The 64,575-nt window shown below is 37.9% G+C and overlaps 6 protein-coding genes across 7 annotated transcripts in view; 2 read left to right on the forward strand and 4 right to left on the reverse strand.

Annotated features, from left to right (window-relative positions):
* The window catches only part of RB195_008194 (uncharacterized protein), a gene marked incomplete at both ends in the record, with an annotated part of 10,656 nt that extends 10,253 nt beyond the window's left edge, over positions 1–403 (reverse strand). The window contains one exon of the mRNA XM_064194588.1: positions 347–403. Coding sequence (XP_064045733.1) covers positions 347–403 — 57 coding nt within the window. The remainder of the gene's footprint in view (positions 1–346) is intronic.
* Positions 404–2,338: 1,935 nt separating this feature from the next.
* On the forward strand, positions 2,339–6,585 carry RB195_008195 (uncharacterized protein; the record flags this gene model as incomplete). The annotated part of the gene is made up of 9 exons (XM_013438023.2): positions 2,339–2,368; positions 2,522–2,583; positions 2,749–2,898; positions 3,062–3,125; positions 3,461–3,611; positions 3,667–3,805; positions 3,911–3,998; positions 4,095–4,223; positions 6,448–6,585. 9 exons carry the CDS (start codon positions 2,339–2,341, stop codon positions 6,583–6,585), a joined length of 951 nt encoding a protein of 316 aa, XP_013293477.1.
* Positions 6,586–6,961: 376 nt separating this feature from the next.
* Positions 6,962–34,944, reverse strand: RB195_008196 (uncharacterized protein; the record flags this gene model as incomplete). 2 transcript variants are annotated; one of them, XM_064194589.1, is made up of 34 exons in its annotated part: positions 6,962–7,072; positions 7,518–7,584; positions 8,072–8,193; positions 8,320–8,442; positions 8,515–8,606; positions 9,076–9,172; positions 9,237–9,317; positions 11,388–11,465; positions 11,739–11,836; positions 14,569–14,619; positions 14,757–14,852; positions 15,710–15,800; positions 16,024–16,086; positions 16,176–16,280; positions 21,617–21,737; positions 21,807–21,912; positions 21,976–22,073; positions 22,176–22,264; positions 22,567–22,656; positions 22,737–22,806; positions 22,963–23,095; positions 23,293–23,413; positions 23,529–23,608; positions 24,621–24,714; positions 24,769–24,873; positions 24,935–25,006; positions 27,060–27,189; positions 27,319–27,364; positions 27,726–27,846; positions 27,907–27,992; positions 30,195–30,259; positions 30,472–30,556; positions 30,622–30,728; positions 34,877–34,944. In XM_064194589.1, the coding sequence occupies 34 exons, from the start codon at positions 34,942–34,944 to the stop codon at positions 6,962–6,964; spliced, it is 3,162 nt and encodes a 1,053-aa protein (XP_064045734.1). The 2 variants fall into 2 exon arrangements, with proteins under 2 accessions (XP_064045734.1, XP_064045735.1); XM_064194590.1 differs by lacking the exons at positions 21,617–21,737; positions 21,807–21,912; positions 21,976–22,073; ... (15 more) ...; positions 30,622–30,728; positions 34,877–34,944 and adding an exon at positions 19,549–19,593.
* A 3,106-nt stretch (positions 34,945–38,050) lies between these two features.
* Positions 38,051–40,460, forward strand: RB195_008197 (uncharacterized protein; the record flags this gene model as incomplete). The annotated part of the gene is made up of 3 exons (XM_064194591.1): positions 38,051–38,155; positions 39,991–40,155; positions 40,326–40,460. The coding sequence occupies 3 exons, from the start codon at positions 38,051–38,053 to the stop codon at positions 40,458–40,460; spliced, it is 405 nt and encodes a 134-aa protein (XP_064045736.1).
* An 18,503-nt stretch (positions 40,461–58,963) lies between these two features.
* RB195_008198 (uncharacterized protein) lies at positions 58,964–59,397 on the reverse strand (the record flags this gene model as incomplete). The annotated part of the gene is made up of 2 exons (XM_064194592.1): positions 58,964–59,341; positions 59,386–59,397. 2 exons carry the CDS (start codon positions 59,395–59,397, stop codon positions 58,964–58,966), a joined length of 390 nt encoding a protein of 129 aa, XP_064045737.1.
* On the reverse strand, positions 59,052–59,285 carry RB195_008199 (uncharacterized protein; the record flags this gene model as incomplete). The annotated part of the gene is made up of 1 exon (XM_064194593.1): positions 59,052–59,285. The coding sequence occupies one exon, from the start codon at positions 59,283–59,285 to the stop codon at positions 59,052–59,054; it is 234 nt and encodes a 77-aa protein (XP_064045738.1).
* Positions 59,398–64,575: the final 5,178 nt, after the last annotated feature.

Genomic DNA, 64,575 nt, shown 5'->3' on the forward strand with positions numbered 1-64,575 from the left:
ATAAACAAGTAAAATAGAGCTCAAAGAAGAGCATCTGATCACGGATTCTATTCTGTTGTGGTTAGGGCGTGGATGCTTTGTCGTTACACGAATGTAAAGAATGTTCTTTTTCCCGTCCCAGACCGCAGCTATTTGTGGATGGCAAAGAAAAGAGAAATGAAGGAAAAAGGCGAAAGCAACGATGGGGCTCAACTATACTCCAAAGCTTGCATTGAATAAACTGACACATGGAGTATTCAGAACAATGATTTTATTTGATCGTTTCATAAACTACAGTTAAAAATGTATGTCAGCATTCGAACAAGTATCCAGAAAATTCTTCACTCAAATTTTGGAGAAATTTCACCGATCCAGACTCGAGCATTTGACTGATGGCGGCCTTAGAGTATGCTAAGACTGACATGGTGAAATGCTCATGCATTTGCGAAGGACTGTCGTAAATCCTAGACAAGGAGAGTCTCTTATCTCTTTTCTGAGCAAATGAGTCAACAAGGTAAAAAAAAAAGATCAGAAGCGAACAGCAAGCAGTTTACGAAGATATTCGAGTTAAAATTGCTTAAAATTTACAATATTTCCTATAGAATAGATCTGGACTTTTGTTCGTGAAATCGCTAGCGTCTGAGTGCGGCTTTCAACAAATTGAAGATGAGATGTTCAATTCAGTGGAACAATTAATTTCCACTTAATTTTCCTTATTTCTTTCATTTTTCCACTTCTGCCCACATTCCAGGATAAGCGAAAATGTTTTTTTTTCTGGAAAACTAGCAAATAGTTGGCCCCGTCATAGATTCTCGTGGTGGTGGCTCTCGAGAATAATGCGTTCATGTACAAGCAGAAGCGATTTGTGCTGCTAGTCCTAAGCAGGACCGTTGTGGGTCCTGGACAGCACGAGTTTCTTTCCCGTTCCCCGAGCAAATGAGTCAATAAGATAAAATATAAGATAAAAAAGTGAGTCACAAGCAAACAGCAAACATGTGGGTAAGCAAATAAACGAAGAGTCATTTGTTATGCACGTAAATGTGATGTTTGAAATGTTTTTTTTTGTCTCAAATTTTCATACAATGAGGTGACTGCGCTGAGTTTCTGTCGTGTGCTTATTCTCAGCAGATTGTATTGATCGATTGGTATGAAACAAATCGCGGGACAATAAATCTGTAATGAACTATGTCTGTATAACATTGGCAATAGATAAGCGAGAATATTAGAAGCAGAAAGAGGCTATTTAGAAGCTACAAAGATGAGATATAATCTTAAGTCAACATGCACGTGAGGTAGACATTCATCCGTAAAGATTTGCTGGGTAAAGATCTTTTCTCTCTTTCTTCTTTTTTGTAGTAAATAACGTAACGGAAACACGATAGAACGAGGAAGCGCTCTTTGATTTATGGATTACAGCAGCACAGATGTGCCGTAGCGCCGTCAATGATTTGTTTATTCAGTCATGTGATGTTTTATTGCACTATAGTGTCTGTGAAATAATAACGGACAATGCTGAGAAACTTCTCGGCATCATGGAATGAGAAAAAAATGACCAATCATCGGAAAGATAACGTTAACTTTGGATTTTCTAACAAATAAGTACTCAATGATGCAAAGAATACGTTCAAATTTACAAAAATAAAAAATCATAGATGAGATCAAAGACAGGATGTGAAAGTGAAAATCAGAGAATGTAGAAATGTTCGGGATATCTTCCAGAAGCATAAAAATCCGACCGTTCTTGAATCTTGGCATAGTGACTGCAACTTGTAGGCCATAAATGTTAAGAAAGAGTCAAGTTTTCTCTTGATATCATTCTCAAACATAAGAGAGTTCAAGAAGGTCGTGTTCGGGCATTTAAGGTCTGACCAACGGAGTCGTCTTTGTTGTCGAAGAGCACACACACATCCAGTTAGGAACTTAACAAAAATAGATTTTTGTTTGCGTTAAGCAAAACGCATGAAATGGGGACGTAACAAACAGTTTCAAATCAGAAAATCCCACGACTCTTTTCCTTGCCAATCCATGGATCTGGAAAGTCCCTGAACTAGATCACAGCGCAAACCAGGAGCGAACCATACACTTTATCCAGCCCTCTGGACATCCTAAACTGGTCAGGAAACACGCTGAAGAGGATGTCAGTTAAAAATTAGAACAATCTCGTGAAGAGTATGAACACTTATTTCGTGTTGTCTAATGTGTGGTCTGTACCGCTCACGATTGCAATTGACTTAACGCTTGTTTCCAGATACTGGCTGGGTTTTCGTCTGAGCGTTTCTTTTTTTTGTGGCTCCAAGGAGTTGTGGGAAGTTTACTCTTATTCTTCTAGGTTGGTATATCTGTGTAGTAGTTCTTCAAGATGACCGGGACAGAGCGCAAAGTTTTTCAGGTGAGCTTTTGTTCGTCTTTATTTTCCTTTCTTTCATTCGATTATTCTAACAATTTCTGCTCCGCTTCGTACTTAGTTTGTTCCTTTTTTCAGTTTTTTTTTTCGTACGGTTTTATTTTTTAGAAGTGCTTTTCTTTACTCTTTCTTGTTCAGAAATACTACCCTCCCGACTATGATCCTACTAAACTACCGAGAGCTAAAGGGACGAGAGCACGGTATGTTCTTATTTATGATCATTTTTAGGAGGACGTTTTTATTGTTTTGTTTTTGTTTGTTTTGTACATTTGCTTTTTTTCCCGCAGATTTACTTCCTTCTTTACAAAAAAGCAACTAATGCTTGACGCTGTCTTTTTTTTGTGAGATGCTAAAAAGATTTTCAGGCAGTTTGTCCAACGAGTTATGACCCCTTTCAACATGCAGTGTAACACTTGCCATGAGTACATTTATAAAGGGAAAAAATTCAATATGAAAAGAGAAACGGTAGAAGGAGAGGACTACCTGGGACTGAGATTGTTTAGATTCTATTTCAAGTAAGTTCTTTACACGCGAATTCTATGGGTTTGTATTCATTGTGTGGCACTCCAACTTCTGTTTTTGATTATGATTACTTTTTACTATTGCGCATATATCCCTCATAGACTCCTTAGGATTTAAACATTTCATTTCTTCCTAGGTTTTGCTTTGATATTCCAGATGTCCGAACTGCTTGGCAGAAATTACTTTCAAAACCGATCTGGAGAACTGTGATTATCAGAATGTAAGTATTTCAAAAACCAAGTTGTGTGTTTGGCTACGAGAATTACGTTTGCCCTAAGTTCTATCTTTTCGTACCCTTTATTTTTGCGGTTTTTTTGTTCTTCGTTCTTTCCTACTTTTTCTTCGTTTTTACCAGTCTTGGAAGCTATAGTATGATGATGAATCTGACCTGGCACTAAGGTTTTGAATGTGAAATTAACTTTAGTCAAGAAAATAATTTGTGTTTGTTATTGAAATGCCAACACATCTCTATTCTTATTTAATTATCCTTTACCTTTAAACTACAACCTGCTACTGCACTAAATTGTTTCGTGCTTACAAAATTTTTGGATTTAGGAGCACGGGGCCACTCGATTATTCGAAGCTATCAAAATGTACCAAGACGCTGAAAAAGCTAAGGAAGCCCAAGAAGAAGAAGACAAAAAAGATCCGATGAAAATGCTCGAAAAAAGAACGATGATGAGTCGCGCTGAGATGGAGGCTATGGGTTCGTAGCTAGGAAAAAGACTGTCTCTGCTACGGAATCTATAGTTTCTTTTTAGGAAACCTCGAGGATCTGCAAGAGATTAGTAGACACAAGGAATCTGTAGATGTTGATGACTTCTTGGAGGCTACCAAACCTGAGTTAACAATTGCTGAACAGATAAAATTGCAGGAGGAGGAGGATGAGGCATTAATCAGGTCCGTTATGTTACAAAGCCTGTATACATAATTTCAATAATATTTTGGTATATATTTTGGTGTATTTCGGTATATGTTGTTTGGGATCTCAGCAGAATTATCCAGGAACATCTATGGAAGGACGAGCGATGGGAAGATAATGAAACGGTTAGACGAAGAAGAGGAAGAGGAGAAGCCTGGAACAAGCGGATTGGTGGGTGTCCCGAAGTGTGTTCAGAAATACTCAAATCATTTGATGTTTCTTTCCACGTAAAGAAGAAGGATTCCGTACTGACATTCTTCTTTTCAGCTGACAACGAAAGAACCTCCTGACATCAAGCCGGTTGACATAAAGCCAACGTTTAGTAAGGATATTCCCAAACGAGCCAATGATCAAAAGGCGCTGTTGTCGAAGTTGGTAACTGTCAAAAAGAAAAAGGTACGTCTTCATTAATTGTTCTCAAATCTGCGCTAGCTCTCCTTTGAAATAAAAATCGACAACATCTTAAGACGTTTTCGAACATTCATTCTTGTCATTATTCGATGCTTTTGATCTGGTCATTATTTACGAGCCTCCCGGGAATTGTAATGCTGATGCGAGTTAAAGTTACAGAAAGTCCTAAAAATGTTCGAGAAGGTTTCAGTTTATAGGGATTGCTGCTAAGCATTTGTGAAATTCTAGAGCGAGTGTGATTTTGACTTTTGCAAATCTATTTATTGCGTGTCAAGTTCTACACACATAGGACCGCATTGAATTTGATATGGGAAAGCTCGGATGATCTGATATGCACCCATCCCATTCCAGAATCGCTCAAAACTGCTGTTGTCATTACACTTCTTCACAAACGAGTGTAGTAAAAGTGTTGCGTCCATCCAGAATGCCCTTAGTAGTAACTGTGGCCATTCTCAGGCAGGCACACCTAGGTCTTAGGCTTCTTCGCAAAAACTTGTAGAGTCTCCCAATGAATTAGAGTTATTGAGGTTAGGTAACGTGCACTATGCCACCACAAATGCGCCAAAACGTCTGGATTAGTAGTGAGTTGTTCGAGCGCAACTGTTTCACGAAAGAAATCTTTTTTTAGCATATTTATTGCTGCGCCAAATTGTCACAAGAGAGATTTTGTCCTTATTGAATGAGGTGGGAAAAAAAATGCAGGTTGGGGAGCATATTCAAACATTCTGCTGATTGTGCTGGCCTTAAATTCTTGAACTGAAAATACACCTGTTCTCCGAAATAGCCATTAAAATAATTAATTTAATGCATCCTTATTAAAGGTACTTACTAGACCAGACTTCCAAACACTTTTTATTTTAAAAAAAGAGACAAACTTCCCCTACTGTAGCTCACTTGTGGATATGAACTTTTCTCTGTCTCTGTTTCACTTTTTCCTTCCTGAAAAGAAATTGGTTTTCTCAGTCCCTATTCAAATATGTCCCACGAGAAATGTCACTTGCCCAGTTATGTTACACAGCTCACTTTTCTTTATATTCTTTATTCCTGGTGCTATTCGTTTTGAGGGATCACCAAGAATCTTTTTGTTAACAGAAATGTATTTCTCATTTTTCTGGATGTTGAACTTTGAGATGAGTAGGCGATCGCTTGAAACGCAGACTTTGAACTCTTGGGTTGAAAAAAATTGACCGAGTATTGGAGGAGCAAAACAGTTTATTTGTTTCCTTTTTTTGAGTGATTGTTTCACGATAGTTCGGAAACCTGTGGGAAAATATAAAGTAAAGGGTGTCATTATGAATGTAAGCGTTGCCCCATTCAATTTCTCCCGATGCTGAAAAAGCGTGTGGGAACGGCGTTTGTTCCTACGAGCTAAACTAACACGCCAGCCCTGTCCAAGCATCGAGTGATCGAGAGTCAATAAGGTCTTCTAGGCAGGTTTCATGTTCAAGTGAAACCAATCATCAGGCTGCTGAGGGAACCAGAGTGTGCACAAGGGTGGCACGTTCTAATGCACCTCGCAGGAATTAAAGCGATTTCCGCTCCGTTTGTTTTAGGACGATTAAGGAAGTTGAGCGGGACCACGCTCATATTCGCAGCTTACAGCCGAACTTTATTTTTTTTTTCGTACGGGTTTCTCAACTACGTCAGTTTTATGATACGCTGCCTTTAAAAGAATTTTCTTTGAACCTTGAACTTAACTAATGAGTTAGTGTTTCATGGCGTTAGGTGTGTGACTGTGTTTTTGAAATGATTCCATATATTTTTTCCTTTTTCGATGGAAGGAGGGTATACAAGTTTTAATCGTATTCTATTAGCCATTGCGACTGATAATTTGCTCTCAATTTGCCTGCTCCTGAGTCTAGTAAGCCTTAGAACAAATACTATTTGTGAATGATCATTGACCACAGACACCTTTCAAATAGTTTTCTTAAAGTCCAGCCTCCCATGAAATGAATGTCCCACGTCGAAAACTCGCTACTGACAAGGGTAATCCGTCTCAGCACATTAAATTTTTTTAAATCCTTCTTTTTATGTCCTTGAATCTCCTGCTTTTGCGCTTTTTGAAGGCTTTTTGTAAAGAAAAAGAGGTTCGGTATGTCAAGCGTTTTTTTTCCCAACCCATTGCAGGATGTCTTCAATAATTTATGACTCCTAAAGGATTTTCTCTGTAGCCTGCTTTTCGGAACCGCTTGAGTATTCATATATTCAGGTTGAAGTGAAGGAAGAACCTGTCGATGATCTTCCTATACCTCCGCCTTCCACATCCACTCGGTCAGAAATGAAGCCATCAAGTGGCCTGCTAGGGCTCTGTGGCTACGGAAGTGGAAGCGGAACTGACTCGGATTGACTTCTTATAAGTAACCTCTGTATATATTGTCATTGACTTGGAATTATTAAAATAAAATGTTTATTCAGTAGTCACACGAATAGGCATTTACGAAAACAAATAGCATATCTGGAACAGAATGAATTTTCCTAGAGCTCTAGAAAAAAAAGAGTGAATAAGTGAACACTTTGGTTTTACGCCGCTTAGCGATTACAGTGGAGGTTATTAGTCGCATGCATTTGTAGCTGGTCTTTACGAAATAATGACTAGAGTTTTCCGAATATTTGTATTGACCCAGTGTTAGTTTGAGAAGATATACATGCATAAATGTCCGAAATTTAGAGATCGTTGTTACGGTACCTAGGATGGAGGTGATGATGACAATGTTGGATATTGCTTAGAGGGAGGAATCTTTGAGGGGGTCATGAATTACTCGAGAGAATCGACGTCCACTGCGCTGAGTGAGCTTTGGTGAAAGAATTCCGAGCACGCCACCCACGTCGAAAACCTGAAATAATTGAGGATAACATCAATAGTCACGGACTATAGATGCCTAATATTCGTTTGTGGCTGCAGCTCTTGTACAAATAATAATAATAATAATAATAGTAAGAGCACCCCAACAATTTACGACAAGTATTAAACTAAGTCTCTGTGTCTGTTTCCCATTGTAACAAGCACAGTGTTTTTTATAATTGCGATTATTCTTGTTGTCATCACTTCATGGTGCTAAAAAATTTCGCTACTAAACTCATATCTTGTTAATAAACGCCGTGAAGAGCATAGTTGCTCAAGATTGAGGTGGAACAGTCAGAGAGCAGAAATAATCATTACCGCAAAAATCCTCTTGAACTACTTCCGCATCCATTTTTGTATATTTATTGTACATGTGCTTATAGGTCTGCATTGATTTCTTTCATTTTCTCGAGGTCTGTGATTGAATTAACACTGACCTGCGTAATTATATCCTGAGCCTCGTCCTGACTTTTCGCGACCAGACCGAGCTGAGCTTTGAGTAGTCTATAATATGTTGATTTCTATTATGAGTCAGTGTGAAATTAGACTCCTACGTTTGTTACTGAGTAGTTATCCAGAGATCAAGGTGGAGCTTCCGCGAACTTTGGAAAAAAGAAAAAAGCAGCCTGATTTCAACAACTATAGGTTCGAGATTAGTAGTGAAGACTAGATAGTGAGAGGAATTGCTTGGCTGCTAAAATAACAAGCAATTAAAACAAAAATGGAAGATGAGCGGGGGTGAAAATCCACAACTCTGTAGATATCAGCATTACCATTTGATCATATTTCGGTTCACTTTTTAGTTATAAAGAAAATTTTGCGAAGTTTCTTCTTTGGTTTGCTTATACCTAGGTGACCTTTTCTTCCATTTTATGTTTATTTAGGAATCGCTTGGTAATTTTAAAAGACTTTATCAAATAATTAGTAATTAGTAATTAATAATTAGTAATAATTAGTAAATAATTAGTAGTTATAGTTAAATCGCACTCACCTCAAATTCCAAGTGAAATTCTCTGCAGCTCTCGTAGCTTTCTGACCTTTTAGGCCACTTTCCAAGCAAAGATGCGCCAATTCATCATGACTTTCCGAAATGTGTTTGATGGATTCTTCAATCTGCAAAAAAAAATCCATCCCCTTCGATACTCTTCTACGTACCTCGCTTCCTCTTTCTGTTTCACCTCACTATACCACTTTATTGTGAATCTGTTTGCTTATGTAGTTGATGATTTGATGCAGTACCTTAGTTAGGAGGTTATCAGCATGTCCCAATGTAGCGACGCAATGAGAAATCAGTGTCTTGAGTTTCTGGAACGTTCTCTGGAGTTGATCCGGAATCTGACCTGTTACGATAATCACAGGGAACTGAAAAAAAATGGTGCCGATTATCATTATGTAGGGCGACGAATAAATGAGTGAATGAAAGTTTTCTCCTACATTTTTCTCATCGCTTTCTATCACAAATGAGGGCACGACCTCTTGACTGCGACTAGTTTCCGATCCGGCCGAAGGAGATGATGGTGGGGTTGCTGAAGAAAGCGAGTACATTGAAATTTAAAATTCCTGATTTTCCGTTATTTCCTTCAAGGGGACGGAAGATATAGGACTATATGAGCTTTGAAAATCTGTCATTTTTCATTTCTTCTGCCATAGATCCTCATGTTTTTTTCAATCCTTGTAATGTCTCATTTCGCTTTCTTTCGTGCGCAGAACTATCCCTTCCTTTTTTTTCCTTTTTGAGAGCTTTTCATCTCCAAACTCTCTCGTGTTTGTTTGAGCATAGTAGAAAAACAAGGCTTTTTTTCTGACCACAGCACTCTTTCGAATGTTTCTGCTTGCTGCTTTTACTTCCCCTTTCCAGTTTCTGGATTATAATGGGTCTACCTATGCTTTCAGAATCTTGATAGAGGGAGTGTAGGAACTCAATTTTTTTAATCTGTCCTCTTGTTTGGATCACATTTACTAGTATTTATACAACAAATGATTACGGTCACTTACAATTTACGGCCAATGTCATCATCCTGGAATGTATCAGGCGAATTCCTTGACGAATTGTACCAGCTGGCCCCAGACCACATTCTTCTTGCCAGTCCACCTAAATTTCCATAAAAAGATTTTTTTTTTGCTTCATTTCTCTCATAAGGTATAAAGTAATTTACCAGTGCGGCTTCGAGTTTATTTCGCATCGCAATCGACTCGCACAGTGGCGCGACCGCCGTTTTGAACTGATCATCAACTGTCTGGAATCGGAGAATCCCATTCTAGGGTGATTTTTACAAATTAAAAACATTTTGACACGCTGTAAACTCCCCTTCTCCCTCCTATGAGGTAATTTTATGTGCGATTTTGCTTGGTCTGGGACTACTTACGTTTTTTATGTCTAGAGATTTGGAGGAAGCAAGTTCGGCAATTTGACGGCAAAAAATGTGAGGTTGAATGGAGTGAAAGATTTGAAAGTATTTGTTGGAAAGCGAGTCGTACTATTGCAAAAAAAAATAGGACAAAAGCGAAGAAAAAAAAGCTGATTTTATAGAAAAGTTACTATTCTTGAAGGCGAGCAAGCACAAAAAACAGGTGCGCATGTATTATTAAAAGCATTAATTTCATTGCTTATTAAAGGCATCACCCCACGAATCTGAGGTGGTGCAGATTTCAGGTGGAGTATTCGTATACGGGATGGGAGACTACGGAGAGGGAGGTGATTCCGTCCATTTCTTGCTAATTGCCGTAAAAAACGGCCCGGAAGATACGGCTTCATTCGTTTTGGCGCACCATTTTGTACAAGAGGTTCGATTGGAGCGCGCCAGTCTTGTGCCGCGCCGCATCTTCCGGGCCGTTTTTTACGGCAATTAGCAAGAAATGGACGGAATCACCTCCCTCTCCGTAGTCTCCCATCCCGTATACGAATACTCCACCTGAAATCTGCACCACCTCAGATTCGTGGGGTGATGCCTTTAAATGTAAGGTAGAATACTTGAAACAGAAATTTGTGCAGAAAAACAATTATCAATAAACTTCAAGAAATTCCTTAGGAGAAGTACCACACAAGGAACCATGACTGGACTAAGAACCTCAAATCAAATTCCAGAAACCGAGCGTTTTTGAGGAAATGATAGTGTAAAAAAATTTGTAGAAAAAAATATAATTCAGTTGATTTACCGTTTTCCGCAACTGAAAACCGAGAGTAAACTGGGATTAATTTGGGTTAAATTGGGATTCCGCAAACACGAAAACTTCTACTTACTAGATTTTACACGAATCCTAACGCTAACTCTCAGATGTATAAATATGAAGAAAATCTGTAAACTTTTGTGGACGAGTTTGCTAACTTACTGATCATTATTTCTCTACTTACATTACTATAGATACACGTGTGAAGTGACAGTTGACCAGTTTGTAGTGATGTAAACTCGTCCACAGCTGGCGTAAAATGATTTAACCTTAGGAAATTTTAACAAATAAAAGGAGTTTTGCACTGGAGCAACTTATATCCACATGAGGTTGTCCAAATCTCCGTATTACGATTCTTAAAAATGGTTTTATTTTGGATGATGAATTTAAAAGGAAGAGGGTGAATTAACAAAAGAGATATGTACGTAAATAGCACACAAATATTTTGTTTTTTTTTATTCTCGGATTTTAATATGCGCATCCTAGGTATGTTGTAATAATATTCGAACATTCAGAAGATGAGCAGTAGCGCATTCCAGTAGATGGGTGAATAGTTGTTGTCTGGAATGCGCAATTGCTGAGAACTTCCAGATTTTTTTCCAAATGCAAATTGAACGTGAGAAACAACTGTACTATCAAGCATAAGGACATATTTGTTAGTTAGTTCATTCTTGCCTCATAACTGTAGACCTTAATGATGTTCCAAAGTTTTACAGCGGATTAACGGAAGGAGTGAGACGGAATGGTAGCCGAATTTATAGAGGCAAGAGAGTTAGAGCAAAAAAACTTGTGGATAAGAAGCTAAGAATAAAATGGTCCTGGATAAGAAAAACTTGGGTATTGATTTAACTTGGGATAAAAATCCTGGTTAGAAAAAGTTCTCTGCCAGTTTTGCGTGAAGGGAGGGAAAACTTCATTAAGGTGATTGGGAGGAATCGCTCTTATGAGACTTTTTCAGTCTTTTCCTATACCAGTTCACATCTCGGCTATTTGCAAAACCTCTTTATAGGTTCGACTATGCCATAATGTCAAGAAGTTTTCCTGAAATGCATCCTACGATCAGTGATCAACTAGCCTTATTTCTATTTGTGTCAACTGTGAGCCGTAGCCTAACACCAAACTTCGCCAAGCACACTCACCTTAATCCCGACGAGCTTCATGCCGGTATTGACACGACTGGATTTCCGTTTCACCGACATGCCTCTTTTCTTGGCCTTCTGGAAAGAAAAAATCGGATCTAATCGAATCAGTCACGCCCCGCCATCGTCACGCCCATCGGCTGCGCTTGGACAACTAGGGAGCGCTATTGTCGCGCTGCTAGCTGGAGAAAATATTGTTAAGGATAAGTCTTGAGCTAGTTCTGTTTACGAGTTGCAGTGGTCGTCTTTTGGAATTTGTTTAGGCCAAGAGCGATAGCGCGTACGAAGAAATGTCACTACTTGATGCTCAGTTACTCGCCAAATATTCGAATATTCGCATGGAGTGCTCACCCCTCCGCCGCGTTTGTTGGTAATAGCGATGTGAACGAAAAGTGTCGCATTCGGAAGCACATCGCCTTCGCTGCTCAATAGAGGAACGTGTCTAAATCCTGAAAAAAGGAAAACAGTTCATAGAAAGAATGGAACTCCATATATAACAAATATTTAATGATGTTATTATATTATTATGCTTTGACCAGACAATATTTGCTAATCCTCCCAAACAGTTTTCCTGTGCAGTAAATCAAAACTGCACCGAAGGTTGAGTGAGGTGTTAGAGAATTAAGGGAAACAGATGACCGATGACTAAAGCTTAGCTGGAATCTCATGATAAAAATATTTAGGTCTGCAACTACACAATCAACCAAAAAAGGACTTGCACAGAATTGGACATGACAGCGCGGTTAAATTTTGCTTTGAAAAAATCCTAAAATTTATCTCTAAACAGGGATACACACCTCTGTTGGAGTATGGACAGGATCAAGTTACATTCTGAGTATTTTCCATGTTCGATTGTCCTTGAATCTTGGCATGTTGAATTCGTTTTATATTGATTTGCTTGAGCCGCAGGCAAGATTGGTATTTTTTTTCGAAATAGAAGTAGAAGTTACGACAACACCCTTCCAGTCCGAGATCACACCGCTGAGAACACTAGAGGATTACCGACAAAATTCCAAAAATGAACAGAACGGAGGAGTGAATTGCGATCACAAACGGACTAGCCCCATATGAATCTCTGCGCGAGTTCTGATCAACGGCGCGAGATGTCAGGACCCTATAAAAAAACCTTTGTGGTTCATACTTGTGGTACGTGGTGGTCTCTTACGTTACCGAAATTAAGCAATTGTGGTAAGCGCTAGCTGATGTGTTGACCTTTGAGTCTGCTTATCGCTTTGATGCTTTCTGTAGAGTGATGAGGGACCTTGAAGGATAAATTACCGAAGACTTTGATTTTTTCAGGCTCTGACGAAGGCGTTTACGCCGAAACGTCGGCTTTCAATAAAGATCAATACCAATCTTGGCTACAGCTGAGGCAAATCAATGTAAAAGCTACGAGATCAAGTTTTTTCGAGATTTTTTTTTGGTAACGAATCTTCTTGAGTTCTCAGTGCATCCTCTATTTCTGGAATAACAACCGAGTAATTGTTAAGGGTTGTACTTTCATGACATTTTATGGGAGAGCTACTGAAGCTGTCTTAGACCCCATTGTACCCTCAAAATGCCGTACTTTTGCATGAAAACAAATCGGGCTTTTTGAAGCTTTTTTTTCAACTACGTCTCCTTTTTCTCTTGAACCGTTTTTATTGCAGTGTACTTTTGAAAATAGCCACATATTTCTTGAGCAGTTGTCTGCCCATCGGGATAAATAGTGCAATGGATGGGGGTGGTAGTGTGGAAGTAAAAAATAGCGCTCAAGTAAGCCGTCCAGATAAAAACAACCGAACAACTAAGCTGTCTTGAAGAATGACAGGATTTGAACATCTAAATAAATCAAAGTAGCCGAAGCTGTTTTGCACTTGCCATAGCTGAGTTGTTGTTATATAAGTGTCAGACGCAAAATTGCACAAAAAAGCATTCCCTCGGGTTCACGAAAGCGAGTGGAGTTGCAGATTCGAACAAGGGTAAACATATCTTCTACTTTATCAACTCGATGATTCTCGATCACCTATTCTCTATTTTCTAGACATTTGTTGGGTGAGACTCGCAAAACTTTCCTCAAGGCGGACGAGCGGTCGGAAATCATTTGAGTACCTCTGCAGCCTATACGTAAATGAAATAAATAATAATAAATAAATAAATAGCAAATAACTAAATATAACCGTCACGCTAATCGTAGGCATACGCTTTTGTGAATAAAACATTTGTACATTTTTCAATGTTTGTTTTAGAGGAAGCAGAAGTTTTATTCCAAATTATCATTGTGACTACATCCATCGATAACCTAAGTAAACTCCATGAAAGTTTTGACTACAGTGTGAAAAAGTAACCAACTTCTCGGAAATTTAATCTGATATCTGTGGTCGTAGTTGGAATATATGGGTAGAGTTCTGCGTTGTAGTGCACTGTTTTGGGAGAATAACATAATAGTAGCGATAGAATCTCCACGGAATGATCTTGCCACTAATTTCTTCTTTTCAAGTTTTTCAATTTTCAACTCTGCAGATTTCTGCATACTGTGATTTTCTCGGCTAGACAAGTCTCAATATAAAAAAGGATAAAGTCACTGGCGTATCAATCCACTTGGGATGCGCCAACGCGTTTTGCTGGAATTCGTAATCGTTGAGGTTTTGGAACGCGTGTTGGCCTATACAATGACTTGCGGGGACCAGCCGATGATCAGGTCAGTGTTTTTATCCTCCCAGATAAGTCTGGAACCAATTTATCGACCTCGGAGGGATGAAAGGCTTGGTGAGCAATAGGGCGGATTCGAACCGTCGACCGTGTAGCTACAACGAACCTCTAATCGACTGCGCCACACCCGCCCCGTCTCAATATAAACAACACAGATAGATTTACGGGTCTTAATCCCGTTCCATGAGAAACTATGGTGTGCCGATTTTTCTTGTATGCAAAAAGTATGCTATCCTTTAATTATAAGAAAGATATAAGAGAATGTGAGGAGAACAAAAGCCCTTCTCTAATCTTTTCAACGTCCCAATATTAGTGTTCCTTCGAGGAGATTAAAATCACAATGTAAAAATTTTTATAGAAATTTGGAATGAAAAGTCCGCAAAGAATTTTTTCTTTTGAGCGAATTCCTTTTTAATATTCAATTATTGCTATGAAAATAATGAAAAAATCAACAGCGAATAAATATGTCCTGAAAACCGTAGATTCTCACCGGGCTGCAGGCAATCCAATGGAATTGTGTACTGCCCAATGAAATCATCACCTGAACATCTAAATCTTTTTTAATTTCAAAGGAAAATGGAGAATGGAAAATGGAGGAATTTAGAAGGAAAATTTGAAAAAGGATCGTTAGCCACAAAAAAGTGTAGCGTCTAAGGCGAAAAAAAAAACAGCTCAAACCTATGAAATCGTCATCAAGCACAAGAAATCGGACCAAAGCCAATTCCGGAACCGACACTTGAAATTGGAACGACTCATCAAACGATGGGTTGTGGCCTGAAAAGCAGAAGAAGAAATTGCTGCAAATCCCTTATTTGTTATCTCTATGTGTCAGTAAGGCTTCTTCGCAATAATTTCATCAAATAATAATTTTTTCAAAGCTCGTTAGCGGGTCTTTTCCGCGACAGCTCACGAAAATTGGACTTTTTATTGTGTTGGGCCTAAATTTCGCGCTTCAGTTTCCTTTCGTTTTAGGCGCAGGATTGATGGAAAGAAAAGAAAAGGTCTTCAACAAATCTCACAGCTTTGAAATTGCAAGAAAAAAAAACAGGGAAGTCACTTGACACCGACTAATTAGTAGAAGTAGGTTGGTGGAATACAGTATGACATCCTACATATTGGATTAGCACCAAGGGAATGTGTAGATCCCTCATCTGTAGCAAAACACTCCACGTGTAGGTATGATTTCCTCGCAGGTACGGGCTGCACAACTGGATAATTATACAAGTGGATCTTCTCTCCCCTCTTTTTTAAAGACTTCTACGAAAAGCTTCAAAAATTTGCTGATAATGACACAGTACATTTTCTAGCAGAAGCTTACTTGTTCCTAAACTATGTATACTCCAGAATTTTTAGGAAAAATCTTCCAGAAATTAAAAATCAAAATTTTCAATGTATGCAGAATGTTCGTAGGATATTCCATTAGAAAGATCATGTATTTTGAGTAATAATCAGCTAATTACTGAAAAGTCGCAAATTCGCTGATAAATGCCTCAATTATTCAAAAATATTTCACGTTAACACCGGCGACAGTCGCAATTGGATCGCTAGAGGAAAAATTCTGCAGAGGGATAAATCCAATTACCGGAGATTTCCGTGCACAAAGTACACACACAGTGAATTTTTGAGCTCACCATCGTTCCTGACTGTTTTCGTCCGCTCTTCAGCACAATCTCCAGGAAGACCGAATATTTCAATCACAACGAATGGGTCCGATGAGTCTCCCTAAATATTTATGCATAGGAACTTTCTAGAATATACATTTAAGTATACTATATACTTGTGACTCAGTTGTGATCTTACGTACCTACTGCCTTTTCTTTAATCTTGAGCTCGTAAAAAATGCAAAAGTGGAAATTATAATGCCGCATAGTTGAAAGTAAAAGTAAAAGAGTCGAAAATGAGATCAACGTTCTAAATTTAGGCATCTGATATCCATGTCACGCACTTTTGCATTGGATCCCCTTGGTCGTGGCAGCTGTTGGCCAGAAAGAATTCGTAAATGGAGAATCTGCAATTTGTTTTTTTTCAATTAAAATGCGAAGTATTATAAGAAGGTTAGGCGAAGGACGAAAAAAATGGAAAGATTATGATACTCACTTGGGGAGTGTTCGGCAGTTTCTCTCCGACCACAAACAGCTCCTCATTCATTACGGTTGGTTTCAATACGTAGCCACAACCACCGTTCTCGGAGAATCGGCCTTCCTAAATTTGATCGGCACGTATTTAAGCACCAGTCTGAATGTCCGGCTAAAGCCGAACTTCAGACTTTCGGTGATTTTGCTTTGCTTCCCTGGACTGATCAATGAAAGTTAATAGTAGTGGTGTTTTCTGTAAAATAAGATTTGTGTTTCTTAACAACGCTTTCCTTCTCTACTTTATATTATAAATTAAGGCGGAAGATTACGGAGTTTTCCTTCTAGACGCGTCAATTCTACATTTGGAGAATATTCGACCATCAGCTACAAACACTCCTTCGATGCCAGAGTAATATAGATACAATTCGAAAGCATTACTCGAAGTATTGGTATTCCTCCTGATTTCCCCCAATAGTTATCACAGAATGATGTTTTAACATAAAATGACGTGAAAGACACCATCCTACTGATAGAGATAACGTTCTACGTCAGATCACATAAACATCCTGCTACTATTTAAGCAGCCGTTTTCATGCGCGTTTCCACTTTCTGAGAACGGCACGCTACCAACTTGAGGCGAACGAACAAAGAAATAGATACACGGAGGAGTCATGAAGGTGAAAAGCAACGCGCCCAGTGGCCACGGCTGTGAAACGGCTTTAACCATTTATCTTTTGCGACATGCACGCGAAGTTATTGCGCACCATTTCGATGCCGCGGGACCCGTCTCCACGTTATAGCTATCTGGCGCCAGCGCGCCAACCCGACGCCGGTGAATCCGTCGCACCCCATATTATAGTTGTAAAGTGCCAGCGCGCCAATTCGACGCCGGTGGACCCATCTCACTCCACTCTATACCTATCTGGCGCCGGCGCACCAATCCGATGCCGGTGGACCCCTCGCACCCACTTCTATAGGTATCTGGCGCCGGTGGACCCGTCACACCCCTTTTTTATAGCCTTCTAGCGTCGAGGCAATAACTCGACGCCGGTGGACCCGTCGCATCCCCCTTTTTGAATTTCGTGACTCACACACACACACACGCGCGCACTCACACACACACACACGTGACAGAATAAGCCCGTTATTATATACCAGTCTGAATGTCCGGCTAAAGCCGGACTTCAGACTTTCAGTGGTGTTTGCTTCGTCGCCTTCGCTGATCAACGAAAATTAATATTAGTGCCGTTTTCTATGAAATTGGACTTGTTTATTTTCAACAAACTTTCTTCCTTTTTTATATTATAACTAAAAGCGAAAGATTTCATAGTCTACTTTCTAAACGCGTCAGTTCTACATTTGGAGAGCATTCGAAATTCAGCTTCAAACACTCCTTACCAATATATTAGGAACAAAATTTAAATAAACACTCGAAATATGGATTTTCCTCCTGTTTTCTAAACAATTATTAAAGAGTGATGTTCTGGCATAAAATGACGTGAAAAACATCATCCTAGTGATAAAGATAACGTTCCACGTCAGATCACATAAACATCCTGCTACTATTTAAGCAGCCGTTTGCATGCGGGTTTCCAATTTCTGAGAACGGCATGCTACCAACTTGCGGCGAACGAAGAAGGAAATAGACACGCGGAGTAGTAGTAAAGGTGAAAAGCAAAGCGCCCAGTCGCTACGGCTGTGAAACGGCTGCGACCATCTATCTTTTGCTTCTTGCACACGAAGTTATCACGCACCATCTCTACGCCGGTGGACACGCCGCACCCCGTATTATAGCTATCTGGCACCGGCGCACCAATATGACGCCGGTGGATCCGTCGCACCCCCTTCTAGAGGTGTCTGGCGTCGGCACACCAACTCGACGCCGGTGGACCCGTCTCAACCATTTTATAGCTTTCTGGCGCCGGCGCGCCAATCCGACGCCTGTGGACCCGTCGCACCCCTTCTATGGGTATCTGGCGCCGGTGGACCCGTCGCACCCCCTTCCATAGGTATCTGCCGCCGGTGGACCCGTCGCACCGCTTGTATGGGTATCTGGCGCCGGCGCACCAATCCGACACCGCAGGACCCGTCGCACCCCATATTATGGCTATCTGGCGCCGATGGACCCGTCGCACCCCCTTCTACAGATATCTGGCACCGGTGGACCCGTCGCACCCCCTTCCATAGGTATCTGCCGCCGGTGGATCCGTCGCACCGCTTGTATGGGTATCTGGCGCCGGTGGACCCGTCGCACCCCCTTCCATAGGTATCTGCCGCCGGTGGATCCGTCGCACCGCTTGTATGGGTATCTGGCGCCGGCGCACCAATCCGACACCGCAGGACCCGTCGCACCCCATTTTATAGCTATATGACCATAGCGCACCAATCCGACGCCGGGTGGACCCGGCGTCGGTCGCACTCCCTTTTTCGAATTTCGTGACACACAGACACACAGACAAACACACACACACACACACACACACACACACACACACATACACACACGGACTAAGCTCGTTATTATATATCATGATGCTATATGTTATTATATACAAGTCTGATCGTCCGGCTTACGCCGGACTCTCAGACTTTGTGTGGTGTTCGCTTCGTTCACTTTCATCAACTAACCAAAATATACTTTTAAATTGAAATTCAAAAATTAGTGGTAGTGATATTTTCTGTAAATAATAAGAGTTCTGTTTTATGTTGTATGTTTGATGTTTTCATGTTGTTTCTGTTTGATCCATGAAAGCTTGCAAATAGGTTTCCTGGATTCGACAAAGTGAGATTTGATGAGGTAAATAGACAGCCCGAAACAGAAGTTTATTGGGAGTAATGAAATAAGTCAAACATACTTGCTAGTAGTAGGAAATGAAAAGAGTCAAAACTTTTTTAAAATCTATTGCGCTCTCAGCACGCACCTACGTTTTAAAATAAGAGCAAAGCATTCTTCACAGCAAGTTGATTTTAACCCCTAAAATTATAGTCCATGAAAATGGTGCCATCTAAGGTGCTCGAACAATACGGTTATTAGAGGTACGTATGTACGTATATGTTATATATATATATATTATCATACATACATACATACATACATACATACATACATACATACATACGTACATACATACATACATACATACATACATACATACATACATACATACATACATACATACATACATACATACATACATACATACATACATACATACATACATACATACATACATACATACATACATACATACATACATACACACATACATACATACGTACATACATACATACATACATACATACATACATACATACATACATACATACGTACATACATACATACATACATACATACATACATACATACATACATACATACATACATACATACATACCTCCTGCTCTCTGCAAACAGCTACCAAAGAATGAAGTTTTGGCATAAAATGACGTGGAAGACGTCATCTCACTGATAAAGTCAAATTCGTCATTTTTTTATTTTTTTTTTCAAATTTTTCCACGTCAAATCGCGCAAACTTTTAGCTCAAAACACTCATTCGTTTTCGTTCCCTACACAGTGTAGACACGATTTGAGAGTGGTATTCGAAGAATGGGTTTTCCTGTTGTTTCTCCCTAACAGTTACGGCACAATAATGTTTAACATGAAATGACGTGGACAACATCATCGTACTGATAAAGATAGCGTTCCACGTCAGATCACATAAACAGCGTGCTACTATTTAAGCAGCTGTTTGAACGTGTATATCCAGTTTCTGAGGAACAGCGGAGCCGAGTAGGTGGAGCGCAACGCCGAAAGTGGTTACAACTATAAAACTTTTACAACGTCCCTAGCTTTACGACGCCGGCACACCAACTCGACGCCATTGGACCCGTCACACCCCCTTCTAAAGGTATCTATCATCGGTGCACCAACTCTACGCCATTGGACCCGTCGTACCCTCTTCTATAGGTATTTGGTGCCGGTGGATCCATCGCACCCCCTTCTATAGCAATCCGACGCTGTGGACCCGTCGTACCTCCTATAGGTATCCGACGTCGTGGGACCCGTCGCACCCCCTTCTATAGGTATCCGACGCCGATGGACCCGTCGCACTCCCTTCTAAGGCTATCTGGCGCCGATGGACCCGTCGCACCTCCTTCTATAGGTATCCGACGCCGTGGACCCGTCGCACTCCCTTCTAAGGCTATCTGGCGCCGATGGACCCGTCGCACCCCCTTCTATGGTATCCGACGCCGTGGACCCGTCGCACCCCTTCTAAGGCTATCTGGCGCCGATGGACCCGTCGCACCCTTCTATAGGTATCCGACGTCTTGGACCCGTCGCCCCCTTCTAGGCTATCTGGCGCCGATGGACCCGTCGTACCCCCTTCTATAGGTATCGGACGTCTTGGACCCGTCGCACCCCCTTCTAAGGCTATCTGGCGCCGATGGACCCGTCGCACCCCCTTCTATAGGTATCCGACGTCGTGGGACCCGTCGCACTGCCTTCTAACGCTATCTGGCGCCGATAGACCCGTCGCATCCCCTTCTATGGGTATCCGACGCCGATGGACCCGTCGCACCCCCTTCTATAGGTATCCGACGCCGGTGGACCCCTTCCACCATTTTTGCTTCCTAGCTTCGAGGCATTAACTCGACGCCGGTGGACCCGTCGCACCCCTCATTTTGAATTTCGTGACTGACACACACACAGACACACAGACACACGTGACAGAATAAGCCCGTTATTATATAGTAGATATTATATTATATATCATGATGGATAACGGATGAAAGATGCTACTTTTTAGACGATTTCCTTAAAATCTCTTATTCTTCGAATGTAAGGCTGGATGTTTTTATGGTGTTGATTTTTTTGACAACTTGGCAAGCTATCTATCTCTGCTTTTTATTTGAATCTTGTAATTAACTAATTAACTGTAAAAATACACTGGGATTGGGTCCCGCTTAAAAAAGAGGTCGGTGCGAGAAGCATGATTAGAGTAACTTCACTTCGAAGTCACTGGAAACGGACGACTATTGACGCATAGATTTTGTAATAGAGATAAAATTGAGGTTTGTTTTGAGAAAAAAAAAGACGAAAAAGACGCGGATACGCGTTTTCTGTAGAAAAGTTAGCGATTACACAGTATTGAAAAACACTTTAAAAAAGTAGTTCAAAGAGTTTTCTCTTCGGAAATGTACGTCCAAGTTCTTTGGATCGCGGAGAATTCCGAAAAGAGCAAATCGAGCGAAAAAGATCGAGATCAATAAACAAACAGAATGTGTTATTTTCTTGTACTCATTTAAAAAATGAGTAAATGAATAAGGAATAAATAAACAGGGTAATTTAATATTCTTATGTAGGTATAGTTGTCAAAAAACATCAGTTTAGGAATGTTGATTTTCTACATTTTAAACTGATTATCAGATGTTGTTCTTACCTTTAAAGGCACTGTAATTTACCTGCAAATCAGCCATAAGTCCCGGTGTTTGATAGTTGATACCAACCATCTGAATCCCATGATTCCAGAATTCTTGTGGATTCAAATTTGATGAGTCCGCTCTCGTTACATTTGGTGAAACACTGCAGAAACACTAAATATTTTGCAGCAACAGAACAAGCCTGGAAAAATTCGAGAAGAAGTTGATTCACCAAACCACATAGTCCCTAGAGGTCTGCGCGAACTCCTGTGCGTAGGTGTGAGTGAGTCTTAGAGCTGTTGTCTCGCTCAGATACGCTACATGCTGTCGAGGATTCACTGAGCGATCGATATTTTAAACAGCAAAATACAAAATATACAAGATACAAGATGTAGACGTACTTGAATGAGAGTTTGGAGCAGTTGCCATGAGGTCATTCAGGGTTTTCATTTGCAAGAACGGCGGCACCAAGTCCGAAAGTTCTCGGCAGAGACGTATCCTGAAGAAGAGGAACGGAAATTTCTGGATATTTTATGAGCTCTAGGGAAAATTGTCTTGCAATCCTCTTGTCTCCTCGTTTACGGATTTCCACAAAACTTACCGTCGCGATTTTCTTCTAGAAGTACTGGCGATACCATCATCGTCCTCGGAAACCTCGCCGGCTTCTGAGGAGCAGCATAGACGCTTACCCTAAACGGGGAGTGTTCCAGAAACTTCAGATGAATTAGAGCACAAGAGCGAAAAAGAAAAAGAAACAGAAATAGTTGCGACAGACTCGACAAAAAGTAACTCTGTTTACTTGAGATTCAGGAAAAAATGTTGTAATAAATAGAGGCTATTAAAAAATTACCATTTCTTTTCTTATAGTTCCTTTTTTTCAATAGGACTAAGTTTACTACTACATCTTGCGTTTTTGATTCATGTATAAGATTTTTTAAAATACCAAAACTTTGAGGTTAATTTTTTTTCTTCTTCGCGGAAAAAGTCCATACCATAATAAGGATCCTCTGCTGGAAGTCCCAAGGAGTCGGTATAACTTTTTCATTACTCCAGTCAGTAGGATCAGCTGTTGGGAGGTATAGCTAAAGTTAATTAGTTTAATTTGTTCTGAAGTTAATTTCTGAAAAATTCCAGGACTTGCCTTTGTTCCGAGGTGAGTAACGATCAATTTAGCGGCAACTTTTTGCCACTCACATGAGCAGTGAACGGAAAGACGTAAGATCAACGGATACCTAAAGTGTTCATTTATTCTCCTCTATTTGTACTTTATTTTTTTCTAAACATAGAGGAAGAAACAGTCAAAAACCCAGGTGATTACATAGGATAGGAACACGATCGGACTTTGAGTGAAACACCCGGATCCCATTGATTAAATCGATTCGACTTACCTAGATCTTTCGAAAGCCGATTGACGAATTGCTTTCAGTGCTTCGCTAAGTGGGATTTTGCTAAGAGCCAGGAGACCATTTTGGACCATCGGTTCCTTCTCTCCCTTAGTCTCGCTAGGATCCCATATGTCAACTGGAAATGATCCGTTTTGATCTCAAGACCAGGAAGATATGACTCAATAAGTAATTCTATCATGGCCACGGTCCTATATGTGCGCTCCGCCGGCAGATTTTGCTTTTTTGAAATGTTTTGCGATTCAATGTATATTTTGTTTGGGTATTTTATATCTTTATATATTAAGCATTTTTGTATGTTTTTTTATAACTTACGTTCTATCATTCTAGAATTCTTTTTCAAGGCGCTTGTCAATCCATCCTCATCAGCAGGTCCTTGTTGATCTTCTATTAGATAAGTCTTATGAGATGATGCAATGAAATACTTAGAAAATGGCTGAAAATTCATCATTTGTTCATTCCTCACTTTCCCTTTTTCCAGAAAAAATACAGGCGAATTCCAAGCTGTTTTTATTCAAAAGAAAATCTTCCAATATAGTGTTGACCTTTACCTGCTTCATATCCATCCAAACACGTGAGTGAGATGGGTCAAAGATCGAGCAATCCTTCGAAAGTAGGAAAGCAGTGAAGCCTAGAAAAATGTGTTAAACGAAAGTAAATACTAACAAAAGTGTTATTTAACTAAATAATTAATTAAATTCACGAACAATTTAATTAGTTGACGATTCAGAGAGTGCAAAATACGCAAATAATTATTCTACAAATAAGTAATAGTAATTAAGTCAAGGTTAATTTTAGAGTGAATACGGACCAAGAATCTTTAGTAGCATATGTGATTGAGTAGAACTCATTAAAATCTAATAAGATTAGTCCCACTAAAGAACTTTGCCCATTCCAAAATTTGGAGAAAGCAATTTCTCGAGGTGGAAGATTATTTTGGAAAACTTTGTCTTACAATATACTGAAACTAAACTTAATAATTTTATCTTTTTTATACATCAATATTTATATCCGATTTTCTTTTTTTTTGTACTTTTTCTCTGAAAAATTTGTCTTTCTGCACCTATGTACACTTTTAACATTTACACACTTTCATTACAGGAGATAGTTGGAACAATACTTTTAGTCTTTCTGTGTATTACGTCAGTCGTGCAATAGTTTCCTTCCAATCATCCACTCTCTTAATTCACTTTTCCTACATACCACTCATCATTGTTGTTGTTACTGTTCATTTTTTATTCGATCAATAATCCATCACTTGCATGATATACCCTTTCATTTGTTTCCACATTCATTCATTCGTCCTCATTCATCCATTTTTTTTTTCGCACATTTTCCTCCCATCACAGATTCATTGATGATCGTTGATTCGATCATTTATTAGATTACAAATCCACTCAGTCACTCATTTACTCATTTTTTTCTCAAAATATTCCTTTATTCATTTACATGTCGCTCATAAATCCTTCTATTCACCGTCTTCATCCGTTTGTTCATTCGCTCACTCAACTGATAATTAACACATTCATTTCTTCCTTTTTCTCCCAACACATCTACGTATCCCTTTTCTGCTCCCAGTTTACTCATTTTGTGCGAAATCGATGTTTTGCAGTGAATTTCATGGAGAAGTATAAACAACCAACCATCAACTGTCATAAAGTTGTTCTCCTTCGCCTCTGGAGATGGTTCGTACTGCTCGACGACATTCTCGCAGAATTCACTCGTCACGCCAACCATCTGAAAAATTCTTATTGTGTTGTTTCTTTTCAGGACAAAAAAAAAACTACGAACCCCCTGCTCAGTTTCGAGGAAAAGTCGCAAATCCTGGCAGGTCATGTAATCCTTGTTTGCGTATCGTACCATGAGAAAGTATACTTCTGGACGTGTAGCAATCTCCTGGAATGGAAACAACTGCAAATTTGAGGACCATGATGCAGAGAAGGTAAAGTTGCCTGACTTTGTATAGTTCCACGAACTCCTCTTTACGGATTTTTCCGCGTTCGGCAGCGTTAAGCGAACAACCGGCTTCCTAAAAAAAAGGTTTATGGATTTTCATCCTTCATCTCACTTGTCCTCGAATAGGTGATGAAATGAGATTCAATTTTCAAGGAGGTTGAGCAAAACGAGAGGAGATACTAGGATTAGATGTATCATCATTGTCCAAAAATTAAGCGTAAAGGGTTGCTCCTCGACATACTTTAAGATTTGAATTTGATTTGTTTTTGAATAAAATAATTAAACCGGAAGGTCATAATAATTTTTGTAGGAAGTTCAATCAAATTGCGGTCTGACATTATATTCGCACTTCAATAACAAAATCATAAAGTTCTTCGAAATTAATTAATCATAAAATTTCTACTGCAAAAAGTCGCGCAACTTCTTTGCTCACTAAAAACTGCTTCACCAACACCCCATTTTTGTTGATCAGACAATAAAAAGGAGAAAAGAAGTAGTACTTCAAATTTTAATCCTTACACATGCGGTTCATATAAATTAGAGAACTGCAGATTTTGCATGGCAAAGTTGCTGCACTTATTGTGCAAAAGTGGACGTAAAGTAATTTCTGGACAAGCCCCTGAGCAGAGTATTAGAAGTAACATGCCTCCAGCTATATTCATCATGGTAAGATAGTCATGGGAAAGGCTTACGTCTGTTTCAGCATTTTGAATATCAGGATTTGGAAAGTAGAAATGGTTAATCACTAGGGTGCAAATTTAATGGTGGTAAACTCAATAACTAATGTATAAAGTGGGCTCCATCAGCTATTCTGTTCATTGATGTGGTATTTTCGTAGTTTTGCTACTGTCCTCCTAACTTTCTTGGTCATAAACCTGCTCCCTCATATCTATGTGGTTCGCCTTTCTTCCTTTCTCCCTTAAATTCCCTTCGATATTGTCTTAAAAGTCCTGAAGTTTTGAATAATTTAAATTTGCTGCTAGTAATAAAAAAAATCCAGAGGGAATTTTTCAGTTTTCGCAGAACTAATTACTGACGTTAGCAGAATTCTACTGCGGAAAGATGTACGGCTGCAGAAGTACACCGGCACTCGAGCCTGTTTATAGTGGACCTGATTTTTACAAAGGAGTAACAATTGGGATACTCATTACAATGAGGTCAGTTCCTTAATTCTTCAGAAATCTTACGTTTGGGGTCTAGCATCTTTGGAGAAGTTCACGGTCCTTGGTTCTCTTACGCTCTACTTATTCTTCTACAAATGGCTTCAAGTAGTTAATCAATAAAATATACTGCTTATCCTGTACTTGGGGCGTTGTGAAGATTTAAAAGACTGATTTCAAAAAATGATCGTAGTGAAATTGAAAATGTTGTGGAATTGCCCTGAACAGTTCACAATACAGTTCAATAATGAAACATCTTCGCTATTGTAATAAATTTTATTTATCTGTCTATTTATTTTTATTCCATAACAAATTTGTGATTAAAAATTAAAAATAAATTGTAGTATTGGTAGTTTTGGTGTCTAGCTACAATCCTATTGAGTTCTATTAATTCAATCTCTCTCTTAAGTATAAAAAATTTAAGGTGTTTTTCGAAGAAAACGTTTGTGTATTTTTGTTTTTTATTCTGTTTTATTATTTATTATTATTTGAATTATATTATTTATTTTGTATTTTATTTCTTTTTAGAATAAAAAACTACTCCCACATACATATAGGAGTAGTACATGCACATATATGGAATGATCAGAAACATTTTAGAAAAATCAGAAAATTAATGATTCCTAAATATTTGTTTTTGACCCAGTTTCGATTAAGTAATTTGTTGTGTATTTGGAAGTTTGCTCTAAATCATTTGTCTTTACTAGAAATTATGTTTTTGCAAAAAATTTCGTTTTTTTTTTGGCCTTGTCCCCCATCCCCGGTATTCTACTTTTTCTTTCTTTTCCAGTGCGTAAACATAGTTGAGTGAATTCAGAAAACAAAGACGTATTTTAATGGCAGTAGCGTCTTATTTCTCTCTAACTATGAGGAATGCAATGTTACCTCTCTTACTGGGCTCTTTTACTGGCTATTTTTCTGGGGGAAAAAATTTCTTCCTCTTGCTTATAGCGACTTCACACATACCTTAACCTTATTTTTGATTCTTGTAAGCGCCAAGGAAGGATTAATCTGGCGAATCAGTTGAACGGCGGTGTTCTCGTCTATGAATCCTTTTCTATCTGGATCCTCCTCATCAAAAAGGTTGCATAACCATCTGAAATATCGTCAGCTCATCTTCACAATGAGAAGATAAGATTAAATGCATAATATGAACGAAAATCAGATATGATCGGGTTTCCAGAAGTGCCTTTCGATTTTATTTTCGACGTGACAATGAAATAACCTCTCTCGTAGAGTCGCCCACGCGATTGTTGTCGGTTTGCAATTGTCTGAAAAAATGTGTAAACAGAGAGAAAATAGGCATCATTGTGAGAAAAATCCATTGATACAAGATAGGCGACAGTCTTATATGTTTGAAGGAAAGGTTAAACTATTGGATTCTTGTGAGAACTGGTCCCCAGCAGGTAGGGCAACGTTGTCGAGGAATATTATAGCACTATCGGTTCGTTAAATTACAAATTCGAAATTCGATTCAAAATTATATTCGAAAGGTTGCACAGAATATAGAATAATACTGTGTAAATACGCAAACTTAAAATACTCTAAATAAATAGTAAATATAAACAAGTTGTTGAAGAATGTACTAAAGTATAATTAGGTTAATATAACAAATAGACGTTTTGCGCTCACATTTTGTTGAAGTAAGAGCCATGAGTCCGGTCACCCAAATGTTCGCATCATCCGGACAATTTGCAGCGAGATCCAGTGTTTCGTAGTCTTCCCCATAGATAACAGAAAACAGACATTCTTCCTTTAATAAGAAACGTCCGAAAGGCAAATTAAAGTACAAAAGTCATCGAAAATCAATTACCTGAAGATCACCAAAATTAGAATCGCTTAGACGCAATTGCTCTGTATTCTTTCCAATTCGAACTTCTCGGATGTCTTCGATAGCTACTGAACAGGTTCTGTTTAAGTGGCTAATGTACTTTTAAAAATTTAGAATGAAATCCATGGATCAGGAATGAGAATCAGAAGGCTTCTGGGTGTTTTTGTTCTGCCTAGAGGTTACGAACTAAGGGACCCTTAGTATTTTGTTCTCTAAGGGACAGATATATAGTCGCATAAAACAAGTCGTAAATGTTAGCAATAAATGATAAACAATGAAAGTTCATATTTCAAGCCCTAACAGGGGTATTTTTATCATTTATTATTAGGTTGAGTCGAAAGTTCTCGGACAATGTGGTAGTGATGTTTTCTAGAGATCATAACTCAGCAAAGAGCCGACAAAAATGGATGTATTAGCTACCGTCTGATAGAGTTTCAATTTCAAGCCGTCGTCACTCCACCACCGCAATGTCATACTCTTTCTTCATCTCTCTGGCCAAGAACGCGCGAATATCGATAGACGTCCGAAGGAATTTTACAAGGAGCACTCCTCCGCTAGAAGTACAGTTTACAAGTGGCACTCGAAGCTCGCGTCGGGCGACTATTCCATTGAAGATGAAGACCGTTCGGGACGCCCGGTGGAGTTGGATTTGGTCTAGCTGCGGAAACAGGTGGAAGCCGATCCTTTTCAAACCACTAGCGAACTGACAGTCGCTCTTCGTATGAGTCAAATCAAGTTGTTCGCGTATTGAAGTTAATCGGCAAGGTGCGAAAACTAGGTCGATGACTACCACATGCGGCATGACATGGACTGCCGCGCTGATACAGCACTTTCTCTCCTCGCGCTCAAGCGCACCCACACTTGGCTTGGGCATATATCCACCGGGGCTGAGAAGTGGATTTCATATTCTAACATTCACCGGCGTGCCCAATGGGTTGACAAAAGTGCGGATACAGAAGACGTCTCTAAACTCAACGTACACGCCAAAAAGGTTATGCTCTGCATCTGGTGGAGCGTACACGGCGTCGAATACTGGGAGCTGTTCGCTCAGGGATGTACAGTGATCGCAGACGTCTACTTTGAGCAACTGAAGAATTTGAAGGCAAATCTCGAAAATGCACGTCCGCAGCAGCGCGAAGTCTACTTCCAGCACGACAACGCTTGGCCGCACATTGCAAGAACGACGAAAGCCAAAGTGATGAAATTCGGTTGGACCATTTTACCACACCTGCCGTATTCCGACTCAACCTAATATTATTAATTAGTATTTTTAGTACTTGTGTGATATCAACAGGAGTTAGATGAGAAAATTGCCCGATGAACACATTTAACGCCTAACAAGACACAAAAACTACACCTATAAACAATGGATTTTGATACCTGCTTGCTTTTGGTATTTTGGTACCTGCTTGATTTTTGTACGGAAGGATCCTATTGAATTTCTTTTAGGATTCGTAGGACAGCGACAGCGACGAGAAAAATTTTTGACTAATTTTCAGCAATGTGCAGCAAAAATACGGTGAAAATTTACTATGAAAAAGTAAAAATTTCCATTTGTTCATTCGTCTCTTTCTTTTCTGGTTCTTTTAGATTACGAACAACAACAAAACTTTCTATATACGCGTTGTTTAAAATTTCTGGGATTAAATCGCAGGACATATCTTCGCAAGTTTATTCAAAAGTGCACAGCGCCTCAACTTAAAAAGATTAACTTGAAAAGTTTTAGAGCTATCTTGCCGAAAACATACATTTGTTTTTTTTCTCAATGACCATAACGCAGGAATCGTATTAATGTAATAAAACCAATGAAAAGTCCAGTTATTCTGCAAGTTTGTCCTCTATGGTTTCTTCGTTTCCTTTGATGCGACAATAAAAGGCTGAAAACAGGAAGCGAAATGTCTTTAAAGTAAACAAATCAGTAAATAATCAAGGATTCTGAGAGAGGAGGCGTGTGAAAATATGTTATAGATATATGTTACTGAATCGATCTCTACTACTGTGAGTTTAGATTAGAAATTTATAAATTCTGAATTTTACCAAGTTTTTTTTTTTCAAAGACTCCCACCGAACGATGTGAAATGAATGGAGAATTAAGCGAGTAGGTTAGAAATGGGGATAAAAATACATTGAAAATACAATAAAAAGGGGATAATTCAAAATATTTGTGGAAAATGCAATGCAAGTAAATGGAGTGTATGAAGCTAGCCAACAAGTTTGCAGAAATTATCTGATTTTATTGGGTGATCTACAAAGATTCAATGAACACTCACTTCTGGCTTTATGTGGCTTCTTATTGGTTGGAGTCCACCGAATATGGGAAAAGTCAACATCAAGGCTGAGAATGATGACAATTAGTAGAATGAAAAATCCACATGATTTCAGATTGGTTTGAATATTTTGTCAGGAAAAAAACTACCCAAACCTACCATATTTTGGTAAACCTCATAGTTGGAAGTAAACTTCCACGGAGAATCATTTTATTTGGAGGGCAAAGGACCTCTTGTTTTTTCGATAAGATAGAAAACAACTCGAAAACTCAATATGTACCTGAAAAATCGTCGAAAATGTCGGTTTGATCCTCGAAGCTTAATAAATTCGCTGCCATTTTGCATATGATGCCAACAATCACTCACTAGAACGAGACAATATTTCAGTGCTGTTTATTTATTTACTAGTAATCTTTTCATATATACCAACCATTCGAAATTTTTTTGTCGTTATTCTTCGACGAGAATGATACTGTTTTACGGGCGGGTGATTTTTGTCGACCAACATGTTTTATAAGGGAAGATCGGAGAGCTTTTCTGGAAAGAAAGAAGAAATAAACAAAACTGACACTGTGAATGTTTCTATTAACCTGCGTCAGCTTAGATACCTTAGAAACAGTCTTTAACCGGAATTTATTAATGTAAGAATTTTTCTTAAATGTAGGTGTAGTTGCATCAATAAAATAAAGGGATTGCAGGCCAAATGTACTTGTTTATCTATTTGTTTATCTGTTGCAGCTGATATATGCAGTGAAAAGGCTACTATATACATCCATACTTTAAAAGATTGTCCAGACTGCGCTCACTAGATCTGCAAATTGTTGTTTTTAAGAATTTCAAATCGAGGATTTTTTGAGCGATTTTCTGGGTGCCCGATGATAAGCATCATCTGAGTTGAAGGATAAGTTACACGGTTTCTGTAGATGGTAATTAATGCAACGTAATTTTATCCACGACATTTAATTTTTAATGAACTCAATTTGATAGTCAGAAAAGACAGAGGACCATGCTTGATCTTTTTCTCGGTATGAATATCAATTTTCAAGGATTTTTCGGTTTCATAAGTGACATAAGGACTGGTGCATATTCGTGCCTCCAATGAGCTAAGTTGCGAGTTAAAAGGGTTCCTGATCTCTGAGTTTAGCGATGAGGGTAAATCATGTATAAGTCGTCAAAAAATCTCTCGGAATGAGTGAGAATATCCGGGACTTTCCTTCTATAGAATTATATCCCCTAGTTGCTGAAACCGACACGAATCCTGTGAAAGCGTTGGGATGGCAGATACGTTGAATCCGACTAGAACTAGTTTTTCGCACTATAGCACTCGAATTCAATTAGACACAAACGCAAATCCATGCATTTGACCACTCAAGGACCCTTATCTTCTGGTCATGTCTCCGCTCCGGACTCTTTTTGTCTTCACTTTGTGAGATATACTGTAGTTGTACGAGACGAACGGCGATAGTTCAACGATTTCATTAAGTTAAGTTGGCCTCGATTCCATCGGGTATTATGGACAAATAAAATAATTTTTTTAAAAGTATTATTCACCTAAATGCATTGACAATTGATTGGTCTCAGAATAGATGGTGAAGAAAAGATATCTCAAATAGGGGGCTACCTTGGAATTCAAAAAAAAAAACGGAAAAAGTGTGTTTTGGGACCCCATCACTACGAGTGGCTTATCACTGGGAGTTGCAGTGAATGCTTCAATCAAAGATATTTTGGTTGTTCTCAGAAATGTGCAACTTAAAGTTCTAAAAATTCTAAAAAATTCCAATTTCTAAAAATTGCAGTCCTAAGAAAAACTTATGTAAAAAAATGACTAGTGTGTCTAGTCCGGTCGGTAACGTTGTTCTTATAACTCGTAACAACTCTTTCCAGATTTGCTAGGCACTATCTTTGATAGAAGTTAAATTTCTTAAAAATGACAATTCGTGTGCTTGGAAAAATTCGAAGCAGCGTCATTTAAGTGCGGAACCCTTGTTGACAGTTTACTGCCGAGCTCTCTATCAATACCAACTCTTTGCTGAACTTCTCAGCAAAGAAGTCGCTCTGTAACATTTGGAGAATTTTTTTCAACGATCCACAATTAACGAAGCGCTCATTGAATAGTCCGAAAACATGTGCGGCTCTTGTCGGCGACGAATGATTGTTTGTCTGAAGATGTGTCGGTTGTTTGTTGTTCCCGACAGCTTGTTATTTTTACGCGCCTCGTCAAGCGTAATTTTATCGCGCACGAGTTGCCGCGACGAAATATAGCGCCGGATGATCCGGATTGTGGTCGCATGCCAAACATCAGCCTTCAATTGTTGTTCCTTTTTGTGTACAAATTGCTACTTTGGTAATTTTGGGTAAAGTTACATTTAATAGTCCGAAAGGAGAGAGAGCCACGTTTAATCTCTTCCTGTGGTATGGATATCTATTTCCGAAGACATTCCTGCTCCACAAATGTCGCAGAGATTTTAATAAGACGCATGTGATGGTGGATTTTGAGCGTCACTGGCGTGCGTTGCGATTTTGTGGATTAAAACCTGGGATACGAACCCGTGCGCCCTGTAAGCGGTGCGATCTGCTTTAACAAATCGCGACCCGCAGGTGCAGCATACTTCAAAAACTCTGTTTTTCACAAGAGTAAAGAGGGTCCAAAATCTTTATGTTGATTCCCTATAATAGTATAGAATATTTTAAAAAATAAAATAAAAATAATAAAAAGGGCACAAAAAAGGAAACATAAATATGCCTATAAAGATATTATATTAAAGATACGAAATATAAATATGCATATAAATATATTATAATTATAATATAATTATTATATATTATAATAGTGCAACAAAAGAGGGCAGGGAGGTTTATCTATTGTGTACCACAAGTCAAAAACACAAACGGTTCCATATCAACTCGGACGTATGTATGTACTTGTGAGTCTATTATTTTCAAATCAAACAAACGAAATACGAAGCAAATAAAATACGAAAAAAAAAAGAAATATGAATTAATAATTTTGCTCTAAAATATGAAAAACACATGGACATGCGCCAAACTTCTTGTCCAAGATGGAGATCTCATAGCAACAACCTCGCTCACATCGAAGATGTTGTTGGGTAATCTGCGATCGAACTGCGGCATTGTGCACCGAGGGCAATCAAAAATTTGCGAGAACTAATCCCCAAAGTCTGAATGTATGACTTTTCAGTTTCAGAATCTAAAAAAGGATTTCTCTATTCTCTGGATTTATCTATTCTTTGAAGCTATTCACTTCTTTATGAAAGCAGTAAACAGAAGCTTCATTGAAGAGCATTGGTAAACAAAAGCTCCATTGAAGCTTTTGTTTACCGCTTCCCTAAGAAAGTGGTAGAATTTTATTACTCGTGGAATTTTCTAAAGATCAATCTTTGCCGTGAAACATTAGAGGTGTTCGAGTTCAAGCGAGCACAGAAGATGTAAATGTTTTCAATTTTTAATCGTTTGATCGATAATGTGGTTACTTTTTGAAAAGAAAAATGAAGTTTTTTTCATCGAATAATAACTGAATCCGAAAACGTTCTACCAGAAATATCTGGAAAAGTTTCTGTTTCATGCGGTTTATCAATGGTGTCCCAAAGGGTTTGGGACAGTAACACAAGTAACAGGAAGCTGTAATAGAAATGGTAATCCTTCGTGGGTTCGATTGGTTTCCGGGATACTTAGGACAGATAGGGATAGGACAAAAAGGTGAATTTGATTAATAGTGGACTTCTGCAAAATTTCCAGATGCTCAGCAAGAAAATACAAATACAAATACAAGAAAGAAAATAAATTCCCAAGTTTTTAAAAAATTGGCTCGTGATTAGGTTGGGTGCAACATTTGATCGCAATGGAAGTTACTGACAAGAAAAAAAAACGGAAAAAATGCTTTTTTACTGATTTGCTTGAGCTGTGGCTAAGATTGGTATTGATGTTTATTAACAGCTAACGTTTCGGCGTTTTCGCTTTTGTCAGAGCCTGGAAAAATCAAGGCCATTAGTGATTTATTCTCTCAAGCGTCTTACCACCTATAGAAAGGCAAAGTCAAAAAAAGCATATTTTCAAAAAAATGGGGATGAAAGATTCTGTTCAAATTTGTAAACTTATTCTTGCATTTTCTGCGCTATCGATTGTACAGTAGACGTTTTAGTCTTTAAGGAGTGCACATTAGAGCGGCAGAAATTCTTTTGTTTAGAAGTATTTCTTTGGGGCTGAATTATGCTGCAATTGTTACCCTTCAAAATAGGGTACACGATAAATTTCTTTAGTCTTAAAAGTCTCAAAATTTCTCCATTAGTTCCACGTAGCTCAACTTTCAGAATCTTTCCCCTCCGCAACGATTATTTGACTGGCGTTTTCTGTGCAACGAAAATGTCCTCAAAATCGGAACTGACGTAATCAACGCTACTCCCAACTCCTCTAATTGAATCCACACTGCGCCCTCTGACTAGTAATCGGAAGCGGAAGAGCGATTTTGCGAAGCTGCTCTTCGATTTCTTCGACGAACTTGTGAACTGCATTTTGTGAACGATTCCTATTTTTACGCGAGTGACTTTGTCTCATTAACGTTCCATTAACTATAAATTATCCTTGAGGTTTCTGGAAAATTTTGCATTTGATGATTATGACTTCGCTGGGAAATGATGGCATCGTTTTGGACGATGAGCGTAACGTACCTGTCAGCAAACGGCAGATCCAGATGATCATGTGGTGATTGCGGAGGCGTCGCGTCCTCCGTCGTCATTTCATTGAAACTGAAATTGAAGAAGGGAATTCAAGGAACGAACTTTCTATTCAGCCGAACGAACGAAGCGATGCGTAAAAAAACATGAATTTAGCGGCATATCACATTAAAAATACAATGAGAAATAAAGAAATTACCAGAAAAAGAAAGAAAGAAGTATCAGTTCTTGTGTCGGAGAAAACGTTCCTAAAAGAAGTTCAGTTATTTTGAGACATCGAAGAGTTCAATGATGAACTTAATGTTGACTGGCACAAAGAAACAAAAAAAAAAGATAAAGGGAGAAAATCAAAGAAGAAGTCCTCGAAAATTATGTAAAAGAAATAAATTTGAAAAAAAATATAAGTGAACCAGTTTCAAAAGAGCATTCTATCAGCTCCAAGAAGTTTATTTGAAGAAGAAAATTGGGATGCGTTGGAGAAATTATCAAAAGAGTCTTTTTTCCAGAAGCAAAAATTGTCGCTTGATTCCTATTCTGCTTTCACTTACTAGGAACATTTGCTGAAGGTTCCCTTCTTTTCGATTTGTTGAGTGCTTCAAAAGATCAAGGACTAGAAATATCTGCCAATTTCGGAAAGAAAATTGAATTAGGTGCGAAGCAAGCAGTTTCAGCTCCTGATTAGGTCAAAATTCGAGGTTAAAAACTATACAGAAAACGTAAGGATAAACCAAACCACGGCAAGTGAAGAGTTTTAATAGACAGAACAATGATGAGTAAAACTTCAGCAATACATACTTTCATAATTTTCAGGTATGGCCTTGTGCAATATTGAGTTTATTCGGATAAATCCTTGCATGAACCACTGAATAATGCATACGTAGATAACCTCATCGAATTATGGAATTATCCGAAAGAACTCTTTTTTTTTGGAAGAAATGTTTATTTCACCAATATAATGTGGGTTACGATGGTCATTTCATCAGGATACCGTAAGCTACAACATTATTTTGGTAATTTTTTGGGAACTACTGTTTTCCTGGATTCAAAATTCAGTCATCTCTACATATTGATGTACTGTAAATAGACATTCTGGTATATTTCTGGGATTGAAGGTTGAAAAAGGAGAAGAAGATGGTGACAGTAACTGCCGATATAAAATGGTATAAAATATTGGAGATGCTAAAGCTTATTTTATTGCGAAACGGTCATAAATCACTTCTTCATGACAGACGCTAACCGACGGTTTAGGCAAGCGACAAGCTTACAGGAAAGAAAAACAGCCACACTGGATTCATCGTATTCCTTTAGATAAGCTAAAGCAGGCTGAAGAAAGTTTCTGTCCATGATTTCATGGCAATTTTTTTATCCTAGGAATAACGAATGAGTCGCCGAAGATTTGTACTCTCCCGAAAAAAAAATCTCATAAGTCCTAACGACTGATCCATATATGAAAGTTCTGTTTAATTAAATACATATCTTTCTTGAAATTAAATACGTTAAAATCAAAGAAGGGGAGAAAAACTAATATTATTCTTGATCTAAAATAGTTACATTTTATGGATATCCAATTAAAACTTCGTGTATTTGAAGCTTTGTTTGGACATAATATCGACTTTTTGAAGCACGAAAAGAACAAGGAACTCTGAAGATCCCGATCTTAGCTTTTTTTGGTGAGAAAAATCCTTAAAGTTCTCATGTAAATAGCACAAACAGATTGACAAATTCTGGTAATTTGGGAATTTGGTTTTTGTTTCAGTAGATTTGAGAAGGTAGAGGAATCAAGTCCGTGTATTTTATTTAAACGTTTGTTTTTTCGCGTTGGTTCTACAGGGTATTTAGATTTTGTGCTGAGTTAGAACTTCTACTTATTTTTTTCAATCGATCGTCTATCTGAATCCTTGAGAACGTGTTCTTGAGAAATAATTTCCATCGAGGAATCAAAAAGAACGAAAACAAGTTTTCCAGTACGTCTGTAAATCTCTTAAGATACTTCAAATTCTTCAATAAGTTTGAAAAAGAGATGTGAGTCTGCATACACGATTATGGACAACTCTGAATTTCACAGTAGTCGCGTATGCTATCGGCCCTACAACAGCTCGTGTTGCTCGGTAGTTCCATGCCCATCGTGATAACTTCCAATTGTTTGATAAACTTGTGGGGAAATTGCTGTATGTAGATGAAAAAAAAGATCAGACGAATATTAATTTCATGGACTTTTTCAAATCTTTTCGATCGATCTGGAGAGTATTTTAGGAGTTTACCATGGATCTTCTGTCTCTACGAATCAGTATGCTCATACTTATGTTCGCAATAGTTGAAATGTGTAAAGAGTTAAATAACAACGTTCTCAGTATGATTCAAAAGACCCGTTAAATATTTGTGATTTTTTCTGGAGCGTTATTTGTTGCTTTATTTTTCGCTGTCTTGCGGCTATTATTAATTACGCTACCGCTCCAAATCACAAATTCGTCTTTCCAAATGTTTTTAAGCTAAGTTCTTCAAAGTTTCTCTTTGAAAACTTCTTTTTTTAATTTATTGTACGGAGACGAGAAATGTCTTGCTGCAGAGGGAATAACAAGCCAATCTACACTATGAAGGATGAAACTAATATTTTTTAAATGTGGCAGCAGCAAAGCTATGTATGTTAGCGAACCGAAATTGAAGTTTTTAGAGGGTTTGAAGGAAAATTCTCCTGACGAATGAATATTTCTCAAAGAAACAGAACGCAGCAGCAACGCAATATAGCCTCATAAAGCGTTTTCGAGTCCGGGAAAAATGAGATTTTTGCTGTGGATGTACAAATAAGGATCAAAAGTGCAATGGATCGTCTATGACGGTAAATTTTGTTGTGGATTGCTGACGATAGATAATGAAACTTATATGGATGGTTTTTTTCGAGCCGGACGTTCCACATGTTGTTGGCGCGTTTGCGACAGAGACGCGACAAGCAGCACAATGGGCCCAATTTGAGTGCTCCTCCGCTGCTGCCCCGCTCTCTGCACACACACACACACGCACACTAAAAGACCGTGCGCCTGCACTGCAAAAATTATGAGCCATGTATGAGAGAAGACAAAACGTATTCCGCGAGTCAAATTGATATCCGTCGCTTTGTTCGCTACGTTTATTGTCGTCTGTTGCGTTTGTTGTCGAGTAAACAACTCGATGATGTGGATAAATTTGACCTTCGAACAGGAAATCGGGGATTCAGAGGGTGAACTTAACCCGCGTGAACACCTTGAGAAATCAGGATTATGTGTTCCAAAAGACTGGGTGGGTCTCTTCGTTTTTACTAATTTACACATATATCCATTGAAATATTTCCGAAGTATTCCAAGAGTTCCTGTTGAAAAATAGAAAAGAAATCAGTAAGAGGTACATAGAATGAGGGGATCATTGCGTAAGTGTAAAGAAATGGGTAGAGAAAAGGAAAAAAGACAAGCAACTCAATTCTGACCAGCATGCTATCAAAAACGAGAAAAGTCCCTCTTTTTTGCTTCTGAATGTCGCGAAACGGATGTTTTCGGGAGCGTTACTCGAGGATTTTTGACCCCCACTCATGTTCTACAAGGTAATGCTAGCTCTGCTTCTCTTCCTCTTATTATTTTTTTCTTTCTTTTGCCGCGACACACTTTGGGAAGCGGTTCTCTTGATGGAAGAGCGACAGTACACGTTTTCCGGAAAGAAATGACTTCCAAAAAAACTACATACTAGGCGATGCGCTAGCAAAAAGAGCTGTTTCGATCAAAATGCCGATGTTTAATTTGGTTTATTTATTGTTGGGTCATCGATGCACATTAAAGAAAAAAGTTCGAATCTTGAGACGTTGCAAAAATAAAAAGGAGTGGAAAAAACATATGAAACAATATTTTGTTCCACATCTGAGAGATGAAAAAAGAGACAACAAACAATTAGAAAACTGTGTCAAGATGTATGACAATATCATGATATATAATAACGAGCTTAGTCCGTGTGTGTGTGTATGTGTGTGTATGTGTGTTTGTCTGTGTGTCACGAAACTCGAAAATGGGGGTGCGACGGGTCCACCCGGCGTCGGATTGGTGCGCTGGGGTCAGATAGCTATAAAATGGGTTGCGACGGGTCCCGCGGTATCGGATTGGTGCGCTGGCGTCAGATACCCGTATAAGGGGGTGGGACGAGTCCACTGGCGTTGCACTAGCGCGCCGGCGCCAGATACCTATAGAAGAGGGTGCGACGGGTCCACCGGCGCCAGATTGCTATAATATGGGGTGCGACAGATCCACCGGCGTCGGTGGACCCGGTCATTGAAGCGCAATAAATTAGTGTGCATGACGCAAAAGGTAAATGGTTGCAGCCGTTTCATAGCCGTAACCACTTGACGCTTTGCTCTTCACCTTTATGACTACTTCGTGTGCCTATTTCTTTGTTCGTTCGCCTCAAGTTGGTAGTGTGCCGTTCTCAGAAAGTGGAAACGCGCATGAAAACGGCTGCTTAAATAGTAGCAGGATGTTTATGTGATCTGACGTGGAACGTTATCTTTATCAGTAGGATAATGTCTCTCACGTCATTTAATGTTAAAACATCATTCTGTGATAACTATTGGGAGAAATCAGGAGGAATACCCATACTTCGAGTAATGCTTTCGAATTGTATCTATATTACTCTTGCATCGAAGGAGTGTTTGTAGCTGATGGTCGAATATTCTCCAAAAGTAGAATTAACGCTTTTAGAAGGAAAACGCCGTAATCTTTCGCCTTAATTTATAATATAAAGAGGAGAAGGAAAGCTTAGTTAAAAAACACAAATCTAATTTTACAGAAAACACCACTACTATTAACCTTCATTGATCAGTGAAGGGAGCGAAGCTAAAATCACCGAAAGTCTGAAGTCCGGCTTTAGCCGGACATTCAGACTGGTGAAAAGATAAAGATGGAAACTCCTCTCGTGGAGAGAGTCTCGTTACATCTCAAATCATGCCCTTTCCATGTCAGATTATTCAAATTTTGGTAATACTAATGGGACCCAGAACTCCCAGATATGCCCTTTGCTTGAATAGAAGCAGCAGTTCGAATAGCGAGTTTTTGTGCTCTTTCTTAGATCCCCAGTTGTTTTTGCTCTTTCTGTAGGCTTTACGCGCGAGAAAAAATAGCGAGACTTTATTATTATTATTATTATTATTATTATTATTATTATTATTATTATTATTATTATTATTATTATTATTATTATTATTATTATTATTATTATTATTATTATTATTATTATTATTATTATTATTATTGCTGCAGCGGGTGGATCCCATGTACCGGATTTTTGATACGAATTTTAGTCTAGAAAAAAAGTGGAATGAAAAATGTTTCCTTTCCTTTGTTTCCAACGCTTTCGATAATGATGACCATTATCAGAACTAACTGTTTTTTTTTGTCATTTCGAGCCCTATTTACTATATTCTTTGTTTCAGAGATTTAAGATAGGCGAAGTTCCTGGCGATCTGGGATCAAATACATCGTTATTATCGTTTCTCAAAATTAGCTCCAAATTTCTAGGACAAAGAACAATAAATACAGTAGACATATCAAGAAAACAAGAGAAGTAGTACTTTGAAAATGTCAAGCGATATTAAATTCTAAAATAATTCTTGTATTATAATTGTACACCATTTTTTTTCATTCCTCATTTAATTTATTTTTATTATTCTCTATTTTTTCTAGTCGAAATTCATGGAGACCTGGTCTTCTTGACTAGAAAACAAAAAGAAAGAAAAAGAAAATAAAAGTAGGAACAATAGAAAGCGATGGCTTTTGAGAACAAATAGAGGTAAGGAAATAGATTGGAAAAAAAAACTTTTTACTACTTTGTAGCACAAACAGATAATGTATAGTGCATGTAAAAATAGGAGATGCCCAGAAGTTCTTCGTTACAACCAGAAGTCGTCAGAAGGATGCTGCGAAAGGGATTTTAGCTCATCATAGCAAAGAAATTGCTGTTTCAAATGGTTTTAGAGGCAAATTTTTCAATTTTCTCTCAAAATTGACGACGTTATAAATATAACGACAATCCTATAGGCAGTGAGGAAATCTATTGACATTTCCTATAGTCGTAGATTTTTATTCGTTCGTGGATGTCCACAGTTCAAAATTTAAAATTATCTGTGTTGATTGTTCATTCATTTTTTCGCTGCTAACAAAACCAACAATATCTTTTTTTCATTCCGAACCCAAAATACAATTATCTCAACGTTTGGCTGGGTTTTTTTTTCGTGACTAACATCAATAAAACTCATTTATACGTTATTTATTGTTGCAAGCTGGTACAGATAATCAGAGATCAAGTTCAACATTCTGAAGTAATTCTGTTAGTCAACTTAGAATAATAGTCGTATAGAACGGTCCTTTAACGTCACGGGCGTGTCTCATTCGGGCGAACATCGAATTCTCTAATAATCGCCAATAAATTCCTCGAACGCTGAACGAGCTCAATAATATTCGAGTGGTAGAATAGTAGAAAATTGTCACAAACGATGAGGGCGTGAAGACAAAAGAGGTGGAGACGGCACCAAAATTGATATGTAAAGGTTTAAAAGATGGAAATAAAGCTAAATATTCCAAAAGTATTAGTGAAAACATGCTATTTAAATTTATTAATTACATATCCTTACGTTGCTTGGGAAGATCTTCGTAAAATCTCTTTAAAACTTAACGATAACTAAGCGTTCTGCATTGGATCATCGCTTTTGGTTGATGATTTATCAATTTGTAATAAAATCACATGATACGGGGTGTAATATGTTCCGTTGCGCTTATTTTATACAATTCCTTTTGTTTTATAGTAGAGGTTTTATTTATCGCAAGCAACTTCACGTCAAGCCTTCATAATTTTTATAATATAATTTTTTTGTATAATTTTTAATTTGTATTTTTTGTAATCTTTATAATATAATGTACATAATAATAATAGAGGTATATTTATAATAAGAAGATTTGGGTGGGTGAAGCGTAGTGGGTAAGAGGTCCCGCTGCGGCTGCATGATTGATCGGAGGCTGGAATCCGCCCTAGTGCCAACCATTGCTTTCATCAATTTTTCACGAAGGAAACAGTTACGTGCTCTCGTCGATGGTGAGCGTTTTTTTCGAAAACAGTATGCTGGGCAGTAAAAATAACGGAGCAGTAGGTAGACGAATTGGTATCAGACTATGAGACAATTTTGACGATAAAAACACTGAATTGACACAATGGCTAGCCCTCACACTTCACTATGTAAGCTAGACACGGGTTTGTAAAAAAACTGAATTGAGGTGAACGTGGTGGCGGATCCCAAGTGGACTGATTAACGTCAGACGCTTTATTTTTTATCCTTAAGGAGATTGGAGCAATTTGATGCCACAGCTCTTCATTTTCCCATTACTTTGATCGTTGTAGCGTAGAATATTTGTCAGAATATTTGTTATTTGTTTATCCTTGTCAGTTAATCTGGAATTCGTAGGAGGGGAAGGATTTTTCACTCTACAGCGCTTACGAGCAGTTTTTGCGTCGGCTAGATAGCCTTCGCAAATACGTCAAGTGAGATAATCCGACCGCAGGGTGGGGATTACCATGGGCCCAGGTTTCAAACCACATGGCTATTTTTGATTGTAATGGCTTCACCGCGTATTTATGTTTATAAACAAATCCCATTTCCGAAGCTTCTCATCTGGCTTCGTTCGTCTCAGAATAAATGATTATTTTGAAAACATGTCCTGACACTTATAACTAAAAAAGAGGGGAATGAAGGAGAGGAAAAAATGGGGAAAATGAAAGAGGAATATTTACAATCGAAAATATATAATTGAAGACTTCATATAGTATATTCGTTTCAAAAAACCTTTCAAAACTCTGCAACTACAGACTCCTTTTTGGTGTACATTTTCGTGTGTTTTGAATAGATAAACAAATAAATAGACGCTTACACATACACAAAAAAACAGCCAGTAGTTTTTACCTGCTAAAAATTTAGAACACTGTCGGACAGCGCACTTTTTCACCGAAAAAATGTGTGCTCAAAAGAATTTTTGAGGCCTTAACATCTATATATTCTAGATAAATTGTGTCAAATATCGGTTTTTGAGCAGTTGCGGAATTTCTCAATTAAGAAAGAAAAACAACAACTTTTTAAAAGTTAACTTTGGAGTTCTTTCAACTACCGAATCGGATGCAGATAGTTAATAGTTGATAGCGGGCAACTGCAAATTATGGATATTTTTCTTGAAGCTCTGATCTGTTCTGTGGAACATCCTGATGTGACTAGAAGATTTTTAAGCTTTTCGAAGAAAAAAAGAAATTTCTGTTGAGATACTGCTTCATAGCTACATTGGGCGCTAAAAAGATTTTTAAATCGAATCTTGGAAGTTTTATTACGGAGAAAAATTAACTAGCAATTTACAAACAAGTAGCTGCTGGAATTTTGCTCAGGGCTTCTTTAATCCATGGGAATAACTTTTGAACTCTCTTCAATAATGATATAGTCCTCAAGAATCTTTACCAGTTTTTTATTCTCTATTGTGAGTGCGTGAGAAAAAAGAATAATAAATGCAGTAACGTGGCAATGTCTGCAAGTGCAGAAAACACCGGAAAAGCTCAGTATCGCACGGCGATAGCTTGCCTGCTCTAACTAGGTGGACAGCAAGGAAGAGTCGCGAGGAATCGCGACACTCTTCTCGCCGCCTATCAGGTCATATATTGGCTCGACGCCAAAATTTAATTCCTGCAGGTCTTCGCCCTCTTCCCGTTTTCGTTCGCCTCCACTTAGGGATTAGCATTGGAAATAACAAAAAGTCAGTCGTGGAAAACTGCGCATTGATTCAGGACACCTGTTCTTCGCGAAACAAACACGCCAAGAGGAGCATGACCAGAAGAAAAAGAACTTCTATGGTTCTAGAAAAGAGGAGCAGCTATGGAAATTTCTCAGACGATCCATTTGTTCCAGGAAGGAAGCGCAACGATCAATTTCTCGTTCTCGTATTGTAATCGCGAACTTCTGCGATTATGCAAAGTACGTAGAGGGTTAAACGCAAGGATATGAACATTTTCGCAGTGATTTTTTTTTGCTGCAAACAATACAGACCCAAATCAGTTAGTATTAGTGTTGAAATGTATTTGTTAATATTAAAAACATGTTACTGATATTGAATGTAGAGGTTATGTCCGACCTTCTTACTTAAAATTGGCATTTAAAGACGATTCGCAGCAATTTTTATGATGAAATGCGCAAAAGATAATGCCCACACACAAAAATCACTTAACAAAATAAAACCACGAAATAAAATAATAAATAATCGCACCATATTGGAAAAAAGTGAAGGAAACAAATGCTGGGGCTTGGTCACGTGTACTAATCCTTCGAATAGAGAGAGATACGAGCTCTTAATTGCTATTTGCTTAAAGATAATGGTGACCAAGAAACACTAAGATGATGGTAGTTCTCCTGAATTTGTAGAAATTGCCTCTTGGATGATGAATGTGAAAAAACAGCGGTTCTTACGGGGCTTCTTGCGAACATTTTGAGTACTTTGCGAGAAATAGGGAAATAGAGAGCTCTAAATATAGATCCTCATATAAATGATATGCTACAAAAATGTCACTCAGTAGCGAACTGAATTCGAAGACAAATAATCCTTAAAAACTATGGAAAGGTTTTGTAACAGAGATTTGAGCAGAATATGTACCAAGCATATTTCATGCTCTCTCGACTACTGTCCTAACATTGGACGTTCTGGTGAAATGAGGGGGTGGTCTCGCAGTGCTGTCATTGGCTGTCTCCTAGTGCTATGATTGGTCTTCTCTTCTTATATAATGCAAAATATACTAAGGGAACGGGAAATGACACGTAACAGATAAAACAGGAACGCGGTGGTTCACCCTCAGCCTCGCTTCTCTGTGGAACTGACAATTTTTTTTTCCCCTCTTTGGGACTCTTGCGTAGTGCAGCTGGAAAAATATCGAGGCTCGGCAAGGAGCGAGGAGGAGTTTGATAGAATATGCATAGTACTAGAGACCTCGAGCCAGATTTTTAGATCTTTGTCGATTTTGTCGCAATGTCAGGCCATAGATAAAGTTTCACCGATATCAGGTACGGTAAAAAAAAGCATGGATTAAGTATAAAACCCCGAGGTTTCAGGAAGCGAGAGAGCGCGGAGAGATTGTTGGGAAATGCTGTCTTTGGCGAACCTTCGACTTCCTCCCCATTTCTCTAGATCGTCATTTTCTCTTCACGAGTATAACCACAGAAACTTAGCTGCATTTAGTTGTTTATCGGAAGTCAAGGATCCGACATCGATGTGTACTTTAAGACATCAGTGACGAGCCGCAGACATGTTTTTCTCAAGCGGTTTCTCATTTTCGGTGTTTGTCTCAAAATGTAACAAATTCTTTTTGTTGTCCTATTTAATAGGTTAATGGACCTAGATTTAGAAGAACATCTCGGCTTTCTCTAAAATCCAAGGACATGGAATTGGATTGAGGAAATCTGACCACATTTTTCCAGCAGTGTAACAATATGTCCAAAGGAAGGAAAACTTCAGTGGGAGAATGTGACTGAAGGATAACGATTTTCAACGATGAAATCAACATATCAATAAGTTTCGATTTCTAGGAGCCGTTTCCAAGAGTTCCGAGTCAAAACTTTGACTCTTTTTGCCTACGAGGGCAGCGAGTTCAAGGAAGCTGAAAATTTATGTGCGTCTTGCTGCATTGCACCGGTACTGCTTTATCATGTATAATCCTATTTTTCTTGGATAAAAACCGTTGGATACATTGAAAGTGTGGGTTCTTTTTTGAAATGAAAAGGAGTTATTCGAGAACAAACATAGCCGGTTTGTTTACATTTAGTTACTCCATGGAATTGTATAGAGATGTTTTGAAATGCATAGGAACGCTAGAACTTCTCTGACATCTCAGAATACTTAACTTTAACTAGAATGATATCTTACAGTTTTCTATTTTCCGAAATTGCATAATTCGAAAGTAGTTAGTGTTTTCACACAGAAATTAACATATTTTTTTTTACTATTTTTTGAAAGAATTTTTCAAAATCCTACTAAAATCTACATTCGCAACACTTATTTGCTTTACTTTCTCGTGAATAAATTTGAGCTGATTTTTCTCTTTCCTCGCATGCTTTTACATTTTCTTATATATTACAGTATTTTCTTAAATTATTACTCTTATTTTCTATAATCGATAATGGATTATTGTCTTCACAATAATTAATCTATTTTAAAACAGAAAATTTGCATGGCAGAGGCCAAGATGACAAGAATAATGACATGATTATTGAATAGTAGGATTAATATGAACAAAAATACTTTAATGTCTACCCGACAGTTTTTTTCCTGAAGCACAGCAGTTGTTCCCAGCTTTCACGTGAAAGCCACAGCAATTCTTTATTATGACGAAAGTTCCTTCATCGATAATAAATTATTACAGAACAGAGAAAAAATGAGATGGAAATGATTGACAGAGTTGACTTATCCTTTGAGGACATAGTTCCTTGAAGAATAACAATCGGAATTTCCGCAGCACAGAGAACATTTCTTAACTTATTCAGTTCAACTTATGTATTTTCCGTGTTTTGGTTAGTTAGTAAAGAATCAGTGGATAAATATGTAAGAGAAGCAGACAATGCAAACGCTTTGAGGCGATGAACTTAATATAGAGAAGGCTTAGAGAAAACGGAAGAAAAAAATTGGGATTTTCGTTCTGGACAACAGGGCAACGGAAAGAAATTTGCTGAGTGCGTTCATCGAATATCACATGATAGAGTAGGCTCAGAAAGGGAAGAAAATGTATTCTTGTATGGATATTTGACGAGTTTTCCAAGAGAACTGACTTATTGAAAGTTCTGACTCCTTCAACTTCACTCTTCTCTTACTTCCTCAGAAGATATCTGTTAAACTTTTCGACACCAGTAAAATAGGCTTCTAGTGAGAAGAATGTGTCTTATCCGAATCTGGATCATACAAGCTCTTGAAATCTTCAATTTTGTCTTTATCCTTACAGGACGAAGAGCACTTGTTGTCTCGGCAAAACATCAGTGCATCTTTGACTACAGAGTATCATTTTCTCTTCACCTAGACTTTATTCTTTATTGATCATCTTATTTCTTAGTGAGAAAACTACAAATCTTTGGTTACTACGACGCACTCATCGCTAGTCGTCATGTTCCCACACTTTTATCGAAGCCGCGACAAATCTTCCCACTTTTGCCTCCGCACTCATCCCTAAACGACTTCTTCGTTTCCGAATCGATCCATGGAAGACTATGTTGAGGAGATAATCGGAGTTATAGTCCTAATCTCGACGCTGTCAGCAGAAATTGCGTGTTATTTCTTCGACAGAAATTTTTTTCCTGACAATATTGAAAATTAAATGAAATTCATGGCTTAGAAGAAAATTTGCAGCTTGGAAACACTGATGATTTCATGACATGAGGAAGTAAATAATGAAAGAGGAAGCAAATGTAGAGGCAAAATGTACTCCACTAAGTTTTCTGTAAAATCCACAATTAAGGTTAGCAAAAAGTTAAGATCATCACAAAAATCTTTACCTCCCAGAGCAATTAGTTCCTCGGTAACCTTTTTCTTCGTCATTTACAGGAGTTACAGTAATTTTTCAGCAGAAAACAAAAAAACCTGCAGATGTGTGTCGCTACAGTATTCTATTCGTTTGTGGCTTTGCAAGAATATTTCGAGGATGATTTCAGCGAACGCTTTGCGGTCTGGATGGTGCTTTAAAATGCAACAAAACTATTTAGAATTCCCGTGGATCGTAGAGGAAGCTGCACGGATATCAGGAGAATTATCTACGGTAATTTAGCTTCAGGGAACTCGGAAGATTGAAGAAGAAGTGATATTGAAATCAGGTGTCTAAGCTATGGAAAACAAGATTACTGGAGAGAGATCATCTGGTTACCAACAAGTTTCGTGTTGATGATTGATTCTTCTTCTTCGTGCCAAAGCAACTTTATTTTCTGGGCAGAAATTTCTCGGATACTTAGTTTTGACTAGAAAAAACTTTGTAAGATTCAACGGAGAGGTCCTGGAAATTAGTTTTTTTTTTTTGCAGGGAACAATAACCACCAGTAATGCGCTTTTTCTTCTGTAATTCTGGTTTTTTTTCTTGTGACGCATCTAGTTCTTTTTTCCGGAATTTTACGCTTCTTCCGCCATTTAGGTGCAGTAATAAAACCATGATCATCAAAACAACAAATGGGGTCAGTGAGTAAAATGAAGGACAGATTATCGTTCTAGGAATCCTATAGTGCTGGAAAAGTTACAAAAAAAAGACAATATGAGCGCAGACTTCACTTAACAAATTAAATCTGCGCAAGGTGTGTTGAGTATTGGGAGGTGCAATAAGAATCATGTTTTTATCCGTGTGAATGACTAATGATCTGTTAATTTTCCATTTTCTTTAATTTCTAATGTTTGGATTTATTTGGTTCATCATAACGTTAATATATAATAATTAAATAATTCAATAGTTCTCGAAACTCCAGTAGGTTTTCGGTTTTCCAAAGCAAAATATTGCCTCAATATTGAGTGCAGCGCTTAAGTTATCAAGTATTATTATAGTATTATTATTAGTATTGTTTTTTTTTTTTTTTTTTAAGTATTATTATTGTATTATGTTGCATTATTATTATTGTTATTACAATTATCATTATTATTATTATTATTATTATTATTATTATTATTATATTAAAGTTCAGTCAGGAAAAATATTAGTGTCAAAGGAAAAGATAAATTCCTAAAAATCAGCGGAAGTACTCCTCCCTCTAATTTTTTTTCTCGCAGAAGAATCGTACAGATCCAGATGCGTGGTCCTAATTTAATTCAATTTACTGGATTACTTCTATTATTTTTTTCGTGATCTGCACAATTTCCTTAAGATATTCTAGGATGGATTTGAGGAGAGCTCTGAAAACTGAAAACGGACTTGATTTTGCAAAGTCGGAAAGAGTCGGAAACGCATAGCAGAAGACATTTGTCAATCCTGACAATGCGCTAAACAAGCCACATAGTGCGAAATGTTGGAATGTTGAATTTTGGCAGCTGTCATCTCAATTCTCTCAATTTTCGTCTGCTGTAATGGTGACCGAAGAGGCATTTTTTGGGATTTAAGCTCTTTCGAACTTTGACAACAAAGTCTTATAGAATTAGGATATGTTCTGGGAACAACGAACGAAAAATATGACACGAACGTTTCGGGAAAGTTCTGAGCTAGGAGATAAGATTAGAAGAATTCGATTATTTTAGGGAAAATTCATCTAAACCGAATAAACACTGTCATATCCAATTTAAAATGTTTTCAAGTATTTCTCAGGTCTGTCGATTCGGAATACTCTCGCAGTGAGCTGCGGGAATCGATACGATTAGCTGAGAATTGAATCCTGGGGGTTTTTGTTCTTGAGTATCATATATTTTATGGTTCACCTTATTATTTCGCAACTTCTCTAGCGTAGGCAAAAACGCTTTTTTTCAAAATAATAGTGATATTTTTTCCAATGTATTCGTACCACATTAGCGCTCGCCAAAGCTCCTAGATTTGAAGCGGAGAAAAACGAATGAAAAATAACTAATGATGAGGAAGTAAGGATTGATAGATTATCTGGGATCCACGAAAAATTATGGATCAGCCAACTTTTATTGGGAGCTGAAGTAGTGCACTTCAAAATGGATTTTTTGAAGCTTCTATGCATTGGTGTTCGATAAACCGAAGAAATGGCTTTGGCAGAAAAAAAGATAAATACAGCAACAGCATAAAATAAAATATGTAGCATGAAAAATGAAATTGACTCTAGTGAATTTGTAACAATATAATGAGAAAAACAAATTTAACGTTGATTTCAAAAGAGAATGTCAGATTTTTTCTTCGAATAACTCTCGAACGCGGAAGTCCACGGATACAAAAATACATTATATTCCAAAGAAAGCAAGTTGTTGAGCAAAACAAACGATTATTGTTTCAGCATCTTTTATTCATCATGTGTTTGTGGATCCGGGGTTGAGTAGCTGCTAGAAGCTGCGATGCTGCTTTGTTATTCTTCAAATCCTAGAAGTCGACTTCCGCTACGAGCTCAACAGCCAGCTTTATCCGCTATGGGACTCATAAATCCCAAGTGCCAATAGCTGGATGGCGAAGAAGCGCAGAAAATAGAACGCAAACAATGTGTGTGGCCTTGAAACAAAACACTGAAGATAAATTGTGTACTGTAAGAAAGTTATTGTGGAAATAATCATGAAGAGCAGAACCACAACGTTCTGATATGTGCCGTGCCATAGCGGGCGCTGAAAGCAAGATTCGAGAAATCGTAGCCGTAAGCCTAAAAGACGATCTGCAAAGGGGCTTCCAGAAAAGCCAACCACGAGTAAACAATGAGGAGAATCAGTGCGTGCGCACACGCGCGAAAACTTGAAATGGCATCGTCGCCGCCGATGATTACGAACGCTAAAGCGGAAGGACGTTGACGCTGCGCGCGCAAGGCGACGAATGCGTCGCACCACGCCTTCCACCACATCGTCGCTTCCTTCCCTCCTTCCCTGTTCTTCCCCCTAAGAAATCGAGCACTGAGAGGAACGTCTTACAGAAAGAGAGAGAGAGAAGATGAGTGCGGTGTTCAGGGTGCAGTGTGCTGCTGAAAGAATGGGCTGCTGAGCTAATGACGAGTTGTTCGTAGACGTCTGAAGCTCGTTATGCGTTCCTAATCTCGTAGATATTCCACAGGGTTCTTTGTAAATCACGAGCGCTGCAAAATTACGGTAGAAAAACGAACTAATGTCTTTCCGTTAGAGAGATATTAGACTAAAAGGTTTTCTTCCCACTGAAATAAAATTTCTTTCTAAAAATTAAACCGGATATCCTCTCCTGGTATTTCTCTTGCATCACGAATTTCACAAACCTTGCTATTTTTAAATCTTTTAGAATACCATGTTTTTTCTTCACTTTCATGGAAAAACTTTAAAAGTTAGTTTTGGAATTTTTCAGTCTAAAAATTTTAAAAATACCTAATTTTAACCGCGCTAGGAATATTTTACTTCGACTTAAAATCCCCTTCGGTAAGCGTTAACCGTTCCAAGTATCCTAGCGATCATAAATTAGAATTTAAGAATTGTTTTCTCAGAATTTTTGAGTTTCATAACTATGCCAGATTGTGTCACCTGATAACCTTGAAAATGCTCGAACACTGATCCGAACGCGTTCAGAGTTCTCACGTAACACGATGTAGTTTTGAACTTTCACTTTCAGTTGAAAACAGATGTTAAACTCCGTTAATCACTCCATTATTCGACTAATCAGGGCCATATTAAGAAATTATGGTATTTGTTCGTTTATAAACAGAAGAACTGAGTTTTACAGGAAGAAATATAAAATCCGCTAATTTCGGATCCATTTTTCAACTTTCCAAATTTGTTAAAAACGTGAAAATGAGGACCAGCGGAAGAAGAGCTTCTTTCTTACATTACAATTATTTTTTTTTCTTTAGATAAGGAAACACAAATTAAAAAAGTGCTTCAGAGATAAAAAAAAAGTATGAACAGGGATAAGAATGAAATTTTTGCAAAGAATCACATCGCAAGAGAACGTTGAAGAAGCTAAAAACAACAAATAAATGAGAGTCCCTTAAAATTTCTTTTTTCCTACATATTTCGGCTCATTTCTCAAGGCCTCGTAACAGACATCTAACTGGGTGGATAAGCTTGAAACTTCTGAGAAGCAGTTACTGGAGTCCCATTTATATCCACTATTAATTTTTTGTTGTGAAACATCAGTTAATTCGACAGAATGACGAACTACAATTTTTTTAAACTCAATTTCTGGAGAGCGAGGTAGAGGAAAAAACTGCTTGGGGAAACGCCGACGCAGTAACTTATGCAGCAATCAAGGTAATATTATCATTGTCGTTTTACGAGAATTTCGTTCGTATTTTTTTCTTGCAATTGTTGCGTGGTTTCTAAGATGATCGCCAATAGCAAAATATCTATTTTTGTCGGTTTTCTAAATTAATCATATGAAGAGTACTTCCAGGATCTGGTGGCGAGGAATTATGGCTTTTCTATTTGTGTAGGTCAAGATAATCTACCGCTCAGCTCCGTTTCAGGATGCAAATCTGGTTCCCCACATCCCTATTGTTTATACTATTGGCTATAATAAGAATAGAGGCACTGAGCTAGCGGTCACAAGTTCATTACTGCAAGTTATTCCGGATCATTCCTAGGAAACTCTGTGATTTTTCGCTTCGTGTGGCTAAGCTTTTACGTAAATAACATAGAAATTCCACGTAGTACGTCATAATACCTGCGTCGCTGCCGTAGCCTTCCACAAATATGGCTGCGATAAAAATGAACCTCGTTAGACTTTCTTCGTTTAAGATTGTTAGTTGTCCTCAGGGTAACAGCTGTTTTCCTTCTTATTCCCGGCGTTGCGTGACTAGTGGTTAAACTTCGCTTTTTCAAGAATTTCGTGGAATAGAAAATTTTCATTCGGATCATAGCTGATATCGTTCATTTCATCATAAGAGAGTCAGCGCTAAGTTTTTGCGTAAAATTCTTTGAATTACTTTGAAAAATGCTCTTTATATGGAACATAAAAACATTATACAACAGTTTTTAAACAAAAAAAAGAGAACAACAAGCAAATCAAGAATTCGAATCTCTTTGGATGTTTCCAGTTCTATGGGTTTCCAGGAATCCGATGTCTTCTTAAATATTTCACTTCCATTCTTGAATCATTAAAATTCAGCGATTAAGGTAGTCGGTAGTGAATTATTACCATATTTTTGGGAGAATTTTCGATCTGTGACATTTCTGGATTAAATCACCGCAAATAATTTGTATGAAAATTGCTTTTGAAGGATTAATAATAATAATTATGATAATAATAATAATAATAATAATAATAATAATAATAATAATAATAATAATAATAATAATATATTCAAATATTCATATATTCAAATAGAAAATGTTTATGAATATTCTTTGCTGCATTAACTTGTAGCTTCAGTTTTTTTTTTTCGGGTGAACACCCCACCTAACTATCAGAACTGGCTATATGGATAGTTCTTAGCGTGAAGAGGTTTTCGGATAAATCGCTGAACGCCTACGGAATTCCAAGAAATTCTGACAATTTTGCCTAAAATATTTCATCAAGAAAACCACCCGCTACATATCTGCGCTCAGTAACAGAGCACTCTTCTCAGCACGCTATTTAACTCTCATTTGAAGAAAAAAATATTTTGGTGAGGGAAAAGAGGTCCTAAAACGGTTTTAGATAAAGAGTAGTCGTCCCGTCCATGTCTGACATTCAATTTTCCCTCGGATTAAACGAAATTGCTTACTAAAGTTCTTCTAACTTGTAATTTATGTTGGTTGTTCGCTCATCTAACCAGTTTCTCTCTTGTTCAGTAATTGGGGAATGATTCAGAAGCTAGATATAAGTAAGCAAATCTAAAGAGTTATGTAAATTTTCGATTAGTAGAAGAAACTGATATTCTCAAGTAATTTCCAATACTTGTCGTATAATGTGGTTTTAAATCGGCTTACGCACCTTACACTGAACAGCCAAATAAAAAAGTTATTTACTCAATAATTCTTGACCTATGCTAGCTCAAGTTTTATCTTGATTTCTACTTGCTCTAAAAATCAACAAAGATTTTCCTGCAAAAAAAAATTGAAAAAAAAATTATAAATAATTAAGTAAAGTAACAATAATAATGAACTTCCCAAAAATGACTGAATATCGCGGTCGCAACTAACATCTAAGTATATTTGAGTTTTTGTACCGTGAGATCATATCACGAAAACGATTAAATAAAATTATAGAGATTGTATACGACATGTTCAAATTTTTCAACCAAAATTTTGGAACATACATTTCTAGAGGATGAATATGGACGTAGATCGTAGTATTTTCGTGAGACAGAAATGGCAAAGGACCGCCTGATAAAGCCAATCGCTGTTGAAGAACCGTTCACACCTATGGCTTCAGAAGAAAAAATATTGGTCACAAGATATACTTTTGAGAGACAAATTGTCATTTTTCGACAGTAAAATCTGAAATATGGAATAAAAATATGAAGAATAAAAAATCAAATATGAAATTTTGAGAATAATGCATTTATTTGTCACTGCAGCTATGTTAATATGTTGCTTTATTCGGCAATAAAATTCTGCTCCTGAAGAGAATGAAGGTGAAGAAGTGAGCGCTCTTTAGCGATGGAAATGAAAGTCATTTGCAGTGAAGTCAAGTTCTTTGGGGATTTGAGTCAGATATTCTGCAGCGCACTGAAGCATGTGGTTTTCTATTCTTCAGTGTTTTTCTTCAGCTCTCAAAGAACACTTATTTTACAGCAGAAGAAAGAATCAACAATCAAAGTGTTGCATTCATGCAAAAATTTCTCCTCGAAGGGGGTGGGCAAAAAAAACAACGAAATAAACAAAGACGTGGCCAATGAGAAATAATAAGTAAAATTGAAAATAAATAAAACTGAAATAAAATAATAAAAAAATAATATTAAAAATAAAATGGAATACATAAAATAATATAATAAATATAAAATAAAAATAAAATAACAATAAATAAATTACAAAAAATAATAATATGAAATGACAATATAAAATGAATTAACTAATCTATGAAAGTTGTTTACCTTTACCCCAGAAGAAAGGGGGACATATGATTCAGAGTTTAGGTCGGAGGCTACTTTATGGCAGGATGAATGAGCGAAAAACGCTAAAATTACTCCTGAGAATTAATTCAGTGAAACTTGAGTCGATATAGCAATGAGATGTTAATCGCCCTACTATTTTCAATGTAAAATTGCAATTATCAATACGACTCAAAAAAAAAAACTTCTTCTTCTCTGGATGTGTTGTCGTTGACCTGGTTGGGATAAACGGAATAAGATAAAGCGGGATTTTTCAATCCTCTATCTATAGCAGCCTGTTTGAGAGGGAAGAATATGCTTAGCATTCAAAATTATCGTTCTAATTTTGTTTTACAATTAATAAATGTTTTATAGTGTTAATTATAAAGTTTTATAGTTAATAAAGAGAGCAACAGTTGTCTTGTACGAGAATCTGGAAACCACATGCGTAAATTTTTTTGTGGTCTTGATTTAATATATTTCGAATAGGAAGGGAGCATTCACCTTCTCTTATTGTGACTAAAAGTGTAACGCCTCTGATTTTACTGGAAAACAAAGTGAAATGATTGAGCTTCAGTTGAGGTTCAGCTTGAGCAGAATTAAGTTCTTTCGAGCAGTATCGTGACCCTTATGGGAGCGACGATGGTTGAGTCACTGCATCCGTTGTTTATTCTTTTTTTGCCCGCTCCTATGAGGAAATAACGTGAACAATTGACTATAAGGCAAGTTTGGAGTGATAATTTTAAATGTTGAATGTTTTCTACTTCTCTGTGACTTTTCTCGGTGTTTTAAGTAGATGAAGCGGTGGAGAATTCCCGCTCATCCGGTACGATAATGAAAATCAACGGCAACACAGCCAGAGGTAATTTTTTTTCAGCAGCATGAATGACTTTTGGAGTCGACGATCTTACCGTAGTCAACATTTCTGCTGGGAATAAATTTCTACGATGTAAGCATGACTATTGTTTACAAGTTTGAGAATGCTAGTTTCATCGTTGTGATGCAATGGCAGAAGAACGCGAACGGATCACGTCCCAGAATCCGTGAATACAGTAGAAATTAAACACATAGTCAAATCCTCGGATCGTTTTCACGTAACGTGTCCAATAGTCTCTGATAAATCAACGAAAGAAGCAGTTGCTCAAAAAAAAAGAAAAAAAGGTGGAGTTGTTCCTAAAGTAAACAATTGTTAATGTCTTCTTCGGATTGCCATCCTCAAAATGCTTACATGTGTCGATCTAGAAATCAGCAACAGTTGCCTTATATGAGCATCCGGGAAAGATATTCCTAGAATGTTTTTTGATCCTCATTTGATATATTAGCAATAGGAAGGCAATAATGACCTTCCTTTGTGTGATTAAGAGTGTACGCCTCTAAATTTATTGGAAAACAAAGTAAACTGATTAGGTTGGCTATGTTTTGGAGCTGAAAGAAACAACAAATCCGGAGGCTGAAGATGTCAGGTAATTCAATATTCGATTTTTCGCTTAGTCGTAAGAGCTACTTTTTACCAAGTCTCTGTTAGTATTTCTCGTTTCTGAGATTACAGCACTTCCTACTCTTTTTTCAAATCCTGGAATTGGTTTAGCTACTTCCTTCTTCAAAGGATGTCTCAAAATTGTTTGTGTATCTGGATGCATTCCCTCTAGAACTGCCGGTAGTGCTGTTTTTCTGAAGCTTTGAAGTAATTAATGGGTAAGAGCAGTCACCGAAAGACAAAAGTAACGCCTACGTGAAGCGATTGAGGAAAATATTTTTGTCAAATTTTTCTCTTAACAGGTCGTTAGCTCTAGAAAGTTCTATTGATGTGGTAACATTTAGATATTCCAAAAATCAGCAGCATGTAAAATCTGACCTTCTTTTTTAAGTGGAGCACAGATCCAAAATTGCCAAAATTGCTCACGGCACTTATTTCGGCTAACGTTGAGGTGTTTAGGAGGTTACATTGCGAATGTTTTCCACTTTCCAGACTCTGGAGAAGAACAATACGCAGAAACGTTAGCCTAAATAGTGTCGTTGTCGTTAATAATCCTGGTCTTATGCCCCACTTAAATAAAAAGAAAGGAATAACTATGCAAAGTCGACCTTTTTCACACTTAAGTTCTAATCTTTGAAAGTTAGTGTCAATAGACAGACTCTTCGGATAGCAGTTTTTCTCAATAGGTGAAGAGTGAATGTCAACCACAGAAAGAGTAACTCAGCTTTTTAGTTTCTGTAAAACGCTGCTTAAAAGTAGGCGACAATAACCGCTACGTTCATCCCGCATATTCAGTATGTTCGCTCTGGGATCCACTTTCAGATAAAGAGTTGGGATATTGCTAATCTTGCTGGTCTTAGGTTGCATTTCCCCTGGATTTCTGAAGGTACAGGTATTTTTTATTTTGATGAGAATTTGATTTCTACTTTTCCATTTTATCGTTATTTATTCAGTCTTATTCTCTACTTAATTTTTAGTTTTTCTGATTTTAATGTATGCTTAACTGCGTTAACGCAATTTCGATAAGTCAATGTTTTGTCCTGAATGACGGTTGAAAAGAGAGTCTAGCACTCTGAACTATTCGACTATTAATTACTGCTTCTTTTCCATTTTATACCATCATTTTAGTCGCTGAGAATACCTGTGTAAATAAAATTTGATTAAACTTGGATCCTAATGTGGTAATTTTTTCCCAAGAACAATCTAGCACTTACGGCAATAAAATCTTCAACTAAATTCGTTATTTATTTCTGAGCTCAGCAGATTATTAACGACTGATTAATGAGTGATAAATGACTGAGTTCGTAGAGACTGCGAAATCTCTGAAAGAATAGCGTAAATCTTCCTTTGAAATGTGCTTTCTTGTTCTGATGAAGAGGTTACAACATTCAACGCAACTGTTGCGTAAGTTGCATCCTTTAACTGTCATTCTTGTAACATACCGTACTATTTCATTGAGTAGATCTTCATGTTTAACTAATCCTAAACTTTAGTGGATGGCGAACCTAAATCAACTTTGGTTCTGTTCTATAAGGATAAAGTGTAAAGTGTCTGGCGTTAATCTATCCGCTTGGGATGCGCCTCCACGTTCAATTCATTTCAGAATCGTTTGAGGTTTACGAACGTGTAACTGGCCTATACAATGACTTGCGGTGGCCAGCCGATGTGTCGTGTCAGTGTTTTTATCCTCCCAGACAAGTTTGGTACCAATTTATCAACCCCGGAGGGATGAAAGGCTTGGTGAGCACTAGGGCGGATTCGAACCTGCTGTTGTGAAGACAGCGGAACCTCTAACCGCTACACTACACCCGCCCTATGGTTATTAAATAATAGCATTAATATGAATAAAAATCCTCTAATGTCTAGCCGACAGTTTTTTTCCTGATACACAGCAATTGTTCGCTGCTTTCACGTGAAATCCACAGCAATTCTTTACTATGACGAAAGTTCCTTCATCGATAATAAATTATTACAGAACACAGAAAAAATAAGACGGAAATGATTGAAAAAGTTGACTTATCCGTTGAGGTCATAGTTTCTTGAAGAATAACAATCGGAATTTCCGTAGCACAAAGAACATTTCTTAACTCATTCAGTTGAACCTACATATTTTCTGTGCTTTGCTTAGTTGGTAAAGGATCAGTGGAGAATTGTGTAACAGAACCAGGTAGTGAAAACATCTTGAGGCGATGAACTCAATATAGGGAAGGCTCAAAGAAAACGCAACAAGAAAAATCCGGGATTTTCGTTCTGGACAACAGGGCAACGGAAAGAAATTTGCTGAGTGCGTTCATCGAATATCACATGATAGAGTAGGCTCAGAAAGGGAAGAAAATGTATTCTTGTATGGATATTAGATGAGTTTTCCAAGAGAACTGACTTATCGAAAGTTCTGAGTCCTTCAACTTCACTCCTCTCTTGTTCACTCAAAAGATCTCACCAACTAGGAGGGAAGACTTCAACACCTTAATGAATTGGTATGTGCCTGGATACGAACATGTCCGCATTAAGTCATCAGAATCCCCTTTATACGTTCTCGAGCACACTGATCATTTTGTGATATTCACATAAAAGCTAGAACTCATTGTCAAACACTTCTCATTTGTTCCAATCAGCCGGGAGAACACCTCAGCCTGATGACTGTAGGCAGATTCTGGTCTCCTTGGGAACTTTAACAGAATTAGAGTGGACTCATCAAATTCTTGGATGAGTTTTGTTGGCCAGGTGGTGTTCTAAGAAAACAATACCAGCTACAGGAGATTTATCCAGCAAAACGCGCTAAGACCTACCGTCCCTTCATCGTCATATCAAAGATATGAGCAACACTTCCTAATATAAGGCAAACTGGACTGCATGACTGTATTAGGGTGTTCGGAAAGTATCTGCCGAAATACGGCAACATTTCAAAACAACACAACATCGACAACCTTCTGCCAAGTTCTCACAAGATCACGGCGGCGAATTTGGCGTAGAACTCCGGCGAGTTGGAGGCGAAGAAAGCCTGAAGGTCATTTTCGAGGTAGTCACGATCATCGTAGCACTTCTCTTCCAGGTGATGCTGAAGCAATCGGAAGAGGTGGTATTTGCTCGGGACCAGGACTGGGTTGTACGGTGGGTGCGGTAGAACTTCCCATCCGAGCTCCAGGTGTCGAGCTTCGGGTGCTCCTTGCGGATCTTGTCGGGCAGTCTTTGCAGTTGAGCGCAGTAGACCTCGGCAGTAACTGTCGTGTTGTCTGGCAGCAGTTCGAAACGGTAGATTCCATGAACTCCCCAGCGGACGCCCAGCCTGACCGGGTGTGGCGCAGTCGGTTAGAGTCGGCTGTAGTCACACGGTCAAGGGTTCGAAAACGCTCCAGTGCAAACCAAGCCCTTCATCCCTCCGGGGTCGATAAATTGGTACCAAACTCGTATGGGAGGATAAAAACACTGACTTGATCATCGGCTGGCCCTCGCAATCCATTGTATAGGCCAGCGCGCGTTCCAAAACCTCAACGATTACGAATTCCAGTAAAACGCGTTGGAGCGTCCCAAGTGGATTGATATGCCAGTGACTTTATCCTTTTACTTTTAGTATTTTTTATTTCTATTTTCTTTTCATCCTTCTATCATTACAAACTTCTTAAAGACTTCCTCAATCATCATATATGTATGGAGTTTCGGCTGTTAGTGTTATTTTTCTACCTTTTCTCAGGTTGGAGATTCCAAGTAGAAGGGGAACCCTCCGCTTCTAATCAAATCAAATCAATTAATCAAAGAACTATTATGTTTTATTTGCCTTATTTACAACTGTTGCAATCATATTAATCTCCATGGAATTAATACATGTTCATAGAAAAAGAGGATGTCTACTTTTAAGCAAATCTGATATTCTTAATTGAAAAAAAAACTCGAAATAAGCTTCTGAAAGCATATTAAAGAAGCTGGTTGGAATCGATATGCAACGATAGAGCGTCTATAAAAGAAAGGAATTTTAATGAGATGACACAGAAGATTGCTGCATTCCTGGAAAGCATCGAGCCTTCTGTTTCCGCTTATTCTAACATTATATGTATGTAGTCGTCGTGATTTCATACATTTTCTTAACTCTTTCTCTTTTTTTTATGAGAGATAAAAATTCTTAAAAGAACGAAAAAAGCACCGTTTATTCGAAAAGCTTTTTAAGAACAGGTTTATTCGAGGCTAATTTGACTTTTTTTTTTGAAGGTTTTGAAAAACAAAAAGAAATTTTGAAGGTAAATTCACATGTATCATTCGTTTTTGCGTTGATCTACGACTTGATCAATGTGGAGGCCAAAATTCGATCTGTCCCTCTCACATGCCCAGGTTTTTTCTCAGTGGAAAGACGTAAAGGGTGTTTCCTATTGAATACTCAATACTGTAACTTAGTGAATTAGATAATCCGGAAAATTTAAGACATTAAAAATAATAATACTAATAGTTTACCTAACAGTTCCCTCCAAGACCACTTCCTGACTTCTTGACTTTAGACCGGTGAACCCTTTGAAGGGGCTTTTGCAAAGAAGTGACCGTCGTTTTGTTAGTTGCGGTTCGATATCGCGTGAAAAGGAGCAACTTTGCATTTGGTCGCATCCAGCACTTTTTAGCATCAGCATCACATGTTCGACCATACTATATCTTCTGTTTTTTTTTCATGTTTCTTTTTAGTATCCGTCCTTTTGAATAGTTAAGATTGTGGCAGAACTGCGAAACTTCTTCCTTAGTCGCGTGAATCAAGACTATCCTAATGTGAAGCATTCCGTGGTGAATATGGCGACATGTTCACCGCATTCTTCATCTGCTTGCAAAAATGTTTAGCTTTTTAAAGAGTAGGTCAAAGCATATAGAACAATGTTCCCGAGGAGGTGGACGGCAGTGTTCATGATCTCCGTCACTACACCTCTGATGATCTCGTGGACTCCTGGAGCCGTTCGTTTCCTTCTGCACAGCTCCCCAGAGTCAAATTGTTCTCATTCTGCTCACCTCTTAGCTTAAGTAATAGGTTCTCTCGTAAGTTTTTTTTTCCTCTCTAGGACTGTCATCGCTTTAATTCGCAGCAATCTGAGTTCTAAGCCACAAAAATTCACAATATATCATATCGATAAACGGAGAATATTGACTTTTCTGTTGACCACATTCTTGATTAAAATAACTTTAGTGTTGAACACAAATCTTTAAAAAAATCAGACAAATACGAAAGAAATTTATAAGACAGCCTAAGCTACACATAGTAGAACTTCTCGGATGTATTCTTTTCGTTAAGCATGGAATGTAGGTCAGATTCTGCTGATTATACGGTAACGACTTTTGCCTTTACTATTTAGATGTGGTAGTACTGTAATTGTGTACTGTATTGTAGGAAATATAGATGCCGTAGGTTTTGCTGATGCCAAGTTAAAAGTGCAATGGTATGGGTTCCCAAGACGGACTGGGTTGATCTACGTCCAAAATATTGATCAGTGAGCGGTCATTGTCACAGATCTCACATATCTTCCGTCCTTGTGGATCCGTCTCTATTGTCATCTTTTTCAATGCTATTTACTTTGCTTATAAAGGTATTTTTTTCTATTACAACACTTTTTTCTACTGTAATTTATAATATTTTCTCAGGAACGTATCTTATTTAAAAAAGCTCTGGGTTCGTTTGCTTTTTTCTGCTGTCAGAACGGACGGTAACTCGAAAAGGTTCGAAACCTATCAATAAGAGACGTAAGTCTCCAAAAAAACAATATTCGAAGATTTAGAAATAAAATAAACTAAATGTCGCGTTTCTTCCTGGTTTCTTCTTCTTTTCTTGGCGCTACAAAAAAAAATTGTTGAATAAAAAGTTTTGATTATCTCATAAAAATATTCATTTATTCAAAATCTCTCTGGATTTGTTTCATTTTTCATCTGTCAATTTTTCTTACAATTTTAAAAGTGTTATCAGTTATTTTTTATAGGAATTAGCTCTAAGTTTAGGGATTCTTCAAATTTTCCAATTTCGAATGGTGCGAAAAAAAGGAGTTACCTCATAACCTTGTTTCAGATAAACGAAACCAACAACTTCCAACTAATGAATTGATTGAGATTTTGTTTGATGCATTCACAAAGAATTCAAAGAATTCTGGATTGAATTCTGTTTTTTTTTTCAAAAAATGAGTTCTAAGATGTAAATGGAGTCGTTTCTCATGCATTGCTTAATTAAGGAGAGCAATGTAAAAGTCAATGTCATATGTCATAAGGAGGTGCTTTAGAGGGCATTTGATGTCATTGTCAATCCTACTGTTTCCGAAGTTAAAGATATCACTCCATGAATCTGGGATGGTACGGGTTTCAGGTGGATTATGCCTATACGGGTTCGTAGATCATGGAAAGAAGGGTGATTCCGTCCATTTCTTCCTAATTGCCGTAAAAAACGGCCCGGAAGATGCGGCGCGTGCTCAAAGCTCCAATCAAACTCGCTGTGGAAAATAGCTCCCCGGAACGCTCGAAACCGCATCTTCCGGGCCGTTTTTTTTACGGCGGTTAGGAAGAAATGAGCGGAATCCCACCCGTTTCTGCAATCTAGGATCCCCTATAGCCTTTCACCATCGGAAATCCATATCACGCCATATTCGTGGGGTGATGCCTTTAATTTACATCGATATTTCCCATGTGTATTTATAATTTTGTCATATATTTTCTATGGTTTTATCTGCTCAACCTCATTTCTACAAAACCTATTTGTTCTCTTATACAGTAACTTCTACAGTAACTTACTTGATATTAGTAGGTTTCTAGGCAAATCTTTTCAGTTACACAGTTTTCTTGTATTTTAATCATTATATAGGACCAAGTGTTTGTTTCTAATGGGAAAATCCTCCACTGAGGTCTTTCCGCTATTCTTAACTAGTTCCTAAATGTCGTCCTTCTATGATAGGGTGTCTCAAAATGTACGCAAAATTTGAATCAAATAGAAAACACAGTTTTCCGATTTTTTCTAATTAAAACATAAAGAACATAGAATAGGGCTATGTATGGAGTAGCATGTGTGCTGGAAGCGTCATTGGACAGTACTTTTTCGAAAATGAGGCTAGTCAAGCAGTCACTGTTACTGTTGGTCCACTGTGACATGATAACCGAATGAGAGATTCTCTGGTCGTATATTCTCTCGTTTCGGTGGTCAGAATCGGTCTCTTAGATCAATCGATTAACCATCATTGGGTTTCCTTCTGTGAGGTTGTTTGAAGTCAAAAGTCTATGTCAACAAACCCACATCCATCCGGGCATTGAAGGAGGAGATTTAACCCTGCATCAACAAAATTCAGTCAAATTTATGCAAAAAGGTAAAAATTTCTTTTCGGAAAATGGTCTTGGTCTAAATTTTTTTTTTTGGAAAATTTCGACGAAAGATTGCGTATGTGCCAGCAAAGCCGTGGAGCTCAATTGTACGATGTGCCATTTCATACGTAACCTTATCCTATGTGCTTTATGTTCGAATTTAAAAAAATTGAAATCTGTGTTTCATTGTTGCATCAGCTCGTCCGTCGTTTGGGTTCGTCTGGTCCGCATCGAAATGCCGCTCCCGAAAACTTATATTTGACACACCCAGAATCACAACGTTTTTATTTTTTTTTTTTTTTATTTCTTATTTTACTTTTTGTTTTAGTTTATTTTATTCCCATCGTATCTCTCCATCCAGGGAAGGATATATTGGTTCTCGGGGTCTGAGGTCTGTCCTAATTCGAATCACTTTTGTTTGCTGATCATCGGAGGAGAGTCTCCTTTCTCTTCTCCCTTTTTTTCCCCGTTGAAGGAAGAAAGATGTTCGTATTCGCCTAGTGTATCCAACTTCATTTTAGAACCGTAGCGTTGTTCGTTCGTTCAAAGGTGTCCAGAAATTGGTCTTTTCTGACAGTAATTTAGGAAACTCCTCCTCTTTTCTTTTTCTTCTCGTTCTCACTTTTCTTATAAATTAGCGTAAAACCCTCTCTGAAACTTCCACTACCTCGTTCTTCCTGAGTCTGTACGTCCGCTTGGCACACTTTTTTCTCTTCCACAATCGTCTGTGGGTCCAATTCGTCAACGTTCTCTTCTTAGGTGTGCGCTAACACGGGCAAAGTTCCGCAATTATATATAGATGTATAGGAACATAGATAAGTGTAAACTTCTAAATCAAGTTCAGTTCTGGAACGTTCTCAGTACGTTTTGGGAAATGTAATAAATAATCCCAAACAGAAATGTCATGTTTGTCCTGATGGTTGGCATTGAATTTAATGTGAGCCGTATTTGAGAACATTTTTAGCATTTCTCAATTCACAATTGAGATGAGCTATGAAAATATTGAAGTCGTTTGGCGTTACATTGTTATTTCGGGGCGTTTTTGTCAAGATTCTATCACTGTTCTTTTCCGTGCCATCTCATTATGCATTACATATGAAATGTTCCTCATAAAAGTGGCAATAAAGAGATTCTGTTGAGAATATGTGTTCTTCTTGTGCTACTTTCTCAGAACACTTAATTTTTCAAAGTAGCCCGATAAGATATTATCTGTAGACTAAGGAAAACATAATTCTCAGGCGATAGTTGCAAAAT

The sequence above is a fragment of the Necator americanus genome, chromosome III (assembly GCF_031761385.1).
Source record: "Necator americanus strain Aroian chromosome III, whole genome shotgun sequence".
Lineage (NCBI taxonomy): Eukaryota > Metazoa > Nematoda > Chromadorea > Rhabditida > Ancylostomatidae > Necator > Necator americanus.